Source organism: Nicotiana tomentosiformis, chromosome 7 (genome assembly GCF_000390325.3).
Source record: "Nicotiana tomentosiformis chromosome 7, ASM39032v3, whole genome shotgun sequence".
In the NCBI taxonomy this organism is placed as follows: domain Eukaryota; kingdom Viridiplantae; phylum Streptophyta; class Magnoliopsida; order Solanales; family Solanaceae; genus Nicotiana; species Nicotiana tomentosiformis.
Genome location: NC_090818.1, coordinates 120615120 through 120687208, shown reverse-complemented (window position 1 = coordinate 120687208; position 72089 = coordinate 120615120). Strand labels below are relative to the sequence as shown.

The 72089-nt window shown below is 36.6% G+C and overlaps 4 protein-coding genes and 1 pseudogene across 7 annotated transcripts; 3 read left to right on the top strand and 2 right to left on the bottom strand.

Moving 5' to 3' along the window:
• Positions 1-11039: 11039 nt before the first annotated feature.
• Positions 11040-13499, top strand: LOC104113593 (aquaporin TIP1-1-like; annotated as a pseudogene).
• A 14806-nt stretch (positions 13500-28305) lies between these two features.
• Positions 28306-30012, bottom strand: LOC138896291 (uncharacterized). The gene is made up of 4 exons (XM_070181089.1): positions 29816-30012; positions 29613-29725; positions 28888-29498; positions 28306-28647 (listed from the first exon to the last, which is right to left on the bottom strand). Exons 1-4 carry the CDS (start codon positions 30010-30012, stop codon positions 28306-28308), a joined length of 1263 nt encoding a protein of 420 aa, XP_070037190.1.
• Positions 30013-38630: 8618 nt separating this feature from the next.
• Positions 38631-42311, top strand: LOC104113591 (E3 ubiquitin-protein ligase RZFP34). Of its 4 annotated transcripts, none has more exons than XM_070179719.1 (13): positions 38631-38787; positions 39327-39408; positions 39511-39598; positions 39688-39747; positions 40219-40251; positions 40354-40431; positions 40510-40553; positions 41092-41132; positions 41216-41298; positions 41375-41466; positions 41584-41653; positions 41739-41780; positions 41898-42311. In XM_070179719.1, exons 2-13 carry the CDS (start codon positions 39383-39385, stop codon positions 41922-41924), a joined length of 684 nt encoding a protein of 227 aa, XP_070035820.1. In that variant the 5' UTR covers positions 38631-38787; positions 39327-39382; the 3' UTR covers positions 41925-42311. The 4 variants fall into 4 exon arrangements, with proteins under 4 accessions (XP_070035820.1, XP_009622098.1, XP_009622100.1 ...); XM_009623803.4 differs by having other exon boundaries at positions 38632-38787; positions 41870-42311; XM_009623805.4 differs by lacking the exon at positions 38631-38787 and adding an exon at positions 38820-38972.
• A 550-nt stretch (positions 42312-42861) lies between these two features.
• Positions 42862-46768, bottom strand: LOC104113590 (alpha carbonic anhydrase 7-like). The gene is made up of 7 exons (XM_009623801.4): positions 46567-46768; positions 45851-46068; positions 44998-45104; positions 44251-44365; positions 43830-44000; positions 43695-43748; positions 42862-43105 (listed from the first exon to the last, which is right to left on the bottom strand). The coding sequence occupies exons 1-7, from the start codon at positions 46667-46669 to the stop codon at positions 43031-43033; spliced, it is 843 nt and encodes a 280-aa protein (XP_009622096.1). The 5' UTR covers positions 46670-46768; the 3' UTR covers positions 42862-43030.
• A 1190-nt stretch (positions 46769-47958) lies between these two features.
• Positions 47959-49439, top strand: LOC104113594 (transcription factor GTE3, chloroplastic-like). Its single transcript, XM_009623806.1, has 2 exons — positions 47959-48012; positions 48666-49439. The coding sequence occupies exons 1-2, from the start codon at positions 47959-47961 to the stop codon at positions 49437-49439; spliced, it is 828 nt and encodes a 275-aa protein (XP_009622101.1).
• The last annotated feature ends 22650 nt before the right edge of the window (positions 49440-72089 follow it).

Genomic DNA, 72089 nt, shown 5'->3' with positions numbered 1-72089 from the left:
CCGAATAACATAAAATTTTGTGGGCTAATTAGAAACGACCTAATGAACAATAGTCATCACTTCGCCATGATTGTTCCTAGTTTTTTAGCATTTTAGGACCATGAAATAGGAATTCATGATGATTTCACATTTTCGTGTGCTAATGTCTACGCCATCTTCATGAATTCAGGCGACAGGGTATGAATCACCTAAAATTTTGTGGGTCCCTCAGAAACGACCAATGTACAATAGCGCCATGACCGTTCCTCTTTAATTTGGCGTTTTAGGGCTATAAAATAAGAATTCAAGACGATTCTAATTTTTCGTGTGCTGATGTCCATGCCGTCTTCATGAATTCGGGCGACAGGCTCTGAATCGCCTAAATTTATGGGCCCATTAGAAAAGACCAAATAAAATATAGTTATCGCTTTGCCATGTCTGTCCTCATTTTTTGGCGTTTTAGGACCATAAAATAGGAATTCAGGATCGACAATTTTTTTTTTTTAAAAAAGGAATTCCGATTTCAAATTTTTCGTGTGCATGTCCACGCCATCTTCATGAATTCGGGCAACGGGCTCCAAATCGCCTAAAATTTGTGAAACTATCTGAAATAACCTAATGAACAATTTGTTTCTTATTTTTTGGCTTTTTAGGGCCATAAAACAGAAATTCAGGATGATTTTCGATTTTTCATGTACTAATGTCCACTCCATCTTCATGATTCTCGCGATGGTCTCCAGATCGCCTAAAATTTTGTGGGCTTGTCAATAATGACTTAATGAACAATAATCATCACTTTACCATAATCGTTCCTTATTTTTTGATATTTTAGGACCATAAAATAGAAATTCAATATGATTTTTAATTTTTCGTGTGCTAATGTCCACGCCATATTCATGAATTCGGGCGACGGGTTTCGAATAACTTCACCATGACCGTTTCTCATTTTCTTTTGGCAATTAATAGTCCTGAATTCCTGTTTTGTAAGGACAATTTAATGAGGAATGGCTTGGATTGATCGATATTTATATTATTTTTTTTACCAAATAAAGGGTTCAAAATCCTTTCTTCCTTTCTTTCCCTTATTTTTTAAATTTGATTTTCACCTAATATTCGATATTCATATTGGAGCCCTGACTAATTCGGATTCTTGCCGCGTAAAGCTCGTTACAAAGAGAAATAGCGATGCCCATGATGGAGGGCTGGTCAAAAGGACCAGCAGGCTTCTAGGCTGGCAAGCTTATAAAGGAGCGCACATGTCACCTTGGGTGAATCCCATGTTGAAATGAGAGAGAAAAGTAAAGAGCTTTATAAGGTACAACACAAGTTCACGTGGTACATGCGCTTTTGGGGCTTAATGTGGTGTATATCGAAAGATAATTCTGTGTGGGCCTAGGCTCGAAGCGGACAATACGTGATATGCACTTGAGTCGTGACGAATATGATATCGGAGCCACTACGCGTGCGACCTTGAACAATAGTGAGGACACTGAGTCCCTAAGGGGGATACATATGATACCCCAGGCGAATCCCACATCGACAAAATACGGGAGAGACACGAAAGAAATGCTAGGTATCTAAGTAAATAAGCCTTAGACCCTAGCTTTTACACGTTTTAAAGTCGTGTGGGCCTAAGGTCAAAGAGACAATATCACTAGTGGGCTGAGCTATTACAGAAGATCTTTATATAATAATTTTTATTTATTTTTGGAATTCAAATCTGAGATCTCTAATTAAGAGCGGAAGAATCTTATCTATCTCGATACAACTCATGATATTCCTTATTCTTGTGTACTGTCACTCCAACCAAAAAGAGAGAAAAAAGAAGAAAAAAAGTAGATCATCCTCAACTATTATCAACGAGGAGCTCAACGTCATGATTGATTTGATTACACAAGCAAATAAATGTAAGATAAGAAGAGTTCCAACTCTTGCATAATTGCATAAGCATGTTTATTAGAATATATAATAAATTGTATTCTAAGTAGAGGATGTGCTGAGAAATAATCATACTTAATTCATCTTATAATTGTCCTCCACCTCATCCTTTCAAATTAGGTGATAACGTTTAAGGTAAAGGACACCCTCATTAGCAAATCTCCCAACACATTGCTGTGCATTTTGTTTATCTTTCAGATATGTTTAAATAAGTTTAAAACAAATTCATTCTGAGAGATTGTACTATTAAATTTAATAAAGATTGAGGTTAACATCATGTTGGCTTTAGTAGTTGGCGATAATGGTTGTTTCTTTTTGTTTGTGACGTTTCTCTATGTTAATATGGCTGGTTTGTTTACACTCAATAAATGTTTAAATTTGAATTTTTTTAAAATAATTAGTTAAAGCGTATCTTTGTTTCTAATTTTTTACAATCACATATTTTCTTTAAATAAGCCTAATTTATTCAAATCAATTGATTTATTCGGATCTTTTATAATAAATCATTTAGACGTTATTCTTTTAAAGATTCCTCCGAGAGTCACCTTTACCACTATTTTATCAACTATTACCGTACAATCATCACCACCAGTTTTCACTGCACAACCATTACTGCCAATCACCGTCGTGATCTTAGGTGGAGCTAGAAGCCCGAATGTGTGTCAACCGAACCCAGTAACTTTTGCTTTAATAATATATTTATATTAAAATTTTTATTAAATATATACAAATATTAAATTTAAAACATATATTAGCACTTGAAGTTAGCTCTCCTAAATCTAGAATCCACAAAGTTGAAATCCTAGCTCCACTTCTGATCGTCACCTTCACCAACTACGGCTATCACCTCATGACCATCTCTGTCAACCACCACTACCGCTAGCTGCTATGGTAGCTTAACTTTTATATTGTGTTTCATCAAATAAATCAAACACGTTTTATAACACTATATAAATTATTATTTTTTAAATATGTGCGGGTATAATAATCAAATATTATTTTATTTGAATTTTATTCTTATTACTAGTTTTGAAATAGAATAAAATCATTCACATTCAAATGGGATGTGAAAACAAATAAAGATAATTGTTCACTGTTAAAATTTTAAAATATCTCAAATAAGAACTATATCCTCCATCGCTTGCATTGGATAAAAATTGGACAGTAATTGAGTATTTTCATTTTTTTGACTTTTACATGGCATTGGTTTTTAAACTGAAATGATATTTTAAATACCCACTTTAATTATAACCGCCAATGTGTTCTGATTGAGCAATACCTATATACGACACTCTATTAACAGTATTCTAATTTATTTTAAAAAAATAAACGATTGTAAATCACTTCACGAGTGCAAAGCAATCTTCCATCGCATTCTAACAAATTAGAAGAAGAAGCCGTTTAAAAGTTGTGGTGGGATAATAAATACTCTTCTTGTCACGACCCACAACTAACATGCCGTGATGGCGCCTAACGTGATACTATGCAAGCTAACACTTTAAGAATACTTTCAACACTTTTAAATGAAAATAACATAACACAAGTTTAAATCATCAAAACAAAAACCAGATAGAAGGTCAAAACCCAATACATAAATTCCTAACATCGGGGTGTCACTGAGTACATGAGCGTCTATATAACACAAGTCTGGTAGTACTGTCAATGAAAGACTAAGACTAAATACAAGAAACTGAAAGATAGGGAAGTAAAGACAAAGTCTGTGAACGTCGGGCAGCAACCTTGAAATCTCCAAACGATCAAACTGCGCAGAGAAAAATAACACACATCGTGTCCGAAAATACCTGGATCTGAACACGAGGTGCAAGGTGTAGCGGGAGTACAATCAACTCAGTAAGTAACAAGACTAAATAAATGATTGAAAGTAGTGACGAGCTTCACAGTTATAGTTCAATTTCAGTAATTTCAACATAGGAAGATAGGCATGCTTTCAAATTCAACAATTAAGGCCAAAACAGTTAATTCATGTCAAGTTCAATTGAAACATGACATAAGATCTCTCAGAAAACACATGATTGTGATATATGCCAGCTAAAGTGCAACAGTCATGAAATCAAGTGCATAATCTTAGAGCAACAGCCACCTAGTCCTCCCATACACTCCAACCTCACAGTCACTCATTCCTCACAACCTCTCATTCCTATCAGTCGCTCGGCACTCGCACCCAGTAGGCACCTGCGCTCACTGGGGGTGTGTACATATTCCGGAGGGGCTCCTTCAGCCCAAGCGCTATAACAAGCCAATCATAGCGTAAATCAATGAAACATGCTGCAGCGTGCAGCCCGATCTCATAAATATCCTCATAATTAGACCCTGGGCCTCACTCAGTCATCAACCTCTCCAGTCTCTCGGGCTCTCAATAATCATGAAAATCAGCCCAAACAGAAATGATATAATGTATCAACAAAGAACAACAAAGACTGAGATATGATATGCAAGTAAAACTATGACTGAGTACAAAGCATCAATTTAGCAGATAATTCAACATGTACGCGATCTCTGTGGGTCCCTACAGTGCCAATACATAGTCTAAACATGATTTGCAGTTTAATTTCTATAACACATGGAGAATGTACGGATAACAACAGATTTTTCAGCTAGATAGTTCCATGGAATTGACCAAGTCACAATTCCTACGGTGCACGCCCTTATTTCTGTCACCTAGCATGTGCGTCACCTCGAAACTAATCACATGACACATAATACGGGGTCTCATACCCTCAGAACCAAATTTAGAAATGTTACTTACCTCAAGTCGTGCCAATCTCTACTCCAACACACCTTTGCCTCGCGAAACGGCCTTTGTATGCCTCGAATCTAGCCACAAACAATTCGATACAGTCAAAACGGGCTAAAGAAATCAATTCCATAAGAAAATACTAAGTTATTAATCAAAAGTCAAAAATCGGCTCAAAAGCCCCCCTCTCCGGGCCCACGTCTCGAAATTCAATAAAAGTTACAAAACCCGAAAGCCCATTCAACCACGAGTCGAGCCATACCAATTTGGCCAAAATCCGACACCAAATCGCCACCCAAATCCCTATCCTCAAACTCCCAAATTCTACCTTAAATACACACAAACTAGGTGAGAAATTCAATGGGGAATAAGATTATTGATCAAAAATGAGCACAAGTGACTTACCTCAAGAAACCCCTCGAAAATCCTCTAAAAATCGCCCAATCTCGAGCTTGGAATGTTTAAAATGAAGCAATATCACGAACCCTTGAATTTAAATGTTCTGCCCAGCCTTTCCGCTTCTACGGAAACTTAACTGCATCTGCGGCGTCGCAGAAGCGACAATACTTCCGTTTATGCGGTGAATCACTGGGACTGGGCCTCCGCTTCTGTGATCCTACCCTCGCATCTACGCGATCGCAGGTGCGGAATTCCCATCGCACCTGCACAAACTCCCCCAGTGGCCAAACTCCACTTCTGCGCCCCTCACGCTGCATCTGCGACCACGCAGGTGCGGAAAATCCTTCACACATGCGACCCCAGCTTTTCCTCACTCATGACCGCACATGCACTCCCCAGTCTACACCTGCGACCAAAGCTCCGCAGGTGCGATTACATCAGTAAGCTTCAGCTACAACACCCTTTTTAACTCCAAACTTGATCCGAAAACCATCCGAACTCCACCCGAGGCCCCCGAACCTTAACCAAATATACCAACAAGTCCCAAAACACGATACGAACTTAGTCGAGCCTTCAAATCACATCAAATAACATCAAAAACACGAATCACACCCTAATTCAAGTATAATTAAACTAAAGGAATTCCAACTCCTGCAAACGACACCGAAACCTATCAAATCACGTCCGATTGACCCTAAAGTTTTCACACAAGTCACAAAAATGACACCACTGACCTACTCCAACCCCCGGAACTCCAGTCCGATCCCGGTATCCACAAAGTCCACTCTCGGTCAAACTTTCAAATTATAAATTTTCGCCATTTCAAGCCTTATTCAACAACGTATCTCAAAAGCACTATCCGGACACGTTCCTAAGTCCAAAATCACCCAATGGAGCTAACAGAGCCGTCAAAACTCCATTCTGGAGTCGTTTACACTCAAGTCAACATCCGGTCAACCTTTTCAATTTAAGCTCCAACCTTGAGACTAAGTGTTTCAATTCATTCCGAAATCTCTACGGAACCGAATCGACTATCCCGACAAGTCACATAACAGCTATAAAGCACAAAATGAGCAGTAAATAGGGGAACGTGGCTACAACTCTCAAAACGACCGACCGGATCGTTACACTTTTATTCTTAACGAGAGATTTCATGTTTGAGTCCTAAAAATAAAATTGTCTTTGATAAGAGCGTTTTACCTCCAAAGTAAAATTTTCTAGAACGAATTCAATTAATCAGCTTCAAAGAAAGTACTGAATGTCGGATGAAAAAAAGATAAGAATGAAACTAGAACGTGTCCTTGTTGCTCTTATTGATGTTAAAGTTGGATAAGACATTTTTTTGATAATTATTGGCTTGTTAAAAAGACTCGATAATAAAATACCTATCATTAAATAAAAAAATTGGAAGCAGGAATACAATAATCAAGTCTTTGTGCTTATCTGATGCTACGTATAACATCTGTTCATTCTCTCCAAGATTCCGCATACCACTATCAAAGATATTTTAAAAGGAAAAAAGAACTTGGACAAACCATTATTTAAAAATAATAGAGCTAGAAATATATATTTTTAGCCACAATAAAAATTAATAACTGATAAAAAGTATATCTTCGTGTATATATATATATATATATATATATATATATATATATATAATATATATTTTTTGACTAGTAAATATAATTAGTTATGCCTAACCAGCTAATTTTATATTTTGCCCAAAATTATATATGATGAAATTTCATATGACCTTCCAACAAATGTTTACTAAAACGATAATGACAGTTGTACTATGTATAATTATACTTAAGGTTTTTCATTATGCTTTTGGTCCAATTTATGATGCTAATCTATATATAATTATAAAGGAGGGGTTTTGAAATGTGATGTGGCATGTGTCATTGCACAGGAATTACATTTATCTAACTTCTCAAATTTTTAGGCTTTTATTTCTATTTTAGGGTTCAATTACCCGAAAAGGCACCTCTAATCAAAAGAGAAACAACTGTTACTGAAGAGTGCAATAGTCACCAACAAAAGCCACAAGTGTTATTTGATAGTCCAAAATTCTCCAGCAAAAGTCTTTACTTACACTTATTCCATTTCGCTTCTTCTTCCCCCTCCATGAATTCCCTATATGTTCCTTCCTTTGTGTTCCATCTTCTTCTTTCTCCCAATCCCCTGAGGTATATCTCTCCTCTCTGTCTTTGAGATTTTATTGTCTTTTTGTTCTCTTTCATGTTTAGATTGGTATCTCATGTATCTCTATATCAAAAATTCTCTAATTCCTACTTGATTTTAGGCTAATTGTAACAATTGACTGCGCATCTTTACGTTGCCTACTTCGGGAGACGACTTAATTAAACTAAAATGGGCAATTAATCATCTTCAACTCATCTTCAATGGACTATACATAAATTTCATTCTTATATGGTTTTATGCATATACCCTAAATAATTATAAAGGAGGGGTTTTGAAATGTGACGTGGCATGTGTCATTGCACAGGAATTACATTTATCTAACTTCTCAAATTTTTAGGCTTTTATTTCTATTTTAGGGTTCAATTACCCGAAAAGGCACCTCTAATCAAAAGAGAAACAACTGTTACTGAAGAGTCCAATAGTCACCAACAAAAGCCACAAGTGTTATTTGATAGTCCAAAATTCTCCAGCAAAAGTCTTTACTTACACTTATTCCATTTCGCTTCTTCTTCCCCCTCCATGAATTCCCTATATGTTCCTTCCTTTGTGTTCCATCTTCTTCTTTCTCCCAATCCCCTGAGGTATATCTCTCCTCTCTGTCTTTGAGATTTTATTGTCTTTTTGTTCCCTTTCATGTTTAGATTGGTATCTCATGTATCTCTATATCAAAAATTCTCTAATTCCTACTTGATTTTAGGCTAATTGTATCAATTGACTGCGCATCTTTACGTTGCCCACTTCGGGAGACGACTTAATTAACCTAAAATGGGCAATTAATCATCTTCAACTCATCTTCAATGGACTATACATAAATTCCATTCTTATATGGTTTTATGCATATACCCTAAATTTGTGGGAACTAAATATTTATTGATTACTTGTAACTTTTGAATTTTTTTTTTTTATTTTTACAGATATTCACTTTTGGGATTTTGTTACCAAGTACAGGTTATGTATTTCATTTTCTGTTAGTTGGTAATCAGAGTTTTTTTATGGATCACTTCTCTATCTTCATCTTGGAATGCAACTTACAAAGCTTGCCATACGAGCAATTCAAATCTAGAGACACCCTTTACACTCTACAATTCTTTTTGAGAGAACAACCAAGTACAAAATTGATGTGGATCTCAGTATTTGCAATGACTATGACTCATTAGTATGAGTTCTCTTAATTGAATGTTCCAATCAAATTTGTTATGGATGTGTAGTGAGGTCAAGATGATATTTTTGTCTTTTCAGACTAAGATACGAACTATTGAATACTGACAACAAGAATGCACTAGAATTTTCATCTACAGCAACAAAAAAAAACAAAAAAAAAATTGGAGGTTTCTCTTTGTTAACTGTTTTTCTCTCAAGTTTGTTATTATTGGATTTCTGGTAATCTTAATGGACTTCGCTTTGTAGATACACTTAAAATTGGTGGAAGGCTCTTTAGATACAATTTTATGAAAGAGTTTGAAAATGATGAGCAATAGACATTAACAGTGTTCCAATTTTTAGTGATGGAGATGGTCCTGGACAACTTTCAACCCAGGTTTGCACCTATTATAAAAATAAAAAAAAATTCCATGTCTATCCGATAGTTAGGCTAAAATCAGTGGTAGAGATATGTTTGTTGATTAATTATGCACGATTCTAATGATTCAGTTTAGTAGTTAGACATGTTGGCAACTTAAAACTTAATTAATTGGTTAATGTGAATTTCTTCGTCTCTTTATTTTTCATGTACTATTTATAAAACTATGAGTTGTTAAAGAAATCAATTGGCCTCAACCTTTCGGAGTTAATCTTTGTTGCTTCCCAGGAATTGATTAACGTATACTCCAAGGCATTCAAGGTCACTAATGGACTACAAAATGCTGAATTTTCCATAAAAGTGAACTTTCAGATTGAGAAGTATGCTGCCTATGAGAGTATAAATTTCAGTGATTTCTATTCCAAATGTTAACTTAAATTTAATAAGTTTTCTTGAGTTTAATAACTACTGAAAGCATATAAATTTGGGAGCGTTGTGGTACACCGTTCTTGTGCATAGTATGAATGTGTCTTGAATGAAGCATATTTTTAAAATTTTAGATCATGTGAAGATGGAGTCTTTATTATCTGTTGAATCATGGACTTGGATGTATGTTGGCTCCATGAAAAATTGTAGCAGGAGCATATACAAGTATCTGATACTATGAAACTTTAATATCTATGAAGTTTTGTCTTTCACTTGAATGTTTAAAGATCTCATGAATTATTCTGTTTGTAAGATAAAAGAGTATATGTACATAACTTTAATTTTAACAGGTTAAATATTGTTACTTGCTTGATAGATACTTGTATGAGTTCATTAAGACGGAGAAGCATTTTATTTAGATGAAGCTATAGGTTATTCGACGTTTTGGCTTTCACTTGCAAGTGTTTAAAGATCTTATCAAGTTTTCTTTTTGTATGATAGAAGAGTATATTTATATAACTTCAATCTTGACGAGTTAAATATAGTTAATTACTCGATAGATGCTTGTATTGGTGTCGTTAAGATGGAGGAGCGTTTTATTTAGCTTGAAGCTATAGGTCCTTTATTTGAAGTTTTGGCTTTCACTTGAAGCGTAAAGATCACATTTTAAATAATATTGAAGGTAAAGTGTATTTAAAAAAATTATATATGCAATGGTATGTTACGTGTTGTACAAGGTCATTTACCAGTTTAGTGAAAGATAAATACCTTTTAATAAAAGTTAGCAAAAATATTTTTCGCGCGAGTTATAATCACTAGTTAAATAATAATCGATAGCATCCAACATGGACACGTATTAATGGCACTAGACCCTATATCCATCACTTGCTTAGCTCGATGAATAGTTATTGCCGTTTTCTATAATAGACAAGTTATTAGAAAATAAAAGTAAGACTTTAAGTTATCTAGAAATTAAAAATAAATAGTACACAAAAATGTAGTAGTATTCTTTGAGCAAATATTCGCTTCTCCATCATTATGGATTATAGTCCAATACAAAATTGCTGTCATTTACATATTGGGGGAGTTAATTCAACGAAGAATTATGAATTATAGAACTAAAACGAAAACAAATCCAACTTGTTGCAAGTGTTAGAAAAAGAAAGGCACATCAACTAGTTTAGTGACACTGCAATTTTCTAGACATAGTTTAGTGATTTAGGCTTTTTTTATGAAGGGAACTTGTAGAAATTGTCGGTTTTTTTTTACATTCTAGATTTAAATATGATTTTTAATGAGAAGAAAATTCTGTTTTATCTCAAATTTAAAAGGTAAAAACATTATGCTAAATGGTATTGATACTACTATTTCCTCTATTCTAGTTTATGCAAATCTATATATTTTTTCTTTTTTGTCTGTTTCAAAAAGAATGATTTATTTTAAAATTTGAAAATAGTTTAACATAAATTTCTAATTCTACCTTCAACGTGAAATTTTTTATAGCCACACAAATATTCTTGGCATATTTAACACTATAAATTTTAAAAAATTACAATAATGCAAATGTTATGGCTTATATAAAACCACGAGTTTTAAAATTTTTATTTATTTATTCACAAAGGAAGTACTAATTCTTTATATCAAGAAATACTTTTTAAATCGTCATTTGTTTTTACCGGAAACCGGCTATACCAAAAACCACCAAATCTTAGCATCTATAAGTAGCAACGTTGCATGATATGTGGAGAACAGTATAGTTTTTCTAAAACCCTCTTCATCTCTTTCTTCATTTTCTTACTCTCTTACATTTCTTGAACACTTAATCTTGATTTTCCGACGATGCCATTCAGCCGTATAGCCGTCGGAAGGCCGGAGGAGGCCACCCACTCCGACGCATTAAAGGCGGCGTTAGCCGAGTTCATCTCAACCCTAATTTTCGTATTTGCAGGTTCAGGGTCAGGTGTTGCATTCAGCAAACTTACTGATGGTGGAGCTAACACCCCGGCCGGCCTTATCGCCGCCGCCATTGCTCATGCTTTCGCTCTGTTCGTGGTGGTTTCCGTTGGAGCTAATATCTCCGGTGGACATGTTAACCCTGCTGTCACATTTGGTGCGTTTGTTGGTGGAAATATTAGCCTATTACGTGGAATTTTGTATTGGATTGCTCAGCTTCTTGGCTCTGTTGTTGCTTGCTTTCTTCTCAAGTTTGCCACTGGTGGTTTGGTAAGAATAATGTTTGCCACTAAATAAATAATGTTTTTTTAGACTTTATCATAGATTATATTGCTCGATATTAAGTGGAGTTTGAATCCTTTGTTACCGTGAAAATAAAAGATTTTTTACACTATCAAATTAATTACCTAAGAAATTTGACAGATAACCATCCATAAGATTTGCATTATTGACTTGAAAATAAGTTGGATTGCAACAACAGGCTAAAGCACACTTTTAAAAGGAAAAAAAAATCTTATATTGTTAGTGTACATGAATTAAATCCATCTAATTTTAACTTTTATACACTAACAGCTTAAAAGAAATTTTACCTTATTAGGTTACCTAGCTAAGAGATATTATAGGTAAATCGTGTCTATGAAAAATTGGATTAGAAACCCGTAAACTGAGGCGGAGGCAAAAGTCGAAATACCCGTAAACTGAGGCGGAGGCAAAAGTCGAAATACGAGTTCGGTCGAATCCAATAACTTTTACTCGTGTTAAAAAACTTATAATATGTACAAATATATATTAGATTTAGAACCCAGTGATCATTAGCGTTTCAAGTCGTCGTTCTAAATTCAGAGCCCATAAAGTTAAAATCCTGACTCTGTCTCTACCTGTAAAATAAGGCAAATTACCTGTTAAGATGTTAGAATATACTAATAGTATAAAATTATTTATATTATCATTATATCAGTTAAATTCTTTCAAATTAGTCGCAACACATATAATACTTCAATGAGTTTAACACCTCAAGGTGAACCACTAAACCAAAATCTTGTAGACATTATGCAAAATACTCGTATTAGTACTATTTTAACGTTTCAATTTAGGAGAAGTTATACATTTGGCTGCTCCGCTAAAAGTATTTACAATCTCTATCCAATATACATATATTATAAACTACAACAATAACATATCCAGTGTAGTGAAAATAGCACGGGCTAGCCAGTTTTCGGACTGGTCATTCAAAAATAGCCGGTGTTTGTCAAGTCATTGAAAAATAGTCACTATTTTGCTGCATGCAACAGAGACTGGTCCAGCATAATATACTGAAGTTCGGTGCACATGTGTGTGAACTTCCAGCATATTATACTGGACCAGTATACTTTGCTGGCTCCAGTATAATATATTGGAGTTCCAGTATATTATACCGGAATTCCAGTATATTATGCTGGAGTATTTTCCGGATTTTGAACAGTGTTTTCATTCAGATTTATCTTTACATGAAAACTGGCTAAATTTCGATGACTTTTGAAACTGTGGCTATTTTTGAATGATCACTTGTAAATCTGGCTATTTTTGAATTTCTTCCCCCCAGTGTATTTCCATAAGTGGAGTCTGGAGAGAGTAGTTTGTATGCAGACCTTACTCCTACCTTGTGACCCTCGGCTTAATAAAAATAAAATCATAGCAATCATGACAAAGAACAACAGAAAGAGAAACTAATTATACATCTGTCGGCTATTTTTTTGAACGGAAAAATTTAAGTTAATTTCTCTTTAAAAATTATGCAGGAGATAGGTGCTAAAATTTGGAATGCACTTGTATTCGAGATAGTGATGACATTTGGGCTTGTCTACACAGTCTATGCCACAGCAATCGACCCAAAAAAGGGGAGTTTGGGCACAATTGCACCAATTGCTATTGGTTTCATTGTTGGGGCCAATATTTTAGCTGGTGGGGCTTTTGATGGCCTCAATGAACCCAGCAGTTTCTTTTGGCCCAGCTGTTGTGGGCTGGAGTTGGAATAACCATTGGGTTTATTGGGCTGGTCCTATTATTGGTGGTGGGCTTGCTGGGTTTGTCTATGAGTTCTTCATTTCCCAGACCTATGAGCAGTTACCACCAGCTGAATACTAAAAAATTTCAAAAGAAGAATTAACCTAAATAGCTATCAGTTCAACCGCTTAAACGAAAAAAAATAGCTGACGGATGTATAATATTGTATAATATATTTATAATCGTGTATAATTAGTGAATAATTTGCGTATACCAGCTAGAAAAAATAAATAGTGAATCCGACTGGCTGGTATCTAAAATGGTGTTTTCTACTGGGTTTTATGTAATATCGTACCTAGGGATTCTCTTGGTGTTTGATTATCAAAATTACCCTCTATTTTGGTTCAAACTTTGTGATATCGTGTGATGATGGTTTTGGGTTGTTTAGGGTTTTTTTTTTTTTTAGTGTACTTATGTTTGTTTTTCCATGTTTCAACTTGTCACCTCTTTGGATTCGATCTCAATTTCTTTGTCATTTTCTCTTATTCTTTTTCTCAACAATCATATAACATATATAAAAATCTTAAACTATTAGGAGTTCAATTTATCAATTAGACGTATCTATGAATCTAATTGAAAAGAACATGATTAAAGGGAACCTCAATACAACAACAATATACCTAGTAATATTTCACAAGTCACACCGTGGAGTCTGGGGAGGGTAGTATGTACGCAGACACTACCCCTACCTTGTGAGGATAGAGATGCTGTTTCTAATAGACCCTCGGCTCAGGAAAGTATAAGCACCCCATTAATAAAAATATAGACAAGAAGGGACAGTACCAAAAAGTCATATAAAAGCATAATAAAAATAATAAGATAGTAAGGTTATTCGCTGCCTCGACGCATAGGCAAGCGTCCCACCATTACACAAATACTGTGCGATAGCAATACACGAATTGTCACAACAATTAATGCCAAATCTCAAAACCATAGGAAATACTGATGCTGAGCTGAAACGACAGGATGACCTTCCGCAAGGCGACGGTAATAGCCCAATCAAACACGCAGGCAGAGACATCATGCACCACCTCCGTAGTACTATGACAATTCCTTGATTCCCAATCTATAACAAGCGCTTCACGTCGCATAAGATTGAATAGAAAAGAAATAAATGTAGAAGCCTCAAAAGAATCAATTCGCATGATGAGGAATCAAGAAGGGAAGTGCTCCTAACAGCTTTGTAGCCTCTCGAAGATAAGTACAGACGTCTCCGTACCGATACACAAGACTCTAATAGACTCGCTCATGACTCGTGAGACCTAAGTGAACCTAGCGCTCTAATACCATGTTGTCACGACCCAAAATCTATTAAAGGTCGTGATGGCGCCGGACACCGCTGTCAGGCAAGCCAACCATAAATACTCAATTTGGTTCTCGTTTTAATATTTTGAAATCATATTTTTCCTTCCATTAAACAGTAAAAGATGAATATTACAGAGTAAATGATAATATTTTTAACAAATTTTAATATAAAATAACTCATAGTCACCCCAAAACCTAGTATCACAAGTGCATGAGCATCAACTAGGAATGTAAAATAAAATACAGCATCTGTCCGGAATACAAATTTGGACAGGAGAAATATAAATACTTTGAAGGAGACTCTGCCGGCTGCGGGTCGTAACGTGGAATGCAGCTCACGTAAGTCCCCGTATGCATACACGCCTCTGCTCTCTCAAGGCCACTAGTCACATATGTACTTGCACAAAAAATATGCAGCAAGTGTAACATGGGTACGTAAGCAACGTGTACCAAGTAAGTATATAGCCTAACCCCAGAGAAGTAGTGATGAAGGGTCGACATCGATACTCACTAGTGGTCCAACAACATAAGGTACAATAAAGAGGTAGCAAATATGAGGCAGAGTAAGTAAGTGAAATAGAAAAATATAGATCACGTGGTACAAATCCCCTCTCTTTATGAGGAACTCAAGCTCTTTATTAGAAATTTCCTCCTTAACCGGAGCATATATATAGTTATAGTGAAACTCATCAAGTGGCTACCATAATTCAAATCTGGGATTTACAGATACACTAGCTTCTTGCCAAGGTTTTACGCACGATTTCATGGGAATGAGATATAGGAACTGTCAAGGCGTACGCCCCGATCCAACATAATAATAAAACTGTACACTGTCGAGGGTCGAACGACCCGAACTATATGATAAATTAATTAACCCGCTGAGGCGAACGACCCGCTCCCATGAGAGTGTGGTACATAAATCCTGCCGAGGCGAACGACCCGATCCCATAAGAGTAAAATACAAATTCCTGCCGAGGCAAACGACCCGATCCCATTAGAATAAGAAGCTTTGACGGATCCTTAACCCCACTCATGAATAAATGTGTGAGTTGTAATTTTTTTAACAAAAATCTTTCAATGAAGTATATATATATATATCACGGAAACATGCCGTAGGAGGAGTGAAGTTATTCGGTGACAAATCGTGAAATCGTAAAGTCTCTACAATAGCAAGTCTAGTCTCAAGTAGAAATATAAAATAAGGAATTAAACAAGCAAGGATAATCCCTATAGTATAAGTACAACATGGTATGAACCTAAGTCTACCCGGACAATATCATGAATCTAACTACGTACGGACTCTTGTCACCTCGTGCGTACGTAGTCCCCGAACAAGTTGCACACATTAAATACATCACCTAGGGGTAGTTTTTCCCCTTATAGAGTTAGACAAGAGACTTAACTTACTCCGAAGTTCCATAACCGGCTCCAACGCCGCCCTAGCACCTCAAATCGATGACCGCCGATCCAAAACTAGTCAAATAAGATGCAATCCAATCAAAATATACTCTAATACTCATAATTAATCAATTTATAATAATTTTCAACCCCACTCGAAAAATCGATAAAGCAATCCTCGGCCCACGTGCCCGAATTCCGAAAATATTTGAAGATAAATACTACCCATAGCATTACGAACTCCAACATATAATTTATTCTCAATTTCATGCCCAAATTCGTGATCAAATTCCAAGAATACCAATTTCTAGGTTTTTTAAATCCCAAATTTCTACAAATTTTCATGCTTGAATCTATGTAAAAATCATGTATTTAACTCACAATGTGAAAATATCACTTATCCCATTATAGTTGATGAAGATGGCACTCCAAAAGTGCTCCAAAATCGGCTCCCATGGACGAAATGAAGTGAAAATGAGCCAAACCCCCGTTTTATAAAACCTCACTGCCCAGTGATCCTCGCACATACGGTGCAATAGCCGCTTCTGCAGATCCGCACCTACGAAAATTCTATCGCAGGTGTGGTTCAAGCTCAGCCCAACGCTCCCGCATCTGCGCTCCATGTAGCGCATCTACGCGTCCGCTTCTACGGTCCATGCGTTGCACCTGCGCCCATCACCCGCTCCTGCGTTACCCACTTCGCACCTGCGCCTTTGCAGGTGCGCCCAAATGTTCCGCACCTGCAGTTGCTGACCAGCCTCCTCTCCTTTGCACCTGCGACTCGTGGCTCGCACCTGCGGCCCTTTTCACACAGGTGCGATTGCACCAGGTCTCAGCTGCCTCAACATTTCATCCAAGTCCAAACTCGATCCGTTAACCATCCGGAATCTACCCGAGGTCCTCGGGAGCTCAACCAAATATACCAACACGTCCCAAAACACGTCAAGAACTTAGTCGAGCCTTTAAATCACATCAAATAAAGCTAAAAACACGAATCACCCTCCAATTCAAACTAAGTGAACTTTGAAACTTCAACTTCTACAATCGATGCCGAAACCTATCAAATCACTTTCGATTGACCTCAAATTTTGCGCACAAGTCATAATTGACATTACGGACCTACTCCAACTTCCAAAATCGGAATCCGACCCCGATATCAAAAAGTCCACTTCCGGTCAAACTTCTCAAAACCCTTCAAAGTTCCAACTTTCGCCAAATGACCCCGAAATGACCTACGGACATCCAAATCCACATCTGGATGCGCTCTCAACACCAGAATCACCATACAGAGCTATTCTGAGACTCAGAAATCTCAAACGGACATCGATAGCATTGAAAATGAAAGAAAACAACGATTAGTCATAAAATCTTACTGCCAACAGAAAGCGAGATTGCGTGCCAATACTACTGTTATGAACACTCTATACTACCTCCTCTACTACCCTAATCCTCGACCTCCATACCTTCCTATGAAGAGTCATGTCCTCGGTCAGCTGAAGTTGCGCCATATCTTGCCTAATCACCTTTTCCCACCTCTTATTTGGCCTACCTCTACCTCTCTGTAGTCCCTCCAATGTCAACCTCTCACACCTCTTCACCGGGGTGTCTATGCTCCTCCTCATCACATGCCCAAACTACCTAAGCCGCGCTTCTCGAATCTTGTCCTCAATAGAGGCCACACCTACCTTGTCGCGAATAACCTCATTTCTGATCCTATATAAACTGGTGTGCCCGCACATCCATCGCAACATCCTCATCTCTGCTACCTTCATGAGCGATCTTGACTGGCCAATACTCCACCCCATACAATATCGTTGATCTGACCACCACTCTGTAGAACTTACCCTTAAGTTTTGGTGGTACCTTCTTGTCACACAAAACATCGGAAGCGAGTCTCCATTTCATCCATCCCGCCCCAATACGATGTGTAACATCTTCATTAATCTCCCCATCCCCCTGAATAATAGACCCAAGGTACTTAAAACTCCCTCTCCTAGGGATGACTTGCGAGTCCAGCCTCACATCCCCTTCCCCTCCAGTGACAGACCCAGAATTTTATGCAAGCGGGTTCAGTAAGTAGTTTGTGGGGCACGACAAGTAGGATTTGAACACGCATGACCACATTTACACAGGGCAAGAATGCATCAAGTGGGTTCAAATGGTTTCTTTATATGCATTTTCCATAAATTTAAATAATACGCACATTATTAATAACACCTGGGTCTGCCCTTGTTCCCCTCCTTGAGTCTCAGCACTGAACTTACACTTCAAGTATTCTGTCTTGGTCCTGCTCAATTTGAAATCTTTAGATTCCAGGGTCTGCCTTCTTACCTCTAATTGCGCGTTCGCACTGTCTCGCGTCTCATCAATCAATACAATATCATCTGCAAATAGCATGCACCACGACACCTCCTTGGATGTGGCACGTCATAACAATATGCACATATATTCTTCTTTAGCAAGAGGGTGAGTCATACCAAGTAGCATGCGCTTTTTAGTGGTCCTAGAGGGGAAAAAAAGGAACACAAAATTGAAACTTAATTAGGTGAAATAAATCAATAATATGCATTAAGATGGACAATAAGAGAGAGCGATATCTTTGTGGATGTGATGCGATAAATGGGCATGAAGAGAAACTGCAAACATTTCGACCTAACTAATGACTATTTGAATAAAATTGGTTGACTTATAAGAGTTATTTCTCCCCGTGTGAATGTTAAATTCTAAGTTTATATCTTCCTAACACTTTTCGTTTTCCATGCTTTTGTGATTAAAGACATTCAAAAAATAACTATTTTCCTCCTTTTCGGTATCTAATTTTGGTTTGATTAGTGACTATCTTAAAAATAAAGAAAACTGGAGACGGGATAACAAATACAAAATTGTCGAAATCGAAGTCCATTCTGATAACTGGGATGATACGAATTGGCAATGAAACTGTCACACCTTCTTTTTTGGAAAGAAATGAGCTTTTCTAATTAAAGTGATATTATTGAAAATGAAGTATTTAATTTATTTTTAAAAAATCGCCACTTGAAATAATTAAGGTATTCCAAGTCACCGGTTGATCTTAAATCCCAATTCAACGAAGTTTGACTTTGTCTACAGTCCGCGACACATAAGACCGGATAAGGAATTCTGTTAATCCGGGAGAAGGTGTGAGACACTCCCAGATTTCGTGATTTTAGTACGGTCGCTTTACAAATTACACCTGGCTTAATTAAACTAGATTATTACCTATTTTAGAACCTTTTATGCATTTTCGCTTTTATACCGCTTTTAATTGTGTGTTTTAAGTAGTCATGGCACTCATCTTGGACAAGTCGCATTATTGCGCACTTGTTATTTTTGTACGCATTGCAAATCACGCCAATTATTATTTAAAGTTGTAGGGTCAAGTCGCGTAAATGCGCACTTAAATTTTGGGATTGCGTATCACAGTTATGCCACGGGAACCGTACCCATAATTATGAAAATTAATTATTAGTCATACCTAAAAGTATGCTAGCGATGTTTATGAGTCATTTTCCTAAACTAATTTGAGATTATTGTAAGGCTATAGATTATGGACATTATTATAGAGCATCAGGTGGATTAATTATGAAAATATGTAGGCTAGCTTATAGATTAACATGAAAATAGGCTAACTCTAAAAATGAATCAACAGTATGTCATTATGAAAATAAATTTTTATATTCCTATACACTATTTAAAATTTTATTACCCTCCCTACTCAAGTTTTAATTTAATTACATAGTCATATACAATTTACCAATTATGTACATTTTAGGAATTTAATGAGAATAAATTAACTCCTATAATCACTCTAACGTACATATCCCACTCTCCCACGTTTCTCTCACCATACCCCCCACGTTTCTTCAATATCTCCCTCCATTAACGCCCGTTTTCACTCTTCTTCAAAAATCCCTCTCGATTTTTACATATTCCAGCTCTAAATCCTACCAAAATTGTAGTTGCTTAAATTTTTTCTTAACTTTCAATGAAGAAAAAAGCACTTTCGAAGATTAGCCCTAAAAAAGCTAAAGTAATAAAGGATATTCCTACTTTTGATTTGAGTGTTTTCTCACAGGATTCACCCAAAAAAGTTTCAAAATCGGCACATGTAAAACCAGAGACAAAGCTCAAGCTTTCCCCTCGTGAAGCCAGGGCAGAAGCTCGAACAAAACATAAGCATGATAGGGATGCTGGTGAAGCCTCGACATCTGGTAAATCTGTAAAGCGGAAGGGCAAAAAAATTGCTTCCGATGATGATTTCGCCGAAGAAGAAGTTATCACGAAAGTTGCAAAAAGAATCAGAGTTTCTGCTACTGTTAAACTTTCAAAAAAGAAGAAGGTTCAAAATTCAGCTAAAACTATACCCCAACAGTCATTTGAGAAGGTAAAATTTTAGTAGTTCCATTTTTTTTTTAAGTTAAAAAACTTGTTCTCATTCTCATTCTTATACATAATTTTTATTTTTTTGTATTTGTAGGAATTTTGTCTGCATTGTGTAGATTTGTTGTAGGTTAACAATTTTTTTATATTTTCCTCTAAATTGTAGATTTCTTGTATATTATTCGAAATCATCTAGTTAGGGAATGCACTACATGATTTAGTTAGTTTTATTGGTTATTATTTGCTCTATTTTGTAGATGTTAGTTTCATTTATTGTAGAGAAATTATATATATTATGTCTAGTTCTTAATTTATAATTTTTTACTCTAAACATAATTTTATTAGTGCATTTGTAGCTTCAATGTAGTCAGTTGTTATATATGTTTACTAATGTTGAAACTTACTTGTATGCAATATATTAATATTTTTCTGATTGTAGCTAAAATGTAGTAGAAATGTTGTTATTTTGTTTTCTGGTTTTGAAACAAGTTTTATTAACTTGCTGTTTATTTTGGTGCAGAATCGAAAATTTTTGCACCACATGATGTTGATTATGGCATCACTAGGTTCCAGCCAGACATTATCCGACCCTGCTATTCCTGGGCAAATCAAGGATTTATTGTCTGAAAATGGATTAAAGTTGTTTAAGAAGACATGTTTTGGGCATTTTCTTTCCTTGCCTAAAATATGTATCCAAAATCAAGCAATTCACCTTCTCATGAAGTATGAATTGAACGCATCTGGTTCCGACTTTTTTACAGTAGAGATAAAGGGTGAAAGGCTGAACTTTGGGTTGAGAGAGATTGCCTTGATCAGTGGCCTTAGATGTTTTACAGAAGTGACAGACTTTGGTTACACAACTAAGTATGACAGTAACATAATGAAGAGTTATTTTCCGAACAAGGAAAAAGTTGAGAAATCATACTTGAAACAAATTGTAACCAGCCGTAGTTGGGTGAACGATGAGGATGCAGTCAAGCTGTGTATTCTCTATCTGATAGAATTCTTCTTCTGTCCTTCAAACAAAGATAATTTAGGTTTGATAAACCATTTTAGGTTCTACTTGGTGGACTCGAGGCAGTATGCGAACTACGCATGAGGTATAGAATCTTATACACAATTGCTTCAGTCCGTAAGGCACAAGCTCAACCCTTCTGTGCATTTTTATGTCATTCGAGGTTTTGCACTAGCTATGCAAATATGGTTGTATGAGTGTTGCTCTAAAGTCCATACGGATATAGCTACAAGGGTTGGTAATTCGATCCCACGCATAATTAACTGGACAACTAGTAAGGATAAGATATGGTTATCTGCATTGGAAGATAGAATGATCAAACTATCATGGATCAAGGTAAATGGTTTTTATTTCTGAGCAGACAATTTAATACAAATTATCTATACATTTTATACATATTATGACTAGGTCCCTCATATTTTTTTTTCACTCAGTTCACCAACATAATTGAAGCACCAGAAGAGCTTTCAAGAATGAATTTGCCAGATAAAGTTGAATACATTCTTGAAGAAGCTGAAACAAAGGCCGAGCATCCGACAGATGCTCTATCTCCATCAAGACATAAGCAGGCAATGGGAATAGATGACAAGCAAGATATTGTGAAACAAATAAAAAAATTAAGAAAAGATGTTGATAAGGTAACATCTATACATAATCCTAGATGGTTTCTTTAATTTATGTTATGCAAATTATTTCGTTAACTCTTTCTATTTTAATATGTAGGTGGGTTCAGACCTTGGAACCTTCAAGAAAGAGGATATATATATATATATATATATATATGTGTGTGTGTGTGTGTGTGTGTGTGTGTGTGTGTGTGTGTGTATGTGTGTGAGGCTCTAATTGTAAGATATATTATGACTATTTTTTGTTCTTTAGGTTTCTGAAGAACTAGGTAGCATTCGGCTGCTACTCAATGATTCCATCAAGTCTGTTTTACAGGCAATAAACAGTCAAAAAGATAACATTGATGCTAAGGTTTCATTCGAAATATATTCATTTTGGACAACAATTTTTACCATGTCTAAGTTTCTATTATCATTCATAAAGTATATAGCCTAACAAATTATGCTTGCAGTTTACTGGCAGTTCTACGAAAAATGATGAGCATTACAAAGAAAAGAACACTCAAGACATTTCGAGCAGTAGTGCTAAACCGGTGTTGGCCAGCAGCAGTAAAACATGTATCTACATTATATTAACATTATATCTACATTATATCTACAATATATCTATATATCGCTTAAATTACCAACAAATAATCTACATTATATTTCCAATGGTTTTCTTAGATACAAGACACATGAATGACATTCAAATTGAGGAGAATGTTCCTGTAGGTATTGACTTATCTTCCCAATTTCAAGGGGCATTGGATGAAGAAAATGCAGGTATGATTTAGTACATTTTATCATCATATTTCACAATACATTTTGCATATCAGTTACAAGATAACATTTCAACAAATTTACTACAATTAAACTATAATTTATCTACAGTGTTGTTAATGTTTACTACAAATTATCTATAATTTTATTAAGTTGTACACATTTATTGTAACAGAGAAGAAAACTATGTATGTGGACTCTCCAAAACAGGATGCTAAAGTTGGCATTCCAGGAGAGCATTTGAATGAGGAGAAGGAGACTACAAAAATGCAATCTCCCATTCAACAAGAAAACGTTATACAACAAGGAGACAATTGCTGTGAAGATTTCAGTGGTATTATATCTTACAATATGATTATAGGAAAAAAAAATAGGTTTTATATAAGTTTCAATTTTCCAAAAAGAACTGATGCAATATACAATGTTGTTCTTTTGTTTTAAATTTTGAAGGCGAACAAGCCGACTACATTAATGTTAGTGATTCGGACAATAACTCCAAGTTTGAAAAAAGAGAAGTAACACTTGATGATTTTGAGCTTCCAGAGAACTTCTCCCAGATTGTTAAGTTCGGCGAGCTTAATGAAGATGAAACAACTCATGTGCATTAAGGAAGAACAAGGCAGCCTAGTGTAATGACCCAACCGGTCGTTTTGAGTATTTGCATTTTGCTCGGTAGTTTACGGGCATGAGTAGCTCCGTTTGATATATTATAACTTATGTGAATCGTTGATTTTGATTTTTCAGGTTATTCGGAATCGAATTGGAAGGATGGATTTCATTCTTGAAGCTTTAAAGTGGGAGAGTTGACCAAGTTTGACTTTTTTGTAAATTTGAACCCGGAATGGAGTTTTGATGGTTCTGAAAGGTCCGTTGGGTGATTTTGGACTTAGAAACGCGTCCGGATTATGATTTTGAGGTCCGTGGTTGAATTTGGCTCGAAATGGCGAAAGTTGAAATTTTGAAAAGTTTGACCGGGAGTGGACTTTTTGTTATTGGGGTCGGATTCCGATTCCGCAAGTTGGAACATGTATGTAATGTCGAATGTGACTTGTGTGCAAAATTTGACGTCAATCGGACGTGATTTGATAGGTTTTGGCATCGGTTGTGGAAGTTCAAAGTTCAAAGTTCATAGATTTCGATTTGAGGTATGATTCGTCGTTTTGATGTTGTTATGTGTGTTTTGAGGCCTCGAGTAGGTCTGTATTATGTTATGGAACTGGTTGGCATGTTCGAACGGGGTCCCGAGGGGCTCGGGTGAGTTTCGGACGAGGTTCAGATCATTTCGTTGCATTTTTGGATTTTGCTAAGCTACTGGTTCTGGTGTGATGCCGCAGAAGTGACAAAGGCGTCGCAGATGCGAGATGAGAGCTGGATGAGGAGGCCCGCAGAAGCGGAGAAAAGGGAGCAGGTGCGGATGCGCAGGTGCGTCGATTGGAAGCGCACGTGCGAGTGTCTTCGCAGATACGGAGTTTGATACCGCAAGTGCGGGGGTTGCTGGGTAAGGCCATTTTTCGCAGATGCGATGTTTTTCTGCAAAAGCGGTGGTCGCAGGTGCGACGAATTGTCCTCAAATGCGGAATCGCTGGGCAGAAGCTATATTATCGAAGGTTTTGGTTCTTTCTTCATTTTAGGAGATATGGAGCTCGGATTGAGGCGATTCTTGAAGCAATTTTCACCATATGAATTGGGGTAAGTGTTCTCTACTCAGTTTTGGTTATAATTCATTAATCTATCTTTGTTTTTGGTAATTGGATTGTGAATTTTAAAGAGGAAATTGGGGGTTTTGGCCTAAAGTTTCATGATGTGAATTTTTGAGTTTTGAACATCGAATTGGAGTCGGATTTGAGTGAAACTAGTATGGTTGGACTCGTAATTGAATGGGTTGTTGGATTTTATAAATTTTGTCGGGTTTCGAGGTACGGTTCCGGGTTGGGCTTTTGGCCGATTTTGAGCTTTTGATTCAAGATTTGATCATTTTCGATCGAGATTGGTTCCTTTAGCATTGTTTGATGCATTTGAGTTGTTTTTGGTTAGTTTCGAGTTGTTCAGAGGTCAGAACGCACGGGATGGAATTTTGGAGCATCACTTGGCTTGCTCGGTGTTAGAATTGACTTGTTCGAGGTAAGTAACTCTTCTAAACTTAGTGCTGAGGGTATGAAATCATGAAATATGTGTTATGTGATTGGTATTGGGTGACGCACATGCTAGGTGACGGGCGTGTGGGCATGCACCAAGTGAATTGGGACTCTGTTATTTTTATGGCACTGTATAGTAGTACTATTTTGTGAATATCCATGTTTTCACCGTGCGATAAAGTAAATGAGCTGTCAATCATACTAGATATCATGTTTAGGCTTTATGCCGATACTGTTGGGACCCATAGTGGTTGTTTCTTGCTGTCATTTCACTGATTTCATTGATATTTCGTACTCAGTCATATTCATGCATTCATATCATATCCCAGTCTCAGTTATTATTTATTGGTACATCATATCAGTGTTGTCGGCTAGTTTCATGACATTGTGAGCCCGTGAGTGAGACTGGAGAGATTGATGACTGAGTGAGGCCGAGGGCCTGTTTGTGAGGATATTGATACTATAGCATGTGAGTTGTCCGGGTAACACGTGAGTTATCCGTGTGGATCCAGATATTGATACTATAACATGTGAGTTATTCGTGCAATACATGAGTTGTCCGTGCGGATCCAAATATTGATATTATGGCACGTGAGTTATCCGTGCGGATTATAGTTCTTGGGCTGTAGCAGCCTCTCTGGAGTCTGCACACCCCAGTGAGCGCATTCGACTATAAATATGTGGATCGGGCTGCACGCCGCAACATGTATTGTACATCGCTGAGTGATTGAGTGTGCTGAGCATTGAGCATAGTAAGAGAGGATGCGAGACAGTGAGATTGAGTACTATGAGAGTGTGAGTATACGAGCTCATCATCGAGATGCATTGCATTTGATATGCGTACTTGAGATACATGCATAGAGATGCATTTCCTTCTGCTACCCAGTTTTAGGACATTTATGATTTTACCTGTATCTTGACATGTAGGCATAGAGACGTACTTTCCGCATGCTATCTGAAAATGAAACATCTTATTTATTGTTGAAAGGATTTTGGGAAAAATCATAGTTTTCAAACTTACTCGTATTTTGGCATATTCGGTAAAAGATTTGAGTTTTCACTGAGATACCTCTTTTATTACCTGTATCATGCTGTTATGAACTATTGTGAAATATTGGTGTTGTACCTGACCTTATGTGAGCTCGTCACTACTTTCAACCTAAGGTTAGGTTTGTTACTTACTGAGTATATGGGGTCGGTTGTACTCATACTACACTTCTGCACCTTGTGTGCAGATACTGGCTGCTGATATTGCTGTGTTCGATGGGAGCAGGATTAAAGATGTACCTGCATCCCGATTGTAGCTGCCTCTTGTTCGTGGTAGCCTTAGATCTATAAAACCATGTTTATATACTTTTCAAACAGACTATGTATTTATTTCACTTCAGCTTTGTAAACTCTATTCTTAGAAGCTCATGATTTGTACTATCAGTCCTTGGGAAATGTATAAAATTCAGTAAATTACTATCGTTTATTTGTCTTGTTAATATCATTGGAATTGGATAGTTACTAGTTGGCTTACCTAGTGGGTTGGGTTAGGTGCCATCATGACTAGTGGATTTGGTGTCGTGCCACCTGGAAAGCATGCCAACTCCCCCTTTCTCCCTTTTTACAGTTCTGGGAGAAGCACTTCTGTTGGACCTCCAATTTTTCTCATCAAGCATCCATTTATTGGGGTTATTGGCGATGATATTAATCCTGGCTTGTTGGAAGAATTTAATAAGTGGTTATACTCTGGTACCGATACGGTTTCAAAGAGGTTAGATTATACAAAATGTTTCATATTTTTGAGTGCATTCAATTTTTGGATTTCCAGTTGAAACTATATATTAATTGTAATTGCTATGTGTTTAAATAGGAGGAAGGTGCCTTATTCTCTAAAAGATAACCAGCTCAAGCCGTGGTATGATCTTGGAGTGGAGAAAGTTGATAAAATGAGTGGTTTTATACTTTAGCACATCCCGGACAAGTCCCCAACGACACGGTAAACACATACCCTGGTTGTAGTATTCTGTAATTTAAGAAGTCTGTAGATTTTTTGTTTTAAAATTGTAGTTAAATTGTATGAAGCATTGACAAATAATGAAATCTATTTTTTTTGTAACACATTGATGTTATTTTATACTATTTGAGGAAGAGAGAAAAGTATGGTCCTCAAAATAAAATACGGTTTACAACCACTGACTGTATGTTCAAGACTAGAATTAAATTTTTTTATCAGAGGTACATTAATGCTCCTGCTGATAAGAAGCTTGTTATTGTCAAACCCCAGGACGTCGTATCAAAATACATATTGGGGTACAGGTTACTTGCATGTTGCGTGGGATAAGGTTGATTTTGTGATTATGCCCATAAATATTGTGAAAAAATTTCATTGGTTGTTGGTTGTGTTTGACATTACCGATAGGGTTCTATATGTTTATGATTGTATGGTCTCTTCACGAAATCACAACCTTGTTACGTACAGACATCAACTACAAGAACACACATGCATACATTGAAAAAGGTATTACTGACCCTCTTGACATTCAATGGTGGGTCGGTGAAATACCCCAGCAAAAAGAAGGATCACTGTATGAAAAAGTTGCTTTTCCTTCTATCTATTTAACAGATTTTATTTTACAATGAATGCTAAATCTTTTCCCCTAATTTTTTTTGCAGTGAATGTGGTGTATACGTGGTTGCATTTGCAGAATATGTCAGGATTGGAGAGCTAGTGATTTCAAAGGAAGACCTTTCTGATATTGATTAACACCGCAGACGCTATGAGGCGCTATTTTGAGATTATGCTAGAAAAAAGCAAGAGCTTGGTGCAATTAGTGAAAGTGAGGTAACTGGCAGATTAGCAAGAAGAAAAGGTGCACCAGCTGTGAACGAGAAAACACAAGTCCGGAAAAAGAAGAATTAATTGCCCTTTTCTAGTTTGCCCTTTTAGTTGTAGCTGGTTTGTAGTAAAGTTGTAGACAAATTGTTAACTAAGAACAAGTCAGCTACAATTTATTTATAGCAGATTTGTGCTACAATTATTTTACCTTTTGTTTTATTATTTTGTCCAGAATTCTACTAAAAATCGAAAATATCTGTGGTTTTTTTGGTTAAAAGTTGTTAGTACTTGATCTCGATATTGTTAGCATATAATTTCTTTACAGTTTAACTACAATTATGTCTACAACTAATATATAAAAAATACATAATCTATTCAATTTTAAGCAGTGTTGTTAGGAAAGGCTGAAATAAATAAACTCAGTAATTGAACAAAACAACTACAAACCAATTGCATTAAGAGTTGAAAACATTTCATTATACGAGACAATCTTTATTCAAATTAGCAACATAATTACACCTCAACTATAATTCTCCAGAACAGAACAAATACAACTTCGTATCTTAAACTACAGATTATCTTCAACAGTACTCAAGAAAAAAAAATCTTGTGAATGTATCAATTTTTATTTCTTTTTGGGAGCATTCTTACAAGATCTTTTGTTATGCCCTTCTAGTCCGCAGTTGCCATATGAAACCTTGTACTTCTTTGCATTTACTTCATCATATGATTTGTGTCTTTGTTTTTGAAGTCTCCCTGGCTGTCTTTTCCCAGTAGGTGGCATTACAACTTCTTCAACTATATTTTGTGGCACATTCCATTTGCTTTCGTCAGGCAGTAAGTCTACTGGTATTTCATAAGTATGCAAAAGGCTCTCCCTCGTGTAATAAGGAGAACAATAGTTTTCATAAGACTCGTTCCTGTGCCTCAAAGCCGCCAAAGCATGTGCACGAGGAAGTTCATCAAGCTGGAATTGTCCATAACTACATCTTTTGTTTTGAAGGCAAACAATGAATTATTTCACACCATCTATTACAGTATGGATGTGATCTGTGGAAGCCCTCACCTACAATTTTATTATAAACACACAACAAGTTGTCAGCAACATATACAAAATAACTACAATTATACAACACTTTATCTACAATTAACAATATATATTTAGTTTGATGGAATCAATGATCTGATGTTACTGGCTATAGCTTACTCTCATCTTCTGCGATAATGTCTTGTTGTCCTCCAACTCTTTGTTGTATTTTTTCCCAAGGTATGTGAACGTACCCTTTGCTTTCAATAACTTTTCATTAGTCCAACGTTTAAGAAGAATCCTTATATACTCTAATAGTTCAACTGCGGGCAGCTCTCTTGCATCTTTTGTTACCGCATTCAATGACTCTGCAATATTTGATGTCATCGTCCACATTCTGTTCACCGTAGCATGTACCCGAGACCATCTGTGATAGCCAATATCGTATAGGTATACTTTAACACGTGTGTCGATCTCTTCAATCTGTGACATTCTTTCGTTAAATTCATCAAGCGTGTATGATCGTGCCGTGGCAAAGTATAATTCGCTTAACTTTAGATGACCCTTCTTGAACTTTGACCTTACATTTGTCCAAATATTCCACATGCAAGCATAATGTGGCATGCTGGTATAAACAGTAGATGTTGCCTTCAAGATACTCTCATTCCGGTCCGAAACAACACACATATTTGGTTTTTCACCGTACGCATGTTTGAATTGCTCAAAAAACCATGTCCATAATGCGTCATTTTCTGAATCAACAACAGCGTATGCCAGTGGTAATAAGCTACCTATCACATAGGTGGCAAAAATAAATTCAATTTCTTTAATAAAACTTGAGAGTATAAAAAATACATACTGAAAAACAACTTTATAACAATATTCTTACGATTAATCTACAATACCTGTTGTATCCATTGTGTTAGCTGTTAACATTATTCCCCTATATGCCGACTTCAAGAAGGTGCCATCAACTACTATAACTGGCCTACAAAACTCCCAACCCTTGATGGACGTACTAAGTGCAACAAATGCATACAAAAGACAGTCATCTTCAGTCTTCTGCAATTTAACTAATGACCCCGGATAAGTCTTCTACAGAATATACAAATAACTTGGCAAGCGACTGTAGGAATCAGCAGGATGACCTCTCAAAAATTCCAAAGCCTTTTCTTTTGCTCTCCAAGCTTGCATATATGTTAAGTTCACACCATGTTCCGACAACATATCAGCTTGTATATCTTTTGGTGTGTATATTATCTTAGGATCCGCATATTTTGGTATAACCATGCTACCAACTACCATGGTAGTAGGTTTGTGTTGTATGTATGTATTGTCCATCAAAAAGTATATATGTAAGCTATTAAATTTTCAAACCTTGAACAAAGTTGATTCGTTTATGTTGGTGGACTTGAAGTGCCATGTACAATTATCCCCAACACATACGAGGCAGTAGCTACAGAATAAAAATAATTTAAAAAATATGATGGAAAATATAGCTACAAAATAAGAGGCTGCTTAAGCACAAAAATCTTATATTAAACAATTTATATACAAACAAACTACAAATTATATAAAATTTATATACAAAGAAACTACAAATTGTACAAAAGAATTCCAAAAACACTACAAATTAAACAAAAATATGAATTTGACAATTGAACTGTTCCTACCTTCTTGCACTAGACCTTTTCATCCTAAATTGAAACTTATTCATGACATAATAGTGCTTCATTGCACTGACAATTGTTTGCTTGTCTTGGTAGACTTGGCGTACTTCAATAACATTTGGCGTACGTTATGTTATGATGATACTTTCATATTCCACAATCGCCGGAGATATTGGCCTATTAATCAACTTCACTGTTTCTGATACTTCTCCAATTTTGTTACAATTGCTTGACAATTGAACCACTTTAGACATACGATAATCAAATGAATCTGCACTCAATTAAAAGTATCTACAACTCAGACCTACATTGTAGATAGGTTGTAGTAAAATCGTAGAACACGTGAAATTGAATACTTCAATAGACATAATAGTTGAACTACATTTGTCATGTAGTATCATTGTAGATATGTTGTAAAAATATTGTAGAACACATGAAACTGACAAAACATCACCACTGAAAAATAGAGCAAACCTGTAATTGTACTCGAATTAGAGATACTGCATTCCAAATCGAAATCACGCACTGTTATACACAGGGGATACATTCCTAAGCTTTTGTTTTCCTTTTTCGTCTCCATGTATACTCGAACTCCCATATCGTTCCGAATTTCCATTGGAGGACAACGCTCATTGACAGTGCATTTAATTTTAATGATTTTTGCGGAGGTATCGATCATTAGATGCTTTGCAATTGCAGAATTCAATTCACTATAATTTAAATCATTGTTGACTACAATTCTATCAACATTAAAATCTTTGTATCTCCCAATGCTATCCCAGTGACCATTTAGCTGAAGCATGATCGCTAATTTTGACATTATATCGCGAAATTCAATACAATTATAGATAATTATTTGTAAATTATTTTTCAAAACCTTCGCTTATGGAAAATCAGAGGAAACAGAGAAAACTAGATAATAGAACTTGATTATGCTGCGAAAATCATCAGAGAAAATCGGCGTAATAGTAGGATTCTACAAATATATTGGCTTGATTAATGTGCGATGATTGTGTCAGTAAAATCTCTGAAGAATCCTACGCGATCCCAAATTCCATCCTACGCGATCCCAAATTCCAGCCTCTAAAAAAGGAAGGCTACTGCAGAAAGGATTCTAATTTAAATAAATGTATATATTTTGTAGATAAAACTTATTTAGGTAGGGCAAATAAATAAACACGGATATTTTTGGTAATAAAATTTCAAATAGTGTATAGGAACGAAAAACTCCCTTATAAAAATGGGCATTGGCCCAAAGTTTCTTTCCCTTCGAGATTAAACTCATAACCAATATAAAAGCTCAAACCTTAAACTTACTCTTAGCAACTTCTCTTTTCAGGTATTTGCATTAAAATAAAAAACACGTCCTTGCATAAGAAATCAAAGCTAAAAACCAATCAACATCTTAATAAGGAAAATTAAAGGAAACAGTAGTATAGTTTCATGTAGTCACTAAACAAATATGCATGGAAATGCAGTAACAACAAAGAAAAAGGGGACAAAAATACAAAAATTGGAGAATGGATTATACACTAACTCAAACAACAAATAAAGTAAGGCAACAATGTATTGATGACAACGTGTAAATTAGAACAAAAGTAGTAAGGAACAAAAATAACGGACCTTTTATATACATGAAGATGAATACAAAGATGTAAACTTGACGAGAGAACTCGAACAAGCCAGACCGGGCGCGGAGAACTTCGCCAGCGACTTCAACCAGAACCGACGACCGGAGCTTTTGAACGGGTGGAATTAGCAGCTGTTTAAGATGGTTTTGAGGTGATTTTCATGGGATTTTGTGAATGAAACTCCGCAACTCCATGAGCTACTGTTACGGGGGTTTCACGGTGGTTTTGACGGCGAGTTTATTGTAATTTTAATTTTCTTAAGTAAAACCTATAAAAGGTGAAATAAGAGCTAAAATATATAAATTAAACTTAAAATATATTTACATACTAAAAAGTGATAAAAATTTCAAGTATGGTAAAAAATTAGGTGCTCACAGAAACAGTAAAAGAAGAAAAAAAAAGTTGTAAAAGAAAAGGCAATAAAACAGTAGAAAGGCAAGAGGAAAATTAGGACAAAACAAAAGAGAATGTTCTTTGATTGATTCTCAGATAAGAGCAGAAATTACAATATATAGAATGAAAGAGAAAGATTCACTAGCTAGCACTCGAGTATACTCTGTCATTTCCTATCCACCTGACCTGGACCTCTTGTATAAAAGACAAACAAAATTGTAGGGCTAATGTATAATTACTGATAACTATAACTAAAATATATGTGGGATAAACTGAACATATTCCAAACTTATTTTCAGCCTTAACACCAACTAACCTAACCATCTCGTATCACCTAAAATGTGTAAGGTACCACTTCCGGAAGCTATTCGTATCAGATCTCCCTTGTCAAAATCTTCCTTGTCCTCGAGGAAGGAAAGAAGGAAATCTAATTCGGAGAGACTGATAATCCTCCCAAGTGGCCTGGTCTGGTGATGTTTGCTCCCACTGGACTAGCACTTGAGCAATTGCTTTATTTTCTTTTTGCACCATGCGTCTGTCCAAAATTTACTGAGGTTGGGCATAGTAAGGGCTAGAGATATCAATTACTGGAGGGTGTGAAATCTTCTCAGGTATTTTATGGCAGGGTTTCAGTTGAGATACATGAAATGCAGGGTGCAAAAGAAGTTGGGGAGGTAGTGACAGTTTGTAGGCTACATTTCCAATTTTTTGTAAGACTTGATATGGTCCATAACACTTGGCTGAGAGTTTGGAAAAATAAGATCCTGACATACTGATTTGTCTGTAGGGTTGAATCTTGAGGTACACCCATTCTCCTTCTTTGAATTGCCTGTCAGACCTATGCTTATTAACTTGTGAAGTCATCTTCTGTTGAGCCCTCTGTAGGTGGTATTTTAGCAGTTAATATTTGAACTCCCTTATCAACAGACTCCTATCCACCTCTTCCATAATAAAATCTCCTGCAATATAAGGCAAGTGGAGTGGTGGAGGTTGACCATACAAAGCTTCATAAGGTGTGGTATGAATTGAGGAGTGAAATATGGTATTATACTACCACTCAGCAGATGCTAGGTAAGAGAACCAGTCTTTCTGAGAATCAGAACAAAAGCACATGAGATATGTCTCCAAACACCTATTGACAGCCTCTGTTTTCCCATCGGATTGAGGATGATAGGCAGTGGAAGTGCTGAGAGCGACCCCATGCATAGAGAACAGTTCTTGCCACAGTTTACTAGTGAATATAGGATCCCTATTACTCACTATATCTTCTGGCATTCCATGCAGTTTGAACACATGCTCCATGAACAATTTTGCAATGTCACCAACTGAGTGTGGATGTGACACTCCTATGAATTGAGCATACTTTGTTAGTCTATATACTACCACCCAAATCACTGACTTCCTTTGGGCATTTGGCAAACCCTCAATGAACTCCATACTAATGCTGCTCCAAGCTAGTGAAGGTAGTTTGAGAGGTTGATGCAGTCCTGGATAAGGAGGGTTTCATACTTACTTCTCTGGCAAGTATCACATTGCTTGACATGAGCTTGGACATCCTTCTTCAGCCTCTTCCAATAAATTAAAAAAAGGCAGCTAGTCTCCTGTAAGTATGGTCCATTCCAGAGTGTCCTCCACTAGGAGTGTTGTGCCACAATTGTACAATGTCTTTCCTCAGTTGTTCATCAGGTCCAACAACCAGCTTCCCATTCCTTCTGAGTTGCTCATGCATAAAGGAATACCCATTGATTTCAACACCTCCTTGCTTAAGATCATTAATGAGACTAGTGAGTTCGGTATCCAAGGTCCAGCTTTGCATAGTGTAACTTAACAAATCAGTTTTAATAGTGGATAATGTTAAAGCAGCCAGTTCTACCAAGGGTAGTCTAGATAAGGCATCTGCTACCTTATTCTCCTTCCCCTTCTTGTATTCAATAATAAAATCATATTGCATGAGTTTGGTTATCCATTTAAGTTGAGATCATGTGTGCAGCTTTTGCTCAAGAAGGAACTTTAAAGCCTTTTGATTTGTTTTCACTGTAAAGGGTCTGCCAGTCAAGTACTGAGCCCACTTATTCACTGCCATCACCAATGCTAAAAGCTCCTTGTCATAAACAGATAATGCTTGATGTTGAGGAGACAAACCTTTGCTTAAATAAGCAATTGGTTATCCCTTTTGCATCAGAACAACCCATATTCCCATGCTACATGCATCAGTCTCTACCACAAAGGGCATAAAAAAATTAGGCAGGACTAGTACTGGTGCAGAAGTCAAGGCTTCCTTCAGTTTGTTAAAGGCTTCAGTTGCCTTGTAGGACCACTATAAGTTATCCTTTTTTAATAGATCAGTGAGGGGCTTTCTCATAACCCCATAGCCCTTGATGAATCTTCTATAATATCATGCTACACTTAAGAACCCTCTTAGTTATTTAAGGTTAGCAGGTTCCGGCCATGCCTGTATGGCTTCTATTTTCTTAGGGTCAGTGGCTACACATTCAGTAGAGATATAGTGGCCTAAGTACTCAATCCTGCCAGCGGCAAAAACACACTTACTTTCTTTGGCAAAGAGCTAGTGTTGAACTATAAAATCAAAGGTGATCCTGAGATATTGAACATGATCTTTCAAGCTTTTGCTGAACACCAAAATATCATCAAAAAAGACCAGAATAAATTTACTCAAGTAGGCCTTGAATATATGGTTCATCGGCCCTTGAAAACTTGATAGGGCATTAGTTAAGCCAAAGGGCATAACTAGATATTCATAATGCCAAAAGTGAACTCTGAAAGCTGTTTTTTGTATGTCTACAGGTGTCATCCCGATTTGATGATAACCAGCTCTTAAGTCTATTTTAGAATAGACTTGTGAACCTCCCAACTCATCCAACAACTCCTCAATGATGGGTATAGGAAACTTGTCCTTCACAGTCACTTTGTTCAATGCCCTGTAATCCACACATAGCCTCCAAGAATCATATTTTTTGCTTACTAGAACTATATGGGATGCATAAGAACTAGAGTTGTATTGAATTATACCTTGGCCTAACATTTCTTGTATCATTTTCTCAATCACATTCTTTTGAATAGGGGAGTACCTGTAGGGTCTTGAGTTCACTGGTAGACTGCCTTCCGCCAATGGAATATGATGATCAAATTCTCCTCTTGAATGAGGTAGTTGTTTTGGTTCAGCAAACAGTTCTCTATACCCTTCAAGTAACACTTGTATCTCAATTGGTGCCTCTTCCTGCTCTTTGGCTGGTTCTTCCTCAGTAATTCTTCCTGGGCAGACTTTGATCATGAATATTTGAGCAGTGTTAACTGAGATCTTATTGAGGGCCTTAACATTCACAGTCTTGAATAAAGGGATGGATTCCTTGCAAAGTGACTGATTTCCCTTGGTATAAGAATTGCATCCACAGTTTTTGCAAAGTTAACCTGGATATCCCCTAACTTGCACAATCATTGAATTCCAAGCACCACATCATAAATACCTATAGGAAGCACCAAGAAATCATCTGTGAACATCACTCCTTGCATTAACCATGTAAATCCCTTACTTCTCTTTACTGATTTTATAACTCTTCCATCAGCTTCTGAGACATTTTGAGGAATCATCTGGTAAACCTTGCACCCAAGCCTTTTTGCTGCTTGTTCATTAATAAAATTATGAGTAGAACCACAGTTAATCAAGACATTGATTGGTTTTTGTGTAGTGAACCTTTGAATCCTTAAAGTCTTGTATCCCCTAGAGCCATTCATAGCTTATAAAGAGATTTCACAATTCTCAATAGCTTCTACTTCCAGCTCTTGGTCTTCAGTGAATTCCTCAAAACCTTGTTCTTCTGTAGTAGCTAATTCTTCCTCCTCAATTTCCAAGGAGTACAAGTGTCTTTTAGCATTGCATTTCTGCCTGGAGTAAATATTTTATCACAGAAAAATACATATCTCATTTGCTCTTTTCTCATCCATCTCAGCTGGGGAGAGCCTCCTTCTTCTGTTGCTATCAAAGTTAGCAGTTAGGGGTTTCTTGTAACCATGCATATTTCCCTTAGTGAAGCCACTAGTTCCTTGTCCTGCAGGAGGCTTGTACATAGTATGAGCTGCAGAGGTGCTCTTGATTGCTTTGATTTGTACAACAAAGTTAGCCTCTTGCAACCTGGATAAATAATATGCCTGGGGTAAGCTGCTGGGACTTCCCACTCTAACAGCATTACTGAGTTCAGGTTTTAGGTTATTCAAAAAGATACTGATATCATGCTCAATAGAGAGGTTGACCCTTGTCATTACACTCACAAATGCTTTCTGATAATCTTTCACTGACCCTGTATGCTTAATGTTCATGAGCTCAATCATGGAATCAGAGTACTCAGCCCCAAAACTGTCACAAAGAGCCCACAAATACTCATCCCAAGTAGGTAATAACATCTTTCCTCTACTCCTCATGTACCCCAAATGCCACTGTAAAGCATCTCTTTCAAAATGCAGAGAAACTAGCTTCATTTTTTGCTGAATGGTAATGTATTCATCCGCAAAAAATTGCTCTACTTTATACAGCCAAGTCCTTAAATCATCCCCATTGAACTTAGAAAACTCAATCTTAGTGTATTTGGTATAAGGTATGTTAGGCAAAGGTACATTGTGGCTATTTTGTATGTGGGTAATTGGTAACATTGGTGTTGTATTGGTATTGGTGAGGTGTAGGCATGTAAGGAACCTGGTGATATAGATGAGGGGGTATGTGTATAGTCTGAGTATAGTAAGGTGGAGGAAACTGTGTGGTTTGGTTGTAAAGAATGTATGTAAGCATCAATCCAACTGGTGACCCTTCGTTCCAAGTGATTGTGGGTTGTTAATACCTTCCATGAAGAGATTGTGTGGGAAAATTTTGAGGTTGAAATGTGGTGGTTTTAGGATAAGGAGAGGGGAGATTTGGGATCACATAAGGTTGAGACTGGGGTGGTTGTATGGGGGGTGGGTTCAGCATAACAGAACGAATGTAGTGGGGCTGTGGTTGGGTCTGAGCTGCAGTCGTGTACATGGTTTGTACCACAGATGGTGTAGGGGAAAGAGCAATACTAGCTTAAGTGCTAGTTGCAGCTGGTCTAGAGTTCTGAATGAGGGCATTAACAGGGGAGGTAATAATATTCATGGGGGTACTATTAACAATACTAGTACTAGGTGTTGCCACATCTCCGAAATCAAAAAGGTTTATCACTAGGAGAGTAGAGATCACCCTCTTTATGTGCCACTTTGTCCCTTTCACGTTGTTTACCTTCATGGATGACCTCATTAAGAACTTCTCTGAGCTCACTTATGGATTCTTCCTGATGCCTGCTATTCTGCTCTTGAACAACTTCTAATTGTTCCTGTTCGGCAGTGAAGCATGACATATCCATGGAGATCTTATGTAGAGCATCTATAACTTCACTCATTTCACTCGCCATAGATCCACAGAGCCAAGAAAGTGCTCTGATACCACTTATACGAATTGGCAATGAAACAGTAAAAGAAGAAAGAAAAAACTGTTAAAGAAAAGGCAATAAAACAGTAGAATGGCAAGAGAAAAATTAGGGCAAACTAAAAGAGAATGTTCTTTGATTGATTCTCAGATAAGAGCAGAAATTATAATATATATAATGAAAGAGAAAAGATTCTCTAGCTGGCACTCGAGTATACTCTGTCATTTCCTAACCACCTGACTTGGACCTCTGATAACTATAACTAAAATATATGTGGGCTAAACTGAACATCTTCCAAACTTATTTTCACCCTTAACACCAACTAACTTAACAACCTCGTATCACCTAAAAAGCGTAAGGTACCGCTGCCGGAAGCTATTCGTATCATGGGAAAAGGTCCAAAGTTGCTTTGGACCATCGAAAACTATTTAATTTTGTTATCTGTTGTTAGTAAATAATCTTGTAATTATTCAACTTTGTTATCCGTTGTTAGTAAATAATCTTGTATTTGCTCTCTCCAATAACAGATCCCGATGTAAAATGGATGAACTCTAGAGTCCTTTGAATCTATGGTTTAAACTCATTTTTCTATGAAAAAATATGACGTGGTAGTCCAAATATACTTTTTATATTTTGGGTCAAATAAAATAATTAACACCCAAATAAAATATAGAAAATTCACCAATACACCCGCTAAATTAAACTAAGCTAGCGCATCCCTATTGCAAATGTATTTCTCTTCTTGTTAAAAAAAAGATTTCTTCTTTTTTTAAGAACATACTATAGAAAACGTTGGTTTTTTATTACAGTAGAGTGAATAAGGGAAAAGCTAAAAGGAGAAAGTTCATTGCATTCAATAAATACAGCCGGCATAACGCTGGCGTGTCGCCTCGTCATCAATGAAAACTGATCAAGAACAAAATACATAGAACGGTGAAATCTATGATCTCTACTTATAGGTGGAGATTGGTATTTTATTTTTAAGTGCACAAAAGTTTTTTTGCATTATTGGACTTTGGTTGCAGCTTTTTAGTTTCTTCTTCTTATCCACAAAAAAACCAGTTCAACATAACATTACTATAATCCAATAAAGTTTTTAAATCCCTTTTCAGTTAAAGGTATGATTTTTACTAGTTCAGTTTTAAATATTCTTTTTTTAATGTCTGAATTCAGTTTATCTTTTGCCATTACTTAAAGGTCTGATTCTTAGTTCAGTTTCAGTCTTTTTCAATGCCTGGATTTATGTACTTCTTTTTTTCGTTAGTAAAGGCATGAATTTGCACTTTTTTGTCATATTTATAGGTTCCTTTTTTTTTTTTAGGTCTGATATGTTGTTCAGTTTCAATCTTTTTTTTTATGCATATCTGAATTTTGTAGTTCCAATTTTTTTTGTTTGAATTTATCTGGTTTTTAAGTTCACTTTCAATCTGTAAGAATTTGTATATTTTTGCTCATAATTAAGATTTTTTCAGGGATTTTGAGTACCAATTGGAGGAAGTTTCTTCATTCAGTAGAATTGATTAAAGGGATGGAGATGGATTCTGGGAATTATGGGTAATTTTCTCAGTTTTTTTTTTTACTTTGTTAATTCTATGAAAAATTTCAAAGTTTATTTTCATGGTTTTTTTGTTAATCTTTCTTTTTTGTTCTCTGTAGTTGTTCACATTACAGGAGGAGATGCAAAATTAGAGCACCCTGTTGTGATGAGATATTCGATTGCAGGCATTGCCATAACGACTCAAAGGTAGAAACTTTTTTCCAATTCAGTTAAATATTTTGATTTTATCTTTTGTTATGTGAGAATTAATGGTAGCTTTAATAATCCTTGATCAGAATTCTTTAGAAGTTGATCCACTCAATCGACACGATATTCCTCGCCATGATATAAAAAGGGTTAGTTTCAATTTTTTTGTTCTTTTGTTGTATAAAGATTCTGTAGTTGTGCTTGGATTCTTGAAATAGGTACCCCCTCTTTCATTAAAAAAAGGAGATGAATACAAGGGTAGGTGATTTAGAAAGTATTTAGTTCTATATAATATTGGACTAAGATGAGCGTAAATGAAGTGACATGAACAGCGAGGATTCATATAGCCGACACTGACTTGCTTGGGATTGTGGCATAGTTGTTGTTATTGTCATGGGTAATTTCTAGTCGACTCAATTCTAGCTTGAAGAGGTAGGCATTTTTACTTATATGGAGCTCTATTGGGCCACATGTGACATGAGTTTAGTCTTCTTTGTTTGGAAATTTGCTTCTTTTGGATGCGTCTAGCTCCTTTGATTATATATCGTGTGAGTGATCTTGTTTGTCAGACCTTTTATTGTTGACTGATTTTATTATGCTGCTTTGTAAATGTATTTCAGATCGTTTGCTCATTGTGTAATACTGAACAGGATGTGAGTTTCCTCAATTGTTAATGACTCAATTTAAGTCTTTAATCTTTACTATATCTTTTGAGCTCTGGCAAAACTTGCTTTTTGTTCCTGATTGTCCTTTAGGTTCAACAAACATGCATTCAATGTGGGATTTGCATGGGGAAGTACTTTTGCTCAAAATGCAACTTCTTTGATGATGATGTAAGTCTCTGTAGATAATTCATAATTCTACTAATAATATTATGTTGTTGGCTCAAACAAGATGATTTGTATCTTTAGGTTTCGAAGAATCAATACCACTGTGATAAGTGTGGAATCTGCAGGTTAAAATCCTTCTCGTACTGTACATCATCATCAGTTCTTTAATGCATTTTCCTAAATTACCCCATTTTGTAAAAACTCAATGTCCGTAACATCTGAGACATAGGCCTGGTGTGTGGTCGCAGAATGGCTGAGGAGCAACCTCCCTTGGGAAGTAGGTTTTTTCCGTCTACAAGTTAGATTTGTTGTCATCCCATTAATCAGCATTTGCTAGTGTTAATTATTAGTATTCTCATATCTATTTTCTTTTGATACCTGCACTACACACACAGGTAAAAAGACTTAACTACAACGTGGGAGTGGTTTTTCTACTCTGCGACCTTGTCAAACTGTTAATCCCAGCCCATCAAAGTGGTCAAACTATGTTTCTGATGAATAGAGTGTTTCTTCTCTGTCTGCACTATCAATTTTCTTCACCGAACTCCATATCAATCGACTTACATCAGTTGGTAGTCACGTATGGTTGTATCTTTCAAGTGTGATAACGTTGTGTCTAATATATTATCTTTTCATGTTCCTGCTCAAAATATGTGAAAGCAGAACAGGTGGCAAGGAGAATTTCTTTCACTGTGACAGATGCGGTGAGTAATTTAGGAACCAAAGCTCTTATTATGTTGTAATTAGTGGATTATTCATGGAACATCTGACTTTTTCCTTTTTTCAGGATGCTGCTATTCAAATTTGATGAAGGAATCACATATTTGTATAGAAAGAGCAATGCACCACAATTGCCCTGTTTGCTTAGAGGTAAGGGCAGAATCCGAAACATAACGATTTAAGAAGCTAAGCATGAAACGGTCTTGATTCTTGTTACTTCATGCAGTATATTTTTGATACAACAAAGAATATCACAGTCTTGCCTTGTGGTCACACCATGCATCTGGAATGTGTCATGCAGATGGAACGACATTTCCAGTAAGTTTGACTAGTTATTGTTTTCTATGAAAAATGAATTCCACAATGATCCCGTAATACAACACCCCCTCGATTTTGACTGCGTTCTGCTGAATTCTAACAATTTTGTGCATGCAGGTATTCTTGTACTGTTTGTTCAAAATCATATTGTGACATGTCCCGTGTCTGGGGAAAACTGGACGAGGAGGTGAAGACTATATATTTCAAGCATTGACATTGTTTTCAAATCTTTTTCTAAACTTGACGAGTTTTATCCTCAATTCTAATTCTAGGTTGCCTCGACACCTATGCCTGAAATGTATCAGTACAAGATGGTAAGAAACCAGTTTGTTCGATTCATTGTAGTTTGTACAAGAATTTGATTTACTTATCTTACATTTAATTTTCATTGAAAATTGTTTAGGTTTGGATTCTTTGCAATGATTGTGCAGAAACATCTGAGGTTAACTTCCATATAGTGGCACATAAATGTCCTAGTTGCAAATCCTATAATACAAGGCAGACAAGAGGAGGCACCACTTCATGCTCTAATATTACTGAAATGGTCAGATGAGGTTCTTATTTGAGACTTGAGAGAAGAATTCTGCTTCAAAATTCTCATGGCAAGCGCGGAATGAACGCCCAGGAGCAGTGGGACATTCTTCACTTTTTTTCCCTCCCCTTTGATTTCCTGTTGATCCCCCTTTGTTTGAGCTATTGCTCCTTTAGTGACTCGAACCAACGATCTTAAGGTTGTAGGTGGGGGTGCTGACCATCTGAGCAAACCCCTCTTGTCACATTCTTCATTTATTCTTTCAAATGTCAGCCGTGATATTTCGCATCAAATATTATCTCTTTTTTTTCCATTGTCTGAGGGGAAATACAAAAAGAAAGTATTTTTTATAAACTTAGATTAGCTGGTGCTGGAGTTGTTTAAAGCTTAAGCAGTAAAGGTCGATGTACTTTGATGACTGCACCTCTTGCTATCATTTTCCAAATGATGGTGCAGCTTAAGACAACACTGTAGTGTTTTTGCCATATTTATCTTCAAATCTGGTATTCGAAATTCAATGGTCCAAGGATTCGTGCTAAGTAGGGCCCACTACAGTGGAAAGCATTGGAAGCATTCACTACCAGAAGTTTCTCCACTCCTAACAAGAAAGATGTTGGGATTCGTTCATCCTCAACAAGAAAGTCTCGGGTTCAAACCTGAGAATAGTGAAATCCTTAGTAGAAGGAGCGCTTCCTCCTTATGAATCCTATGGGGGCACGAATCCTAATTAGTTGGGTCAATGCGTTCCAGATTGTATTGCGTATTAGTTGGGTATTCCTTTTTAAGAGGACACAAACCCTCCCGGTCTTGCGTATGTCTATAAATCAAGTTAAAATGCTAGCGCAGAAGCTTGGATTGTGATCTTTAGTATCAAAATATTCTTCCTTCAAGTCTGATGAAATTTCAGTACCGACGTCAAATAAAATTTTGTTTTCTACATCCTTTCTTCATTTCTATAAATAAATAAAAAATAGTTCTAAAAGAGTACTAGTAATAGTAGACTTTTGTCACACGATTTAAATATGACAGAATTTAGCTCTTTGGGAGTAAAAGATGGATCTCTCTCTCGTTATGTGGTTGCACTGGCCTTGCATTTCTCTCAGCAGACTGAAAACAACAATCAATACAACAAAAATTTTCTTCTTGTTAGTAATATAATCAGCTCAATTCACTAAAGATATACTTAAAAATAATAACACCTTCTTATTTCTCCATCAAGAATATTCGACCAATCATTTTTCTGTCTTGTCTTTTTATTTTACATGAATTTTCTCTTATTCAACTTACTTGGTGGTCAGATTTTTTCCAACAATTAAGTAAATCAAGACGTAAAGAAATATAGATTTAGATAAAACAGACAATATAAAGCTAACCTTTTCTATTCTTATTTTATTTTATTTTTAGCCGGCGTTCGGTGTTCATTTTGGGGTGTTCGGTGTTCGCGCTTCTTAATTAAAAGGGAAAGCTCTTCTTCTTATTATTTTTTTTATTATCAGGACTTGAATCAGAAACCTTTAACCATAGAGATCATATTTATCTCATCACCACAAATCTTGAAAGGAACATTTTCCATTTACTTCAAACATTCGAAAAATCTAATTTAAAACCTTAAATATATAGAAATGTTTAACTTTCCTATTATTGTGAGGATCAGAAAATAAAAAGTTAAAATGTCCATGAGTAGAGGGAAACTTACATCATGGACAGCTTTTCGGAGCAACATCACTTGACCTCTTGAAACAGTTTGTACCTAAAATGAATAAGGTTTAGCTCTAATAATAATAATAATAATAATAATAATAATAATAATAATATGTCCTCTGAATTTTACCTTCTTGTTGACTATCCAAGTGACACCTTCTGTGCAAGGAGGGGTAGTGAGTGAACCCATGTACCTATAGTATTTTTTGGTTGGACTACTAATTATGTAATTTGGATCAATCTTGCCCAACTTCCTCTCTTCACCTTCTTGATCAATCATAGATGATATGTGCCTCCTCAACTATGGTCATAAATTGCAAACTATGTCATTTTTTGTTGAAAGTAAATGGAATCAGTGGCGCAAGTAGGAATTTCACTAAAGAGATTCAAAAAAAATAAACAGACAGAAGCTAAGGGAATTCAATATCTAATATACATGAAAAAAAAAATCAATTCTATTTACACGGTGTAATTTTCGGAAGAAGGGGTTCGGTCTCTTCCGCCCACCTAGTTCCGCCCTAAAATGGAGTGAATTGCAAAAGAATGCTTACTCCGAAAAGAAATGGATCTGGTTTGCCAAATTTGTAAAGGACAGCATTGACTACTATCTTATTTTTCACTTTCTCCCCATTGGTTTGGTGAACCATATGCATTTCCAAGGGGTACCTATCATTCAATTGATAGCAGTAAGAAGTTGACAAAAGGGTCAAATAAAAATTAAATGATAATTACCTATTACTAACCTCTAATTAAAGAATTAACCTAAATAGCCTCTTACACAGCCGCTTAAACTAAAAATAATTGGCGGATATATTATAGATGTATAATTCATATATAATATGTAATAAATATATTGTAACAAATTAAAGGGGAGTCTTGACATAACTGGTAAAGTTGTTACAATGTGACCAGGAGGTCACTGAGTTCAAGTCGTGTAAAACAGCCTCTTGCAGAGATACATGGTAAGGCTGCATACAATAGGCCCTAGTGGTCCAGCCCTTTCCCGGACTCCGCACATAGCAGGAGCTTAGTGCACCAGACTGGCCTTTATACTATAATCAATGTATAATCTATGTATGTTGGCTAGAAAAATTAAATAGTGAATCTCACCAGTTATTTGTGTAAGAATTCCCTACTAAGTGACAACACTAAATTTACTTATCAGCCCTAGCCAGTAACTCGTTAAAGATGCACATTTGTATAATTTAACCTGTGATAACATTTGAAACAATTGACAGTACAAATAACAAGAAGTAATTTAGTATGTGTGTGTGTGTAATTAACATATTAATTGGTACCTTCTGCCATTGATAGTATGTTCAGAAGGAGAATGCCAGTGAACTTGTTGAAGAGGATACTCTGTGCCATTTATCCAAATGGATCCAGCGTCCCCTTGCCACTTAAACTGCATATTACATGATTTAATTATGTAAGATTATTTGTCAGTGAAAATTGAATTTGATAAAAAAAAATCTTCATAACACTAGATGGGGGACAAAGGGAGGGAGATGAAATTAAGGGGAGGAAAATACAATATGAAAATTAATTTGAACTTTTTATCTACCTATATATAGTGTCGGATGCAGATATTTTACCAAGAGGTTCAACTTTCTATATGTATATTAAAAAAATGTCACTTCATATATATACTGTGATTTCTCGACAAGGGAGTTCAAATGAGGTTCCTTTTGCCAATTTATAGCTCCGCCCCTTACCTATATGCACAGGCAAGGGCGTAGGCACCTTATGTCAAGCGGTGTCACGTAACACCACTTCATCAAAACAAATCATCAATATGTATGAAAAATTAAAATATTTGGTATAAATATTAAAATGACAATGCTTATTGTATAGTGATTTATTTGTTCTCTTCTTTAAATGTTGACATCACTTATAACAATTCTTGTGTATGCCACCGTGCACAGGCATACAATTTGTCTTACAGCGACAATCCTCGCAAATCTTTTCGCTAAGAGTTTAAGTTTTATTTACTGACACAGAATCATTTATTCAAAGATGGTAACATTGAAGCTTTTTCATGATATCACATGTAAAAGAAGAAAAAAATAACAATAAAAAAAATTGTTAAAGCCACTGGATTCTAACAATTCTAAATACTTATTAGCAAAACAATATATTTTTAACACTTACTGAAATGTCATGGCCTCTATTCTTTATAGTAGAATTAGAGGGCTTGTAAACTTTCTTGTTATCCATATTTTTGATGATTTTCACTTTATAACTTGAAATATCAATAGGAGACTGCATCTTCCCATTCTTGCAAGCTTCCCATTCTCTCTTTAGCTCTCCCCATTTACTTGGACCTTTCTCATGCCCTTCCCAATAATGAAACTCCACCTCATGATTCTCTAACATCACAAAATCAAAAAGGTCAAAATAATGTCAAGATCAAATCAAGTGATGGATAGAAGAAACACATGAGCGAGCAAATTGAGGATCTAAAGTTAGTGAATCTAGCCTATTAATATAGGTTTATTTGACTCATAACTTTTAGCATAGGCTAGGATTTATCTTTGTAAAATCGATTGAATTTGTTGAAAATATTGAACTATGAACTCAGAACTCAAATAGGTTATGTAGTCGGAACCTGAGTCCTGAACCACAGAATTAAAATCTAGCGGAAACAACCTCTCTGCGTAAGGTTGTGTATACATACTATCCTTTCTAAACCTTACTTATGAGATTACACTGGGTTTGTTGTTGCTATTGCTGTATCTGTAGTGATATCTTCTTATATGTATGCATTTAATTTATTTATTTTTATCTGAACCAAAAGCAACGGTTCAATTGAACCCACAAAATCCGTCTTAGATCCTCCCATGAGAGTAAGACACGTATGTAATTACCTGCTTCCTGAGGACTTATGGAAGTTGCATTCAGCAATAGAGGCAAATAGAGAAGTGATCCAAACATGACAAGAACTGAGTAGTAGTGGCTTTGTTTCCTCATATTCAGAAACTATTATAGTTCTCTATTAGTGTATATTACTATTCTATGTAAAAATAAAATCAAGAATATATGGATTAATCTAATTACTTTATCAGTAGAGTAGTAGTAGCTTGAAGTGGTAATTATGTGAATAGTAACATATATTTATGGGCAACTTTGCAACTACTTCCTAAATAATAGGAGAAGATAGCTATTGACTAATTCACTACTAACAAACATGTTAATCGGTTGTTCTTGGGACATATTCCAAACTGAATATTATTAATTTTTTAAAATTTTCTCTCTGATAAAGGAAAAAGAAAAAAAAAATGTTTAAAGTCACTTTTTTTTATTTGACTAGGATATCCCCTTTACTTATACCTTTTAAACTTTCTTTTTTAGCTAAATTTCCTTCAGACGTGTTTGAGATATTTTTTTTTTCTCCTCCCCAAAAGATAAAATCCTTTGTTATAGAGGAATATAGAAAAGAGAAAGTTAAGATGTATTTTCGAATTCTTAAATAAGAAATTGGCATTAATTACTTCATAATTAGATCATTCAGTAGTAATACTATTTATGTATTATTTAAACTTATATTATTTTTATTTTTCATTAAATTTAGTAATATTTAATTTATAAACATTTATTACATTTTTTATTTCAATTTAACTTTTTATTATCTTGATCCCCTTAATTATGGGTACACCCTTTTTTTCTATGATTTTCGTTATGTAGGTTGTTTCGTGATTGATTCTAGAGTATAAAATTAACTGTAATATTTGCGTAAATTTCTATTCTACAACTGATTCAGTTGTTTGATTTTGACATTGAATAGTGTGTATCTGTAGCCAGTGGCAGAGCCAGAATTTTTATTAAGGGGAGTCAAAATATAAAGAAATAAACTCACCAAGAAGTCAAGGGGTGTCATTATATAATATATATACATATTTTAAAAAAAATTATCGAGCTATACAGTGTAATTTCCAGGCAAAGAAGTGTCGCCGGAAAATTACCCCTTTGGTGCATGTGGCTCCGCCACTGTCTGTAGCTATATCGTAGGTATTTAGGATAATGAACTCTTTTTATAAAACCAAAAAAAATTAAAAAGGAGAAAAAAGGGGACGGAATATTTTGTTCCCTATTCCACTTAGGATTATAATTTTGAGAGCTCAATCACGTATCCTACTTCAACTAGGCTTCTAAATATAACTTCTATATATATATATATATATATTTGTTATATTTTGTGTTTGCTATAATCGCTTTATTCTTTCTTCCTCTTTTTTAGAAATTTTCAGAGTAAGAGAATAATGGGATTGATGCAGGTTTTGAGTGAAGAAGTACAACGGATTCTGTGGTTTTCGGTAGGCCTAAATGATTTTACATTAATACATCGTCTTTTTCTTTTAAATTGTATTTATATTTTTATTTTATTTTTTAATTTTTTTTCGATGTCCGGTATTCACATTGGGTTCCACTAAATCGTGACAGGAAATTTCACATTGAGGGGCAAAGCGTTTCTTAACAAAGATGACTTTATATTCATGACTCGAATCTGAGAATAAGAATTGAACGGAAACAAAAGCTCATTGATTTGTTCGTGCACATAATAATACGCTTAGTATTTGCAATTGCCACGAAATTACAAAAAAAATATCTAATTTTTTGTATGATCCCTCAACACAAAAACTATTAGTAATGATAAGGGTGCTTCAAAAAATGCTTTATATCTAATTAATTTGAATGGGTGGTTCAAAAAAAGCTTTAAGTTGTATGTTTAAAATTGTACTTGTTGCATCCTAACATTATTTTGAATCCTTTTGTTAAAAATCTTGGCTCCATTACTGACCACGTACTTTGATATTTATCTGTCAGCAACTAATATTGACAAGTTCAATTAATTTAGGAATTAAAAATTCATGTATTTCAATGAAATTATATTCTTTTCTTTCCACCTTTTTCTTGCATTGGTAATACTAATTTCTAACAAGTGTTTGATCTTTGATTATATGTGCAGAAAAAAGATAAGAGTGAAGAATGCAGTGATCAGAGCAAACAAGCTTCAAATTTCAATGATTTAAGTGAAAACAAATTCACTTACATAAACATTGAAAAGGAAACAGAGGACGATAAATTGGCAGAATCAAATCTCAGTGGAAATTATTATCAGACTCCTGAATTAATTGGTGAAAATAGCAAGAACAAGAACAAGAACAAGAACAAGAATCTCTCTGGTAAAAAACGCGCGTTAACGTTAGCTTCAAATGATGATATTATTGAAGGGATTAAAGTTAAATCAAGTACAATTATGAAAATCAAGTGCCAAAAAATTATGAGGAAATTATTGAAGCATCAATTTGGATGGGTATTTAGCAAACCAATTGATGTTAAGGCTTTTAAACTCGATGATTATTACGATATAATTCAACACCCTATGGATCTTGGAACTGTGAAATTAAAGCTGAAGAGGGATGAGTACAAAACACCACAAGAATTTGCAGATGATTTGAGACTAACATTCAACAATGCCATAATTTATAATCCAAAGGGTAGTGATATTTATACTATGGCACAAGTATTACTTGGTAAATTTGAAGAGACGTTCGAACCAGTTTACACGAAATATTTGTCTCAGCCTGAGGTATTTTTAATGTCAAATATTGAATTACCTCAACCATTGCCAATTGAAAAAGGATTAGAGGAACTTGAAGAAAAGCACAATGATTTAGCTAATGAAGTAAAGAGATTAAAAGCTACATGTAATGAGCTACTTCAAGAGATTAGAGATTAGAGAAGGGCTTCAAATTTATTAAAGAGATTGTCCTGAGTAAAGATTTTGTTAAGAGAATTCTGTCTTTTGTTGATTAATTAGTCTTTGATGAGTATAAAATTTGTGTTTCGATATTGGCTTGTTGTAAAGTTGCAATTAGATCATTGATCTAACAAGTGGTTTTTTTTTGTTGGTTTATAAGTAGTAGTATCTATACTTTGATGCTAAAATGTTGTTACTTTTATCCTTGTGTCTCTTTTTCTTTCGTACTAGTATCTATAAACGTGTGTTGCACGTTAATAATGACACGTAATGCTTTAAACATTTATTTATATAAAGGAACAATAAAATTTAATTAATAAATTTTTTTTTTATGTATAATAAAACAACAATCATCTAAATATCGAAAAATATTATTACATTAGTATAATACATGAATTTAAAATAAAAGGACATCATCAAAACTTACACAAACGATCAATTTTGTCAAGTTAGTTAGATAATTATATATTATAGTTTAAAAGTATTTAATGTGATGGTATCTTAACGAATACTTCTTTGTGGACAATATTTTTTTGTGTATGTTTCCTCCTAATGTATTGGTTGCTCTGCCTTAACCAGAATTCCTGTTGTCGATCTTGATATCCCTCTTGAAAGTGCAACATACAGTTGTTCATACAAGAAAATATATTGCGGTAAATATATTCCAATATTTAGGATGTTTGTCCTTATGCTTTATTTATTAGTGCAAAACATAAACATACTAAAAATTATTTTCACACAAATTTAAAAGGATATTCCTTAGTTTCGGAAAATAAAAGTTGAATTCAGGAATAAGAATATGCTTAGAAGCATATTAACCAGTATTATAATTTTTGCATTATGACGTTATTGTCAAAACTTCTATATATTATATGTGTGCTATTACATAAGCTTTCAACGTATCTAAGTTTTTTAGTAGCAGGACGAGCATATTTTTTCTTCAAGATTAACCTATATACAATGGAAGATCAATTTTAACTTAGTCTAATTATATATACAGCGACAATAACATACGTAAGAAATAAGAAACTTGACAACAAACATGTATGGTAGAAGACCATTTAGTATTAAAGTATTTAAATATTCTTCTTTGTAGTAATTATTGGTATCATTTTCTGCTAAGTCAAAAACTGAAAAATATTTTGTTTTTACTATAAAATTTTGCAATCAACCTTTTATTTAGTTGATCAACATATTCATTTCTTCTAGCTAAGATATATTTTTTAATTCTATCATGCGATTTGCTCAAAATCTAATGATAGAGATATTTCTCTTATTAAATGCACTACTATTACCATTGGGATTGATAACCAAGTGTTTAGGAAGAACCAAACCATATTTTATTGGATGCTCTTCTTCGTTTCTGAAACGAAGCAACTAGACACTGAATACTGGATCTGTCACGACCCAAAATCCAAAAGGTCGTGATGGCGTCGGACACCACTGTCAGGCAAGCAAACCATAATCAATTTTAATTATCCATTTTAGTATTTTTGAAATAAAAATTTCTTTAATAAAATTGTAGAGATAAAGACTCATAGAGTAAATGATAAATATTTTTGCAGCTAAATTTCTAACAATTCACAACCATTCCCAAAACCCGGTGTCACAAGTGCATGAGCATTTACTAGGGAATTAAAATAAAATACAGCATCTGTCCAGAATACAAATTAGACAGGAAAATATAATAACTCAGAAGGAGATTCTGTTAGCTGCGGATCGTAATATAGAATGCAGCTCACCTATGTCCCCACAATTTTTATAACACCTCTGCGCCCACAAGGCCGCTATACATATATGTACCTGCACAATAAAATGTGCAACAAGTGCAGTATGAGTACGAAAACAATGTGTACCCAGTATGAGTACGAAAACAAGGACAGTATGTTTAATATAAGATAAATTTGGGAGGAGAACAATTTCTTTTTAATAATTAATTGATTTAAACAAAAATTAAGCATATGAGATTTCCATCCTTTAATATCTTTATTTAACAATTCACAATATATTCATATAGATATCAATTAATATAAATAAATCAAAGAATACAATCTACACAAGTAAGGCATGCTTTGAGTCCTAAATTACCCGGACTTTAGCATTTAATAGTAGCTACGCACGGACTCTCGTCACCTCGTGCGTACGTAGCCCCCCACAATTAGCAATAATTATCCCCCCACAATTAGCAACAATTATTTAATTTTTAATCACCTAGGAGGTAATTTCCCCCTCACAAGATTAGACAAGAGACTTACCTCGTCTTGCTCCAATTTAATCCACTATAAGGCCTTTTCCACGATAATCCAACTCTGCCTAGCTCGAATCTAGCCAAAATAATTTGATACAATCACTAAAAATTATAGGAATTGATTCTATAAGAAAATACTACATTTTTAATAAAAATCCCGAAATTAATAAAAATTCATCCGTGGGGCCCACATATTGGAATCTGGCAAAAGTTATGAAATCCGACAACCCATTTAATTACGAGTCCAACCATACCAGTTTCACTCAAATCCGACTCCGAATCGATACCGAAATCTCAAAAATTCGTTTCTATGAGATTTCTAAAAATTTTCAAATTTCAATCTCAAAACACTAATTAAATGGTGAAAACAATGATATATTTGTGTATATAGACCAAATCCGAGTTGGAATCACTTACCTCAAATGTCTTTCCTTGAAACATCTACTAAACGTCGCTTCTGCTCAAGCTCAAGTTTGTCAAAAATGGCAAATGTGTCGAATGCCTCTATTTTTATAACTTACAGATCTCCCTAGTTCGATCTTGGGAGCTCGATCTCGATGAGCTCGATCTTGGGAGCTCGATCTCGGGAGCTCAATCTTGGGAGCTCGATCTCGGGAGTTCGATCTCGGGAGCTCGATCTCGGGAGCTCGATCTTGGGAGCTCGATCATAGCCCAGAATTTCCAGCAGAAGAAAAAAACAATTGCAGCAGCTGTTTAAGTCCAATTTGTGATCCGTTAACCATACGAAACTCACCCGAGGCCCTCGGGACCTCAACCAAATATACCAACAAGTCCTAAAACATCATACGAACTTAGTCGAACCTCTAAATCACATCAAACAACACTAAAACCGTGAATCATACCCCATTTCAAGCTTAAGGAAACTAAGAATTTTCAACTTCTACATTCGATGTCGAAGCCTATCAAATCAACTCCGATTGTCCTAAAATTTTGCACACCAGTCATAAATGACATAATGGAGCTATGAAAATTTTCGGAACTGTATTCCGACTCCGGTATCAAAAAGTCAACTCCCCGGTCAAACTTCCAAACTTAAATTCTTGTTTTAGCCATTTCAAGCCTAATTTCACTACGGACTTCCAAATAAAATTTCGATCACGCTCCTAAGTCTAAAATCACCATACGGAGCTGTTGGAATCATCAAAATTCTATTCCGGGGTCATTTTCATATAATTCGACATCCGGTCACTATTTGAAGTTAAATTTTATTTTTAATCAAAATTCCATATCTCGGGCTAGGGACCTCGGAATTTGATTCTGGGCATACGCCCAAGTCCCAAATCACGATACGGACCTATCGAAACTGTCAAAACACTGATCTGAGTCTGTTTGCTCAAAAAGTTGACCAAAGTCAAACTTGACCTTTTAAAGCCAACTTAAGAAAACAATTGTTCCGATTTCAACCCAAACACTTTCAAATCCCGAACCAACCATCCAACAAGTCATAAATCATTTAAAGCACATACGAAAAGTTTTATTTAGGGGAACGGAGTTCTAAAAGTCAAAACGACCGGTTGGGTCGTTACATTCTCTCCCACTTAAATATACGTTCGTACTCGAACGTGCTAAGGAGTGTTCCGGAGTTATCCAAAATTATTGTCGAACACCTCGTGCACCTACCCGTGCTACCACACCCAGTTGAGCACATTAACTCGAGCCAATCTTAAAATTCTCCCATTTATTTAGGTAAATAAGCCTTAGAGCCGAATTCTAACATCCAGAATTCTCCACCATGCCTGTCTCCAACCTATGAATGTCGTAACAATCACTACACGATGCACTAATACAGGATTGCATACCTTTGTTGAATTTAGACCATGCACCGCATCATTCACATGACTATAATAACATCCTCCGATAACAATAGCCAAAATTCCATGAATCTAATGTTCACAACACACCTCATGATACATATAAGTCATGTTACAACTCTTGAAATGCTTCCACGATGGAAGAAATGTGTAGAAATTCATAATCAACTGCCGAGTCAACAATTATTGAGTTTCTCCTTCTGACAAGAACCATTGCCTCATTATAACCAAATAATGGTATTTGCTATTTATTACACTTCATATAATCTGATCGCACTGATCATGAATCCAATAATCTCGCCTCACCAAGTATAAGCTGCTCAGGCAATAAACCACCTCAGACGCGATCAAAAAGCCTCATATGTCGCCATAATGAGCTAATAAGCTACGGACTTGATTACGATACATAAGAAAAACGAACTCTGTAAAGGATTTCTCAACCCACATGACTAATTAGACAACTGAAAAGGTGTCATGAACCTTCCTTAGAAAAAGGGACACAAACACACAAAATAGAATATAGGAGACTGTACTCAACATCACATTATTGCGACGTGCAACCCGATCCACATATGATACCGTTGTTGCGTGCAACCCGATCCAAACAACATACCCGTGGCGGCGTGCCACCCGATCCGCACAAAAAGAATCTATAAGAAAATACTTACCGAGCTAAAATGCTCATTACTACAAAATATCTGAATATCGGACACAAGCACGCTCAGTGCATAATATCATCCCTGGAAGGACAGCGCCATACGCTACAAAACTCAAGCACAACTAAGGTACGATATATGATCTGAATCTCGAGAGTCATCCTGCTCACATAACACCATCGTTATGCGGAACCTCATCACATAAGAAATTTATCAAGCCATTTCATAACTCACACGGCACAATATAGTATTACATGAAATAACCGACGACAAAACGACATCCCACGTCCGAATACTCCAACATAGGGAGCTTTTATGCTGAAATGAACACATCCGGCCTGATATAGAGACACATGTCACTCTGATATAGGGAGCTTTCATACTTGGTTTCAATCTTCACTCAATCAAGTGACTACATGTCACTCTTACACTATATTTTCATGAGACACGCTCCCACGACCTTTCGCACCAAGTAACAAGTCTGCACATCCATGCTACCGGTTACACTAATCCTGTAAAGCATATCAAAATCCACAAATCAATACACAAGGTCTCTTACACCTGGCATCGACCTTAGATGATGCCAAAAACAATACCATCTTACTTTAAACATCTAAATCCCTTTCCTGTTCATCCGAGCTCATGACATCCTTGTCAACACCGAACCGAAATCTTAAATCCTCAACTTTCGAATCCCATGCTACTTAGTGCACTTAACCACGCCAATGCGCAGGAGTACAAGAATTCCATCATAACTCCCGAACCACTAATAGAGTAAACACTTCATCCTATAGAAACCTTCTTCTTAACTCATTTCAAGAGAACCATTGCAACACATGACTGAATTCCTATATCCGTAGAAAATACCAACCTCAAGTAGTGGTCTAAGCCACCATAACCTTTCCGGGATCCCTCTACACATAACATGCCATAATACTTGAATTCCTCCAGATAAAATCAATTACGGCGGCCGCCAAGCCTCGCATGTACCGCCACAAATTACATGCATAACTCTATGCGCTGAAGGAACTGGTCATTGCCACCGTCATGCTGATTCAACTGTTGTTAGCCGACCCGTCTTTTTCTCAATTTATTCTCAACTTGCCTTAGAAATAATAATATCTTCATTCATTACATCACGAACTCAAATCCGCACTCATCCCAAGTGACCTTATTTCACGAGACTACGCTGTTTCAAAATCCACAAATCATCTCATACCCCTCCTTGTGCGCACTTTTTCATCTTCAACTGTTACACCCATTCTGATACTTCTTTTATGAATCCGAAGTTATTTTCTTCCGTTTCTCAAATGCTACACCACAACCTAAAGATAACGCAGAGTACTCCAAGCCCTATTTCATAATCTGTTGTAAAAGCTCGATACTCAACCATACTATGAACTCGAGATCCTTAGACACCGCACTTTAAATTTTTGAACCCGCTAAGACTGTTATTGAGAGTCACTTGCTCTGACTTGTTCCCAAACATGATAAATTCCAAGGCCCTGCTAGCATATGGGCACTTTAACAAGGAAACATCCGACTGTCTCACTTTCCTGTGCATTGCATCTATACGAAGCATAAACTCTGAGCCTTCCAAAAACCTGAATATGAATTGATAAGGCCAAATATGGCACACATTACCCAAATCCTTTGCTCAAATTACCACTGATGTTTTCTTTCCTTAGTTGCAATGACCCACCAATACACCGATAACCAGAAACCGCACAACTTGACACTACGCAATCCAATCATAGACGATGGGGCTCTCCCACTTAGCTTGAAGCTACAATTACAAAATTCTGGAATCCACCAAGATTCTTTCTTTATCGTTGACATGATCCTGCACACGCAACTCGCCAAATTTTCTCGAAATCCTTTTATTAACCTTTAATAAACACTCTGAACCACTAGCCACATTTACATATTAAATCTCTTACCAGGTAGGCAGTAGAATTCTTCGCAGAAGCTTCGTCAACACCACGCGACTGCTAACCTGCTCACAGGAGATAACCCACCTGTGGAAATTACATGCCGACATATTCCAACGTCGCTACACTGGGTGCAATTACTACGAAATCAGTAGATCATCCTGAGTACTGTCTTACATCAACATTGTGCCGAGACCAATACGCGACACATCACAATACACAGTATAAGACCCTTAACCTATAGGTAATACCAACATTGGGGCTCTAGTCAAAGTTGTCTTGAGCTTTTGGAAGCTCTCCTTATATTCCTCGGTCCATCTGAACGGAGCACCCTTCTGGGTCAATCTGGTCTTAATAATTGTTCATAATCGATTACAAAATCGTCAATTAACTTCATGTTAACAAAAATCTCGTTGCAAACCTTCACAATACTGATAACTAGATGCGAGGCATGAAGACCTCATAATTAGTTATCCAAATTAACGAGTCACATTTAACGTCACCTGGGTGGGAACCTACCTCGTAGGTTAAAACTCAATAATTACAACACAAAATTGGCAAATATGCATAGAGAATTTCATATAAAATTTTCAAATAAGCCTAACAGGCATGACTCCCTATTAGTACTATAGTACAAATTTAATTTCACAAGGGAGAACTTAAACACAAGAATTTTCCTCACAAGGATCTCGTCCTTATATAACTTCCACCGTAGCTCAGAGCCCGGTTTAAATATATCAATTTATATAAAAATATGAGGATCTCGTCCTCAGTTCTGAATCACAAGTAATATGCACATCGTGCCAATTGAAAATTTCCATTTTCTCCTTTTAAATAATTTCGGTTACACCAAATCACAACACATAATGAACCCCACGCCGTTAGGACATATAATTCACAATTTGCAATTAATTATTCGGAATTTACATCAAAATTTACCAAAATGAGTAACAGAAAGCCACATTTAGACTCGCAACTCTTGTTATGACCAACACGAAATGATAGGCGTAGTTATCTCCATAAAATCTCCCAACAGGGGTAAACACATAAGTAGATTATAGAATTATGAAGCTCACTCATAAGTGGAGCACAATAGGAGGACTCGTCTCGATACTCAAAACCGAATCAAGTTAAGGAAATTATTCCTTTATATAATATCAAGGTCGTACCTGTAACGACACTAACTGATGTAGCGACCTCCGCCTTACCATAAAAGAAATATATCAATGGCTGGGTCTCCACCTCTAGGACACCTTCTACCCGTCTTTTCTCCACCCCTAACTGGTCGTGTGGGTGGTGTAGTAACTATTATTGGGCACGTAGCCTGAGTGCTTTGATGAAATAAGTCTCTCCCAAGTTTGGGATAATTTTCTCATGATGTGCCTAGTATCACCGTATTCATAACAACCCCTTTGCGGGTTAGGCTGCTCATATTGAGTCTATGCCAGATAATTGGAATAACTATTGTAGGAACTCATGTCGGTGGTGCATTAAAAGAACTTACTGAAGCACCCCGAGTAATCCGATTTGCGGACTGGGCTGAACGACTGCCTGAGCCCCCGCCATAATGATTTATACTTGCAGAGTAGAATCCACTGAATCCCCCAGAACCTCGAGACGTCTTGGTCTCCTTAGTTTCCTTTTTCCTTACCTCGAACACGTTCTAATATCTTGGAAATTTGTACAACTAGCATAAATAAAGTAGCAGCTTGTAGCTCCCGAGTCGTACAAAATTTTACGATTATAATTAAGTCCTTTAATGAGTCTGTGGACTCGCCCTCTGGCTGTAGGAAGCAAAGTAGGAGTATGACGGGCTAACTTATTAAACTTGATGGCATATTCTGACATCGTCAATGGTGACATGACGCAACCGTTCAAACCCTATGCGCCACGCATTACGGAGAGTCCGGGAAACAAATTCTTTAAAAAGCGTTACTGAGAACTAGGCCAAATGGGCGGTGTTGCATTGGCTGGTCTGCCCTCTTCATAGGCTTACCACGAACACCGGTGGTGAATTATCTCTCCCAAGGCAAATTTCTTCTTTTGTTATGCTGACTCAACACTGTTGAGCTGACCCATTTCTTAACATACTCTTCGACTCTTCTTTGGGGTAACCCTTACCCCTATTTATACACAACGATCATAAAAGTAGAGCTCCATACAGACAAATCTTGTCATGAACCACATAGTCCAGACTCTCGTCAACAAGTGTACTTACTCCGAAGCACCCCAAAATCCACAACAGTGACGTCCACGCTGAGTAGACCTTATACAAATTTAGAGTTGTTTCTATAACTCCTTTGATATTGAGTATAGGATTATTAAGGAGGCGTACATACCGCAAGTCCTAACCTTATCCTCCACAAAATCTCAGGTCTTAAACATGTGTAAATTTTAGGGAACCTTTCAGTACCACATATATACATTTCAGGCCAAAACTGATATAATACATGACCCCGCAATCCACCCATTGGTAGTGGACTCCCCCACTCGGCGCGAAGTCATAGGTCACAACGTCCAATGATCCTCAATAATAACCTTCACAGCTTGTATAAATCAACCAGACGCCAACGTCCGTTGCACCCCTACATGATTCACTAGGTGATCTCTCAATACGTCCGCATCTTTAGTCGGAACCACACGTTGAGGCAATGTTTAAGCATCTCTGGATCCCTCATAGTTCATATACGGCATTACGAACCGTCGACGCACAACTGATACCGAGTGCGTAATGTCATACACAAGTGGATACAAAGGAATATAAGATATATGTTTCAAGCTAAATCAATGCCGCACGATAAGGAGTCAAAGAAGTGAATATTTCCTAACAGTTCCATAGCCTCTCGAAGATAAGTACAGACGTCTCCGTACCGATCCGCAAGACTCTACTAAACCTGCTTGTGACTCATAACACCTATAAACCTAGTGCTCTGATACCAACTTGTCACGACCCCAAATTCCCTCCGTACGATGTCGTGATGGCACATAGTCTCTAAGACTAGGTAAGCCTATCAATGCGGAATAATAATAAATATCTGAAATAAGTAAACTACAATTCAAACAATTTCAACTATCAAAACCCGGTAGAAATAAGTCACAAGCTTCTAAGAATTTATTCTTTATGTCTCTATACATCAGAGTCTAAAGCAAATAAGGAAGACAACATAGTAAGATAGAAGGGGACTCCGGAGTCTGCAGACGCTAGCAGATATACCTCGAAGTCTCCTCGTATAACTAGTTTACTGATGCATGGTCTAATAAGATGTACCTGGATCTGCACAAAAAGATGTGCAGAAGCGTAGTATGAGTACACCACAGCGGTACCCAGTAAGTGCCAAGCCTAACCTCGGTAGAGTAGTGACGAGGTCAGGTCAGGCCTTGCTGGAGAATAAATAATGGCATGGTAAATATTTAAACAATATTATAAGATAAAATGACAATGAAAATGAATCAAGTAGTATGTCACATTTAATTACATCAAACAATGGCAAATAAATACCACGTTGAAACAAAACAGAATTCTTTTCAATTTTAAGAAAATCACAACAATAATCAAAGGCAACTACGGCCATAAATCAATATCAACAAGGGCACTCCTGAGGTACCGCCTCGTAGTCCCAAATCATAAATAAATTCACAATATCTCATTTTCTTATATCACCGCGGGAGCCTTCACAATTTATTTAAAGAAAATATTTTTTTCCAAAATAGCATCCCACGTTTTAGCCACCCTTATCACACCGCATGACTTCTAGTAGTCACCCCTACTAGCCACGCATATCAAGCCACCCTTATCTCACCGCATGCGTTTCAACACCCAGACCTTATACCACTGCATGCGTATCAATATCGCAATATATCACAATTTGCACCTCAAGTACTCAAATAATTTAACTTGCCAAAATAATTCAACAATAATATTTTTCCACAATAAAGAGCTCATGGCTCATGCCAAAATAAATCATCAATAATTGTTTTCCACAATAAAGAGCTCACGACTCATGTCAAAATAATTCAACAATAATATTTTTCCACAATAAAGAGCTCACGGCTCATGTCAAAATAATTCAGGAGTAAATAATTTAGGAAAATAATATTTCAAAATCTTTACTACGTTGCTTCAATATCAAGTTTAAAAATGTCAAATACTTCATATTAATAATATTTAATTTAAAGTAAATCAACCTTCAAATAATGTACAGAATAAAAGAAACCAAGTTTTAACTAAACAGGTAAAACAATTAGTAAGAAAAGATCAAACAAATTTGAAGTATATATCTCAGATCAATGATGAAGAATATAACAAGATAACATAATTTAATAAATGCGCAACAGTGATCTACACAATTTAAAAATATAATCTTTCACAATTTAGCCCGTGTACACACTCGTCACCTCGTGCACATGACTTTCAACACATTTCAATAATCACATCAATACCAATCCTAGGGGAAATTTTCCCCACACAAGGTTAGACAAGTCACTTACTTCGACTTGCTCCAAAATCCGAAATTAGCTCAAACTTTGCACATGGGGCCCACATCGGAATCCGGAGAAACTTATAAAATCCGACAACCCATTCAATTACGAGTCCACCCATACCAATTTTATCAAAATCCGATAACAACTCGACCTCCAAATCTTAAATTTTCGTTTTTGGAAGATTTTTCAAAAATCTTAATTTTTCTTCCATAAAATCACGGATTCATGATATAAATGAGTATGGAATCATGAAATATAATCAATATAGGATAAGGAACACTTACCCCAAAGTTTTCCCGTGAAAATCACCCAAAAATCGCCCAAGAACCGTGCTCCAAAAATCCAAAACGAAATTAATGAAATGACCATTTTTGGTCCTTAAGTTTCTGCCAATCCGTCACTAAAAGTCTATTTTCCGTCACTAAAAGTCCATTTCCGTCACTAAAAGTCCACCAGAAACTGCTCTACCAGCCTTCGTTCAATACGTCATAACTTTATGTACAAATGTCCAAATGATACATGGTTTAACTTTCTGGAAACGAGAATCCAAGGACTACAACTTTCATGTTTTGCAACTTTTCTGATTCCTTATGAATTGCGAGATATAAGCTCCCAAATTCGGCTTCATGCATCAGAATTTCTGGCGAAACTGCTCTACTAGCCTTTATTCAATCCATCATAACTTTATATAAAAATATCCAAATGATACATGGTTTAACTTTCTGGAAACTAGAATCTAAAAACTTAACTTTCATGTTTTGCAACTGTTCCGATTCCATATGAATTTCGAGATATAAGCTCTCAAAGTCGGCTCCATGCATCAGAATTTCTGGCGAAACTGCTCTACTAGCCTTCATTCAATCTGCCATAACTTTCTTTACAAATGTCCAAATAATGAATGGTTTAACTTTCTGGAAACTATGATCAAACGACTACAATTTCATGTTTTAAAAATGTTCTGATTCCTTATGAATAACGAGATATAAGCTTCCAAAGTTGGCTCCACGTACAAAATTTCTGCAACAAAAATTTCCAGCACTCTTTGTCCGAAATCCATTCCGTTTACCTTCCGAAATCCACCCGAGACCCTCGGGACCTTAACCAATTATTCCAACATGTCCCAAAATACCATACGAACTTAGTCGAGGCTTCAAACTACATCAAACAACATCAAAACGACAAATCGCACCTCAAATCAAAATCAATGAACTTTGAACTTTCAAATTTTATATCTTGTGCTGAAACACATCAAATCAGTTCGGAATAACTTCAATTTTAGCACACAAATCATAAATGACATAACTGAGCTATGAAAATTTTCAGAATCAGATTTCGACCCCGATATCAAAAAGTCAACCCCTCGGTCAAACTTCCCAAAAATTCAACTTTCGGCATTTCAAGCCTAATTCCACTACGGACTTCCAAATAAAATTCCGATCATGCTCCTAAGTCCAAGATCACCATACGGAGCTGTTGGAATCATCAAAATTCTATTCCGGGGTCATTTGCACATAATTCGACATCCGGTCACTATTTGAACTTAAACTTTATATTTTTCATCAAAATTCCATATCTCGGGCTAGGGACCTCGGAATTTAATTCCGGGTATACGCCCAAGTCCCAATTCATGATACGGACCTAACGGAACTGTCAAAATACCGATCCGAGTTCTTTTGCTCAAAATATTGACCAAAGTCAACTCATTTGTGTTTTAAACATCTAATTTACATTTTAATTCATTTTTCACCTGAAAACTTTCCGAAAAATTTTACGGACTGCGCACGCAAGTCGAGGAATGATAAATAGTGCTTTTCGAGGTCTTAGAATACAAAATTAATTATTAAATTTAAAGATAATATTTTGGGTCATCACATCAACATTTTCAAGAACCAAACAGTTAGAGGCGATTTTCAAGAGTTATTTTCTTCCCCAAAGTGTTGGTAAGTGATTCTTAACCATTTTCTTTCAATTACCTATTTTATTCCATAAATTATCAACCTAAAATCTAGAGTTTTTATGGTAGAATTAGGGGTTGGGTAGAAACTAGGGATTTCAGAAACTTGGAGATTTAGACCTCAATTTGAGATCGGATTCCAAAACCAATTATATATTCGGGCTCGGGGGTGAATAGGTAAATGAATTTTGGTCTGAACCTAGGGTTTTGACCAAGCGGTCCTGGGGTCAAATTTTGACTTTTTGAAGGAAAATTTGAGAAATTTAATTTATACAATATAATTGATTCCTTTAGCAATATTTGATATTACTGAGTCATTTTTGAATAGATACGAGTGGTTTGGAGGTGAATATTAGAGGAAAGGTTGTAATTGAGAATTAAGTAGCCTTCGAAGCAAGGTAAGTGTTGTGTTTAACCCTGACTTGAGAGAATTAGGAACCTTAGATTATTTGCTACGTGAAATTCATGTGAGCGGCGTATATATGAGGTAACGAGTAGTTATGCGCCGCCAATTTACCCGTTTTCCCTGTTTTCTCCCATTTTTCTTATATTGTCTCTTTCCTATGCCTAAATGTTACGTGTTTATACTAGTGTTGTTAAATTGATTGTTCTTATCATGTTTACGGATTCTCTGGTGATAATTGAGTATTTATTTCAAAAAAATTGAGATTTATATTATGGAACCAAATGTTAGAGTAAGACTTGTACTTGTTATTCTATCTCCTTGTTGTTATTTATGCATTGCATTATGATAAGGGAGAGTGTTAATGCACGAAGAGTGATGTCGTGCCATATTGTGAGTGTTAATGCACGAAGGGTGATGCCGTGCCATATTATAAGTGTTAATTCACGAAGGGTGATGTCGTGCCATATTGTGAGTGTAAAAGCATGAAGGGTGATGCCGTGCCATATTGTAAGTGTTAATGCACGAAGGGTAATGTCATGCCATGATATGAGAGTTAATGCGTGAAGGGTGATGTCGTGCCATTTCTATTGTTTTTATGGTGAGATTGAGAGTAAAAACACGAAGGGTGATGCCGTGCATTTTTCCTTTACTATATTCGTTGTTTTTGTTGATTCATAGTTTATTGGTTGTTCCAGTTATCATTCTGCAGTAGTTCCTTATCTCGTATCTCCCAGCATGTTTCCCCCTCCCAATATTTTCTGTCTAGCTCTTTATTAATGTTATTTGTATATACATTATTAAATTGTACATGTTGATTTGTAGGTGCCTTGCCTTAGCCTCGTCACTATTTCGTCGAGGTTAGGCTCGACACTTACCAGTACATGGGGTCGGTTATACTGATACTGCACTCTGCACTTTCTGTGCAAATTTTGGTACCGACTCGAGTTGATCGAGGATTTAGCTATTACACCCGCTATCCGGAGAGTCAAGGTAGATCTGTCGGCATTCAAAAACCTTGAAGTCCCCGTCTATCCTTTCTGTTTTACTGTTTCTTTCATTCAAATAGTTGTATTTCTTTCAGACTATTTCTTGTAGTGAATTCTAGAATGCTCGTGAATTGTGACTCCAGATCCGGGTGGTAGTAAGTAATACAATTTTTATATTATTCCGCACTTATTATATTTTATCTTAGCTAATTATTGTTATTTACTGAATAGAAATAAGGATTTGGTTTAATGATTCTCTAACGTTGGCTTACCTAGCAAGTGAAATGTTATGCGTCATCACGGTCCCGATGGTGGGAATTCCGGGTCGTGACAAGTTGGTATTAGAGCACTAGGTTACATAGGTCTCATGAGTAACGAGCAAGCTTAGTAGAGTCTAAAGGATCATTACGGAGACGTCTGTACTTATCTCTTAGAGGTTATGAAGTTTAGGAACAATATCACTTCTTTCATTCCTTATCGTGCGACATTGATTTAACTTGAAACATATATCTCGTATTCCTTTGTATCCACTCGTGTATGACATTGCGTACTCGGTATCAGTTGTGCGTCAATGGTTCGTGATGCCACAGATCGACTACGAGAGAGACAGAGATGCTCAAACATTGCCTCAACGTGTGGTTCCCACTGAAGATGCGGGCGCATTGAGAGACCACCTAGTGAATCATGTGGGGGTGCAACGGACCTTGGCATCTGGTTGATTTATACGATCTATGAAGGTTAATATTATGGATCATAGGGCATGGTGAACTATGACTTCGCGTCGAGTAGGGGAGTCCACTATCAATGGATGGATTGCGGGGTCTTGTGTTATATTAGTTTTGACCTTAAATGTATATATGTGGTACTGAAAGGTTCCTCAAAATTTACACATGTTTAAGGTCTGAAATTTTGTATAGGATAAGGTTGGGCCTTGCGGTATGTCCGCCTACTTAATAATCCTATACTTCAGTACCAAAGTAGTTAGAGAAATAACTTTAAATTTACAGAATGTCTACTCAGCGTGGACGTCATGGTTGCAGATTTTGGGGTGCTTCGGAGGAAGTACAGTGGTTGACGAGATTCTGGACTATGTGGTTCGTGCCAAGATTTGTCTGTATAGAGCTATACTTTTGTGATCATTGTGTATAAATAGGGGTAAGGGTTACCTCTGAGAAAAATCGAAGAGTATGTTAAGAAATGGGTTAGCTCAACAGTGTTGAGTCAGCTTAACAAAAGAAGAAATTGGCTTTGGGAGAGATAATTCTCCACAGGTGTCTGTGGCAAGCTTATGAAGAGGGCAGACCAGCCAATGCAACACCGCCCACTTGGCTCAGTTCTTAGATACGCTTTTGAAAGAGTCTGTTCCCGGACTCTCCGTAATACGTGGTGCATAGTGTTTGAACGGTTGGGTCAGGTCACCATGACGTTGTCATAATATGCCATCAAGTTCAATAAGTTAGCCTGTCATATTCCTACTTTGCTTCTTACAGCCAGAGAGCCAGTCCACAGACTCATTGAAGGACCCAATTACAATCGTAAAATTTTGTACGACTCGGGAGCTACAGGCTAATACTTCATTTCCGCTAGTGGTAGAAATTGCCAAGATATTAGAACGTGTTCGTGGTGAGGAGAAAAGGAAACTAAGGAGACCAAGACATCTCGAGGTTCAGGGGGATTCAGTGAATTCTACTCTGTAGGTATAAATCATTATGGCGGGGGCTCGGGCAGTCGGCCAGCCTAGTCCGCACATCGGATTACCCGGCGTGATCCAGTAAGTTCTTTTAATGCACCATCGACATGAGTTCCTACAAATGGTTATTCCAGTTATCTAGCATAAACTCAATATGAGTAGCGAAACCCGCAAAGGGGTTGTTATAAATACGGCGATACTAGGCACATCGTGAGAAAATTGTCCCAAACTTGGGAGAGAGATATTTCATCAAAGCACTCAGGCTACATGCCCCATTGCAGTTACTACACCACCCACACGATCAATTTATGGTGGAGGACAGGCAGGTAGAAGGCGTCTTAGAGACGGAGACCCAGTCGTTGTTATATTTGTTTTATGGTATGGCGAAGGTCGCTACATCAGATGGTGTCGTTAGAGGTACGAATTTGATTTAATATAAAGGAATAATTTTCTTAACTTGATTCGGTTCTGAGTATCGAAACGAGTCCTCCTATTGTGCTCCACTTATGAGTGAGCTTCGTGATTATATAATCTACTTATGTGTTTACTCCTGTTGGGAGATTCTATGGTGATAACTACGCCTATCATTCCATGTTGGTCACTAATAAGAGCTGTGAGGCTAAAGGTGGCTTTCTGTTACCTATTTCGGTAAGTTTTGAGGTAATTTTCGTATAATTAATTACAAATTATGAATTATATGCCCTATCGGTGTGTGGTTCATTATATGTTGTGATTTGGTGTAACCGAAATTATTTGAAAGAAGAAAATGGAAAATTTTGATTGGCACGATGTGCATATTATTTGTGATTCAGAACTGAGGACGAGATCCTCGGTTTAATATAAATTGATATGTTTAAATCAGGCTACGAGCTGCGGTGGAAGTTATACAAGGACGAGATCCTTGTGAGAAAAATTCTTGTGTTTAAGTTCTCCCTTGTGAAATTAAATTTGTACTATAGCAATAATAGGGAGCCATGCCTGTTAGGCTTATTTGAAAATTCTTATATGAAATTCTCTGTGCATACTTGCCAAATTCGTGTTGTAATTATTGACTTTTAACCTATGAGGTAGGTGCCCGTCCAGGTGGCGTTAAATATGACTCGTTAATTCTGGTAAATAATTATGAGGTCTTCATGTCTCGCATCTCGTTATCAGTATTGTGAACGTTTGAAACAACATTTTTTGTTAACATGAAGTTAATTGATGATTCTGTAATTGATTATGAACAACTATTAAGACCAGATTGACCTAGAAGGGTGCCCCATTTAGATGGTCAGACGAGTGTGAGTTGAACTTTCAGAAGCTCAAGACCGCTTTGACTACAACGCCAATGTTGGTATTACCCACAGGTTCATGATCTTATACGGTGTATTGTGATGCATCTCATATTCGGCTTGGTGCAGTTTTAATGCAAAATGGTAGGGTGATTGTATATGCGTCGCGGCAGTTGAAAGTTCACGAGAAGAATTATCTCGTTCATGACTTAGAATTAGCAGCCATTGTTCATGCGCTGAAGATTTGGAGGCATTATCTCTACGTTGTCTCGTGTGAGGTATTTACTGATCATCGTAGCCTATAGTATCTATTCAAACAAAAAGATCTCAATTTGAGGCAAAGAACATGGTTGGAGTTGTTGAAAGACTATGATATCACCCCGGAAAGACCAACGTGGTGGCCAATGCTTTGAGTAGAAAGGTTGTGAGTATGGGCAGCCTTGCGTATAATCCAGTTGGTGAGAGGCCGTTAGCTGCAGAGGTTCAGACTTTGGCTAATCAGTTTGTGAGGTTAGATGTTTCAGAATCCAGTCGGGTTCTAACTTTGCACAGTCGCTCGGTCTTCTTTATATGAGCGCATCAGAGAGCGACAATATGATGATCCTCATTTACTTGTCCTTAAGGACACGGTGCGGCACGGTGATGCCAAACAGATTACTATGGGGGAGGATGGAGTTTTGCAAATGCAGGGTCATATTTGTGTGCCTAATGTGGATGAGCTTCGTGAATTAATTCTGGAAGAGGCCCACAGTTCCAGGTATTCTATTCATCCAAGTGCAACCAAAATGTATCAAGATTTCTGGCAACATTATTGGTGGAGGAGAATGAAGAAGGATATAGTTGCATATGTAGCTCGGTGTCTGAATTGTCAGCAAGTTATGTACGAGTATCGTAGACCTGGTGGTTTTCTTCAGAAAATAGAAATTCCCGAATGGAAGTGGGAGCGTATCACTATGGATTTTGTTGTTGGGCTCCCACGGACTCAGAGAAAATTTGACGCATTTTGGGTCATTGTGGACAGGTTGACCAAGGCAGCACATTTCATTCTAGTGGCAGTTACCTATTCTTCAAAGCGGTTAGCTAAAATTTATATTCGTGAGATTGTCCGCCTTCACGGTGTGCCCATGTCTATCATTTTTGATCGAGGTACGCAGTTCACTTTGCACTTCTGGAGGGCTGTACAACGTGAGTTAGACACGCGGGTTGAGCTGAGTATAATATTTCATCCACAGACAGACGGACAGTCAGAACGCACTATTCAGATATTGGAAGATATGCTTCGTGCTTGTGTTATAGACTTTGGAGGTTCTTGGGATTAATTCTTGCCACTTGCGAAGTTTGCTTATAATAATAGCTACCAGTCGAACATTCAGATGGCTCCATATGAGGCATTATACGGAAGCCGATGTCGTTCACCAGTTGGATGGTTTGAACCGGGAGATGCTCGGTTGTTAGGTACCGATTTGGTACAGGATGCCTTGGATAAGGTCAAGGTTATTCAAGATCAACTTCGCTCAGCTCAGTCTAGGCAAAAGAGTTATGCCGACCGTAAAGTTCGTGATATTGCACTCATAGTTGGAGAAAGAGTATTGCTTCGGTTTTCACCTATGAAAGGTGCAATGAGGTTCGGAAAGAAGGGCAAGTTGAGCCCTAGATATATAGGATCCTTCGGAATTCTTGAAAGGGTGGGGGAAGTAGCCTACAGGCTTGCATTACCACCTAGTTTATCAGCGGTTCATCCGGTGCTTCATGTATCCATGCTTCGGAAATATCATGGTGATCCGTCCCCATGTGTTAGATTTCAGCTCAGTTCAATTGGACAAAGATTTGACTTATGAGGAGGAGCCGATAGCTATTCTAGATCGGCAAGTTCGCCAGTTGAGATCAAAGAGTTACCCTTCAGTTCGAGTACAGTGGAGAGGTCAGCCTGTTGAGGTAGCCACTTGGAAGTCCGAGTCCGATATGCGGAGTAGATATCCCCACCTTTTCACCAGCCCAGGTACTTTCTATGTCTGTTCGAGGACGAACGATTGTTTTAGAGGTGGAGAATGTGATGACCCAAAAGGTCATCTTATGTTTTAGAACTCGATTCTGCGCTTTTAAGCCTTACAAATCTCATTTTACTCTCCTCGATTTGTGTGCGCAATCCAGGCGTGTTTCTAGAAAGCTTTTATGTTGAAAATTGATGAAAATAAGAATTTTTGCCTTAAAAGTTGATTTTAGTTGACTTCAGTCAACATTTTTGGTAAACAGGCCCAGATCCGTGTTTTGGCGGTCTCGGTGGGTCCGTATCAAAATATGGGACCTGGGCGTGTACCCGTAATCGAATTCGGAGGTCCCTAGCTCGAGTTATGAATTTTTGATGAAAATTAAAAGTCTGAAATTTAATGGTTTTTAAGAATTGATTGATGTTTGACATTGTTAGTACCGAGTCTGTATTTTGGTTCCGGAGCCCGGCACAGGTTCATTATAATATTTAAGACTTGTCTGTGAAATTTGGTGAGAAACGGTGTTGGTTTGACGTGATTCGGACATCCAGTTGAGAAGATAGAATTTTAAAGTGTTCTTGAGAATTTCATTTGATTTGGTGCTAAATTCGTAGTTCTAGGTGTTATTTTGGCGATTTGATCGGGCGATCAAGTTTGTATGATGTTTTCAGATTTGTGTGCATGTTTGGTTTGGGGCCCCAAGGGCTTGGGTGAGTTCTGGATAGGCCACGGGATGTTTGGACTTTGGAAAATCTGGTTTTCTGCAGATTCTGGTGTTCTCGCATGTCCTTCTTCGTATTCGCGAAGGTACTCTCGCAAACGCGAAGAGTAAACTGGTGAGGCTAGAATTTTCTTATTCGCGAACGCGAAGCGATGGGGGCGTTACCCTTCGCGAACGCGAAGTGTTAGGCACACCTGGGGGAGAGTCAATGATCCTTCATCGCGAACGCGAGCATGGTCTCGCGAACGCGAAGGCCAGCGGGGGTAACCATCGCGAACGCGAGCAAGGTCTCGCGAACGCGAATGCTTGGCAGTCGATACTCTTCGAGAAAATGCGACAGTGGCCTCGCGAACGCGATGCACACTGTCGCCCAGTGCATAAAACATAATCAAACGGGATTAAGCCATTTCTTCAACATTTTCAAGAACCAAACGGTTAGAGGCGATTTTTAAGAGTTGTTTTCTTCCCCAAAGTATTGGTAAGTGATTCTAAAATATTTTCTTTCAATTACCCATTTCATTTCATAAATTATCAACCTAAAATCTAGAGTTTTCATGGTAGAATTAGAGGTTTGGGTGGAAACTAGGGATTTCAAAAATTTGGGGATTTAGACCTCAATTTGAGGTCGGATTCCAAAACCAATTATATATTCGGGCTCGAGAGTGAATGGGTAAATGGATTTTGGTCTGAACCTCGAGTTTTGACCATGCGGGCCCGAGATCGATTTTCTACTTTTTGGAGGTAAAATTTGGGAAATTTAATTTATGCAATATAATTGATTCTTTAGCAATATTTGATATTACTAAGTTATTTTTTAATAGATACGGGTGGTTTGGAGGTGAATTCTAGAGGAAAAGTTGTGATTGAGAATTAAGTGGCATTCGGAGCAAGGTAAGTGTTGTCTCTAACTCTGACTTGAGGGAATTAGGAACCTTAGATTATTTGCTACGTGAAATTCATGTGAGCGGCGTATATGTGAGGTGATGAATACTTATGCGCCGCCAATTTACCTGTTTTCCCTGTTTTCTCCCATTTTTCTTATATTGTCTCTTTTCTATGCCTAATTACTACGTGTTTATATTAGTATTGTTAAATTAATCGTTCTTATCATGTTTACGGATTCTCTGGTGATAATTGAGTATTTATTTCAAAAAAATTGAGATTTATATTGGGGAACCAAATGTTGGAGTAAGGCTTGTACTTGTTATTCTATCTCCCCGTTGTTATTTATGTATTGCATTATGGTAAGGGAGAGTGTTAATGCATGAAGGGTGATGTCGTGCCATAATGTGAGTGTTAATGTACGAAGAGTGATGCCGTGCCATATTGTGAGTGTTTATGCATGAAGGGTGATGTCGTGCCATATTGTGAGTGTAAGAGCACGAAGGGTGATGTCGTGCCATATTGTGAGTGTTAATGCACGAAGGGTGATGCCGTGCCATGATATGAGAATCAATACACGAAGGGTGATGCCGTGTCATTTCTATTATTTTTATGGTGAGATTGAGAGTAAAAGCACGAAGGGTGATGCCGTGCATTTTTCCTTTACTATATTCGTTGTTTTGGTTGTTCCAGTTATCATTCTACAGTAGTTCCTTATCTCGTATTTCTTCCAGTATATTTCCCCCTCCCAATATTTTCTGTCTAGCTCTTCATTACTATTATTTATATATACACTATTAAATTGTACAAGTTGATTTGTAGGTGCCTTGCCTTAGCCTCGTCACTACTTCGTCGAGGTTAGGCTCGACACTTACCAGTACAATGGGTCGGTTGTACTGATACTGCACTCTGCACTTTCTGTGCAGATTTTGGTACCGACTCGGGTTGATCGAGGTTTTAGCTGTTGGACCCGCTATCCGGAGATTCAAGGTAGATCTATCGGCATTAACAAACCTTGAAGTCCCTGTTTATCCTTTTTATTTTACTGTTTCTTTCATTCAAACAATCGTATATCTTTCAGCCTATTTCTTGTAGTGAATTCTAGAATGCTCGTGAATTGTGACTCTAGATCCGGGTGGTAGTAATTAATACAGTTTTTATATTATTCCGGACTTATTATATTTCATCTTAGCTAATTATTATTATTTACTGAATAGAAATAAGGATTTGGTTTAATGATTCTCTAAGTGAAATGTTAGGCGCCATCACGATCTCGACGGTGGGAATTCTGGGTCGTGATAAGTTGGTATCAGAGCACTAGGTTACATAGGTCTCACGAGTCACGAGCAAGCTTAGTAGAGTCTGAAGGATCGCTACGAAGACGTCTGTACTTATCTCTCAGAGGCTATGAAGTTTAGGAACAATATCACTTCTCTCATTCCTTATCATGTGACATTGATTTCACTTGAAACATATATCTCGTATTCCTTTGTATCCACTCGTGTATGACATTGCGCACTCAGTATCAGTTGTGCGTCACGATCCCGACGGTAAAAATTCCGGGTCGTGACACTTAGGG

Coding starts and splice junctions, on each gene's coding strand:
- LOC138896291 (XM_070181089.1), bottom strand. CDS start 30,012: ATGGTAGTTGGTAGCATGGTTATACCAAAATATGCGGATCCTAAGATA. Junction 29,726..29,815: donor AGTCGCTTGCCAAGTTATTT/GTATATTCTGTA, acceptor TGTTGCACTTAG/TACGTCCATCAAGGGTTGGG. Junction 28,648..28,887: donor CATTATCGCAGAAGATGAGA/GTAAGCTATAGC, acceptor GGACAATTCCAG/CTTGATGAACTTCCTCGTGC.
- LOC104113591 (XM_009623803.4), top strand. CDS start 39,383: ATGGAGATGGATTCTGGGAATTATGG. Junction 39,748..40,218: donor CTCGCCATGATATAAAAAGG/GTTAGTTTCAAT, acceptor AATGTATTTCAG/ATCGTTTGCTCATTGTGTAA. Junction 41,299..41,374: donor ATTGCCCTGTTTGCTTAGAG/GTAAGGGCAGAA, acceptor TACTTCATGCAG/TATATTTTTGATACAACAAA.
- LOC104113590 (XM_009623801.4), bottom strand. CDS start 46,669: ATGAGGAAACAAAGCCACTACTACTCAGTTCTTGTCATGTTTGGATCA. Junction 46,069..46,566: donor CATAAGTCCTCAGGAAGCAG/GTAATTACATAC, acceptor TTGTGATGTTAG/AGAATCATGAGGTGGAGTTT. Junction 44,001..44,250: donor CAGATCCATTTCTTTTCGGA/GTAAGCATTCTT, acceptor TTATGACCATAG/TTGAGGAGGCACATATCATC.
- LOC104113594 (XM_009623806.1), top strand. CDS start 47,959: ATGGGATTGATGCAGGTTTTGAGTGAAGAAGTACAACGGATTCTGTGG. Junction 48,013..48,665: donor AACGGATTCTGTGGTTTTCG/GTAGGCCTAAAT, acceptor TTATATGTGCAG/AAAAAAGATAAGAGTGAAGA.